At 43.0% G+C, this 52,620-nt stretch overlaps 1 protein-coding gene and 1 long non-coding RNA gene across 3 annotated transcripts; both read right to left on the bottom strand.

The window, feature by feature from the left end:
- Positions 1 to 854: 854 nt before the first annotated feature.
- LOC105868461 (uncharacterized) lies at positions 855 to 1,915 on the bottom strand. The gene is made up of 3 exons (XR_001152707.3): positions 1,808 to 1,915; positions 1,521 to 1,656; positions 855 to 1,168 (listed from the first exon to the last, which is right to left on the bottom strand). It is a non-coding gene; the product is annotated as an uncharacterized LOC105868461 (long non-coding RNA).
- Positions 1,916 to 5,839: 3,924 nt separating this feature from the next.
- Positions 5,840 to 26,621, bottom strand: RBAK (RB associated KRAB zinc finger). Of its 2 annotated transcripts, none has more exons than XM_012759383.2 (5): positions 26,312 to 26,621; positions 24,768 to 24,826; positions 16,596 to 16,722; positions 16,038 to 16,133; positions 5,840 to 11,744 (listed from the first exon to the last, which is right to left on the bottom strand). In XM_012759383.2, the coding sequence occupies exons 2-5, from the start codon at positions 24,792 to 24,794 to the stop codon at positions 9,835 to 9,837; spliced, it is 2,160 nt and encodes a 719-aa protein (XP_012614837.1). In that variant the 5' UTR covers positions 24,795 to 24,826; positions 26,312 to 26,621; the 3' UTR covers positions 5,840 to 9,834. The 2 variants fall into 2 exon arrangements, with proteins under 2 accessions (XP_012614837.1, XP_075851387.1); XM_075995272.1 differs by having other exon boundaries at positions 26,126 to 26,621.
- Between the last annotated feature and the right edge of the window lie 25,999 nt (positions 26,622 to 52,620).

The raw sequence follows: 52,620 nt of genomic DNA on the forward strand, positions 1-52,620 counted from the left end.
TCAGGAAGTTTTTGAGGTCCATTCATGTTCCATGTGTCAGCAATTCTTTCCTTTCTACTGCTGATTAATATCCATCATAAGGATTTATTACAATTCATCCATTCACCTGTCGATATTTGGGTTGTTTCTCAGTTTTGACAATTACAAATAAAGCTGCTATGAGCATCCGTGCACAAGTGTTTGTGGGGACATGTGCTTTCATCTCTCTGGGTTAAGTGCCTGGGTGTGGAATGGCTGGTGGTGCAGCAGGTGAGTGTTTCACATTTTAAGACACCACCAGGGCTGGTATATTTCAGTCTGAAGTAGCAGGGGCTACCCCAGTGTATGATGGCTCAGAGGGCCGGTGTCAGGAGGCTCAGTGTGGGACAGTCTTACTGGACAAGCCGGACTAGACATTCTTGCCATGTCCAACTCGAGATGGTCCTTGGAAATCACAAGTGGCCTTGGGTAAAATCTAAGTTCCCAACCATTGGAAAGATTGGGGACCAGAAGTGGGGCAGCCACAGGCTGCAGCATCTAGAGATGACAGGATCAGGGACTGGGTGCACAGATGGGGCTGCAGGTGACTGTCAGACAGGGCTGGGGATGTCAGGTGGAGACTGGGGGATAGAGTAGCTTTGTCAGAAGACAGTGACAATATCCGAATGGGAACACCGGCCTAGTGCTGCCTCCAGATGTCAGGTTAGGCCTGGTAGACCAGGCCTTGGGGCCCCTCCCCCCAAAACCAGCACTGATAACTAAGAAAGAATTTTATTTCTTTTTTTTTTTTTTTTTTTTTTTTTTTTTTAATTTTTTTTTTTCATGGACGAGGTTCTGGGGCCCCAAGAGCGGGGCCCCGGAAGTCGCCCAAGAATTTTATTTCTAAATGGTGCTGGGGTGGGCTCTGGTGAGGGTCCATATCTGCCCCCCTCCAGTGCCTTGATGTCAACCCCCAGCCTATACAGCAGGTGATGGGCCTGGGAAGGGACAAGAGGCAGGCTGAGGAATCGGGGAGCCCCAGGGTCGCCCCGCCCGTGATCTCCGTGGATATGTCTCTAGGAGCTGCAGGTCCTCCCGGGGGTCCACGCTGCACCGCCGCCGCAGCCACCTCACGAGCCGGGAGGACAGCCCGAGCTGTGGGCCGAACTTGAGTCCGCCCACAGCTCTCCGTCTGGGCCAGCTGGGGCTCCTGGCGAAGGGGGACAGGCTGGCCTTCCCGGTGCTGGCTGGAGAGGGTGCCGCTCCCCAGCCGGGGGCCCCGGTCCGCTGCGCGGGATCAGGGCCTGGGGAGGCGCTGAAGTCCAGCCCGCAGCTGGCCCTCCGTGGAGGGAGCAGGTCCCCCCCTTCCCTGTCCACCACCGGTCTTCAAGGCCGCTCGCCCCAGCCCTGCCCATCCCTCTATTCTGTCCCTCCGTCCTGTCCTGTCCGCTAACCCCCAACTCCTGCCGCTCGTCTCCGCCTCCATCCCTTCCCCTTTCTGGGTCCCGGACTAGAGAGGTCCTCCTGCCTGCCCCGGCCCTCCCCAGAGGGGCGGTGGAAACCTTGGAGCAAACTCTGAAGGCCTTCCTGGGTGCCGGCGTCCGGGAGCGGAGCGGCCTCGGCGGTGGGGACGGGGGCGGCGGGGAGCAGCAGCAGCAGCAGGACCAGCGGGGGCCACATGGCGAGCGGGCGGAGCGGCTGGCAGGGGGCAAGCGGGCCGTCAGGGCGCCCCCCACGCCCACCCTCTCGGTCCCCTTCCTTCCATTCCCTCCCTCTGCGCGCCAGGCCCACATGTCCGTGCCCGCCCGTGATAGCCAAGCTGCCCAGGGTCAGCCCCCAGCCCGTTCACCGTCGTGCGGCTCCACAGGACTGTTAGGTAGGGACAGTTCTAGCCCGAAGCTGTCCTGTAGCTTAGACGCCCCCTCGAGCCCGAGCCACGCCCTGCGAACCCGAGCCACGCCCTACCCACTGTTAACGAATCATCCGAACCCTCTTCACAAGGGCCACGCCCCCAAGGCGGCACCACGTCCATTCCTAAGCCACGTCCCCAGAACACCCCAGAGTCTCCACCCACTGGCACGCCCCCGAGGGCAAGCCACGCCCTGGCCTGGAACATGCTTCTGGGGCCATCGGCCTTGTCCATGCGCCACTCTCCTTGAACACCTGGAGTATAGTCAAGACAGCTGTTTGTCCTGATCTACTAATTCTGTCCCCTGTGTCATTTCTGGTTCCCTATTATTTTTCTACCCATTATGGGCTGTTTTTCTGCTTCTATGCATACTTGGTACTTTTTAATTGAAAATTAGATATTGTAAACTTTATGCTGTTTAGAAGCCAGAATTTTTTTTTTAATTTCTTTAAATATTTTTGAGCTTTCGACTGGGATGCACTTAAGTTATTACGTACAAGCAGTTCGATCCTGCTTGGGCTCGCCTTTAAGCCTTCTAACCAGAGGGAGGCGCTGGCGGCGGGTGATGGGGACTTGCAGCCGGGTAGTGGCGGCCAGCGGAGCGGCGCAGAGGCAACAGCCGCTGTAGGCTGGTGGCGGCGGTGGCTTTGGTGCTTTCGACCCGGGACGGGGAGACGCTGGACCTGGCGCAGGTGGCGCTGAGGGCTTTGGGATTCGAGTGGTGCTGGAGGCGTAGGTGGCGCTGGGGACCTGCGGGAAGTGCGTGCGCCGGCGCTGGCGGGCGAGGAGAGGCCCGCCGCCTTCCTGCCTCGCGTGGAGAAGCCGGACTTGAGCCCAGAGAAGCTGCGCCTGCACGACGGGTCCCGCACCCCGCGCATCCTGCTCGCAGTCCATGGGAGAGTCTTCGACGTGACCAAGGGCAGCAAGTTCCGCGGACCCGCGCGCGGAAGGGCGAGTTGGAAGGGGAGCGGGAGGACCCCTGCAGCTCACGCACCACCCCCTTGTGGCAGGGAGGTCTCTGGGCGCCAGGCTGGCTTGCCCCCCCTGCTCGTTGCCGGGACCCTCGTGCCTTGGCTGCCGCACCTGGGCCTGCCCAGCCGTCCCATGCCAGCTGCGGGCTCCTCCAGCTTTCCGCCACCCGCCCCCAAGTCGGGGTCCCCACGGCGCGCCAGGGACCATTCTCGACATTCATCTTTCTTCTATCCCATTTCTCTTCGCAGCCTTTTCTTGCGCCCCATTGTTCAAAATCCTTACAGTTGTTGCCGGTCATTCTGGTCCTTAGCCCTTCCTGAGTTTTCCCATCTCTGGGATGAGTGGGGCAGTGGGAGGGAGGATTTCTAAAATAAGGAGCTGAAGTTTTAGGCCCTGTAGTTCACAGCTTTCTTCACTCCCCCCCCCCCCCCCACAGATCTTTCTTTCCCCCTCTCTCTACTACTCCCCATAAGGCCACGTTTAGGGACACGTAGTTCCAAGTCCCAACACTCCGTCTGTGAAGTCCGGGCATATAAACAACACCTCAGAGTCGTTTTTAAAAACCAGTTGTAGTTCGGAGATGCTTTCCACGGTTAAAAATGTTCCTGGAAAGGCTGTCACTGGAGAGGGAGTCCCCAGGAATTGGCCAAGCCTGGAAGGAGCGGTCCCTCCGGGGTCAGCCAAGCCCCAGAGGTCAAACCTGAAATATACATAATATAAAAGTCATGACTAATACACATACACTCTGTTGTGTCAAATAACACTAGTCTCCTAGTTGGGGAAAAAGGAAAATATAAGGAATAGTTAACATTGCAAAGTGTCACCCCACTAAACACTCTCCATATTCTGTTACTTGGAGCTTTGCTAATCATGACTGTAACATGTTATCTGAAGACTATTTTCCTACAGAGGTCCTGAGTATGCTCTTCTGCATTTGTAAAAGTATCTTCAGTTTGGATGCCTGACACGCCTGAAAGAGAAATGGTTTTCAGATCCTCACTGATCATCCTAGCAGCTTAACTAGTTCCAGGGCCTTCTATGATTCTAAATGCAAAGGACTTTGGATCAAAGCATTCTTTGCTTTTTTTGCGACCCAAGACCATGGCATTTATACAATCTCTGAAGGTGTCAGCAGCTGGTAAACTACCTTAAGCTCTGGTGGCACCCTCCATTAGTGACCTTTGACCTTCTGTTCTCCTAAGCTGATGAAAACATAGCCATGTTAGCTGAAATAAACATTTCTTAACTGTCCCCCCCCAAAAAAAACCCACTCCAACCCTCCAAGATTAATAACCTATATGGGATGAGGACATAGCAGAATGCAGATCTGACCAGCAAGGATATTCGTTGGGTTTTGGGGGTGGAGCTCCTATACCCAGCAGACATGTATGCCTGGTTTATTTCCTTTTTTTTTTGGCTAGTAGAATAGTAGGAAGGCGAGTATTTAAATACACATTGATATGGCGTTTTCATTTAGCAGAATTGAGGAGAAAAAAAGTAGAAGAGCTAAGCTTTCTATGCAGCCAGAGTGGCCTTTAGTCTGGAGAATCAACATCTTCTGAGTATCAGACCCAGTGCCTCCTGCAGAGATTCTCCCACTCCAGCTGTAGGAAAGGCTTTTCTTAACCTGTGTATTTCATAAGGTCTTTCCTTCCTCTTTCTTGTATTATTGTCATGGCCTCAGGCAGGTTCTGGAACCTATAGCAGATCTCTGAAGCTCTGTGCAGCTCTCTCCCGTTCAGCACTGCTCTGCGATTTCCAGCCTTCTTGGACTTCCTGCATGCTCAGCTGTCTCCTGTCAGGGAGACCACCCAGCTCTGTCTGGGTCCCCCTTCCTGGCAATGAGGCCTGACGTGTTTCACCAGACAGTAACCTAGGCAATCACAGGGGTCACCGTCTCTCTCAGCAGTCACTGTCCTGCACCTGCTGGCTCATGTCAGAACTCATTTTCTCCAGGAAGGTCCTGCAATCTTGACTGGAAGAAAGGCCAGTCACATTTCTATTTCCTAGTATGGCAGAGGGTCAGTCCCATTTCTGCTTCCAGCATGGGTTTATGGAGAATATACGAGGCCCAGAACAGACACAGCAGCACAATCTGGGATGGATAAGCTAAACCTTCCAAGCCCTCTCCAGACAAGTATCCATAATCCGGCTACAAAGTGATCTCCCAACCCCTTTTTAAAACTCACCACTAAAACATGTCACATTTCTTCAGTTGTCATAAAAGCTTAGCTTTTGGAGCAAGGAGGAAGCACTCCAGCTAAACACCCTCCCCGTGCTCGTTCCACTGGCCCTCACTCCAGTCAGGCTCTGCTGGTTCAGGTAGTGCTGAGCTACTAAGGGCTGTGTCCCTGTCCCACTGTGTCATCAGGTCAGGTGATGAATCGACTTGGATAATTCAGTGTAGAGAAAAGAATTCATGTTGAGTTTTGCTCAGATGCCATATTTCCACCAGTGTCTTCATTGTCATCTTCCTCCACTGAGACCACAACTGTCCTACCTTCCCTCAGAGGATTTTCAACATTACTTTCACTCCAAGCCCTTTGCTCACAAGCCAGCAATTCCATGGGAGTTCACCAATTTGACAGAAACCAAATTTCTTCCTTTAATATGAAAGAGAATTTATTTTTTGATGTGATTACCTGTGTGGCAATTATGGGGGAAGTTGCATTTTGTTTGTGGCCTTCACATAATAAAGTTGGGGCATACTGTAACAATATTGTGCTGTATGTCACAGGCGTCCCCTCTTTGAAGAGCTTTGTTTCTCCATATCTGGACATAATTTGAGATAGAATAAGGAACAGTGGGTGAATTTTTGGCCTCAAGTAGTAGTCTTGCATTAATGTCTTTTAACATATTTTAGAGACAAAACTGAAGAGTTAACTGACCCCAAGTCAAGCAGTAGTAACATCTCCTGATGAAACGAGCAGCTTTCTGTGGTATTGAAGGGACAGCCACAGCCTCACTTGTAGTGGTTATCCCCATGGACTGAGTGACATTTGCCCACGCGGGGGAATAACACCTCCAAGTCCCACACTCCTCCTCCGTCTTCGGCATGCAAAGCATTACTAGTCTGTACACACCTCAAGCTTAATCTTCTCTTTGAGAAAGGTGAACCAAAAGGCAGGTACATGTCTACGCCATCAGGTGTCGGGCGTAGTCCCTGCTTTGCTTTGACAGCTCAGCCAGCACCCAGCCAAAGCACTTATATTTTTTACAGTGCAAAGTTCTTGTAACCTGTTTCTTCACTCACATGTGTGCTGTCAACAACTGTGTGTCTTACATTTGCTGAGAGGGTTAGCCGAAAATTTTTTAATATAATTTTTCACCAAGTCATCCCAAATTCCAGAATGTGTAAAACAATGTTGAAGAAAACATGAAATTTTATGCATTAGCTTTTTTATTGAAAAGGCAGTTCACACCCATTTATATATGCAAAAGTGTAGGATGACAAAGTATGTAATGACCCTTTAACCTTTCCAAATATTTTATTTAAAATATACATTATGCTAAGCTTTAAGGACACAGTGTAGGAAATCTTAGTAGTTGCCATTGAAACTACTATAAACAGTTCGCATTTCCTGTACAGAATTCTGCAAAATCTACCATTTGATTCCTGTTATGCAGCATATTCACATACATCTAGAAAAATATGATGAAAGAGTGCTGAGCAACACAAATGTTAGCCATTTGTGGTTTTAGAAAATTTTTATGGAAAGTATAATATACATGCAGAAAAATACACTTAAGGACACAGCTCAGAACACACTCAAGATATTCAGCACCCAAATTTAGAAACAGATTATTTCCAGCACCAGATAAATACCCTCTTTCAGCCTTGGTCAAAGCTAACCCATATCCTCATTTAATTACGTGGTAGAGAAGTTTTGCCTGTCCTTATGCTGTACACAGATGGAATCACATACATTTGCTTTTGTGTCTGGATTCTTTCATTTAGCACTGTTTGTGAAAGTCAGCTTCGTTATTGCATGGACTTACAGATCATTCATTCTCATTGCTTTATAGTATTTTACTGTGGAAATAAACTCCTTAAGTCTATTGATTCTACTGCATATATGCCATAAGATAGTTCTGTTTTTTGTAGTTTTACACTATGACAATTCTAATGCATGTCCTTTGGTGGACACACCATGCGTTTCTGTTAGGTTTGGGTACATAGGTATACACATGCTTAGCTGTAAGTGCCAGCTTTCCAAAATGGTTTTGTCAATTGGCAATTCCCCCAGTAGTAGAGTTCCTATTGCCTACATCTTTGCAAAACTTGATGTTTCTTCCTGCTTTTCATTTTAATCATTTCAGTGGGTGGGTAGTCCAATAGTACTATATGGTGTTTCCAATTTGCACCTCCCTGATTACTGAAAAAGGTAACACACCTTTTCATGTTTATTGGCCATTGGATATCCTGTTTTGTGAAGCCAATGAGCCGAGTGTTTTGTCTTTTCTTTTTCCACCTCCTTGATTCGCAGGTGCTCTTTATATATTCTAGATATATAGGGGCCAGAAAACTATGAGCTACAGATCAAATCCAGACTGCCACCTGTGTTTATGAATAAAGTTTGACTGGGAAACAGCCATGCTCATTTATTTATATATTGCTTATGGTTGTATTCACACTACAATAGCAAAGTTGAGCATTTATGACAAAGCCCAAGATTTACTATCTGCCCTCTCATAAAAAAGTTTACTTTTTTTCTCACTCAATTCTGTTGTCACATGAATTGCAAATATCTTCTCCCCTTCTGTGGCTCCTATTCACTTTCTTAATGGTGTCTTTCTGATAAACAAAAGTTCTTAAACCTAGTATATTCAAATCAGCAAGTTTTCATTTTTTTTAACCTTATGGCAAATGACACCTTCATAATTTCTATGGCTTTATAACAGGTCTTGATATTTAGTACAATATAATCCTCCAGTCCTATTATGCAAAATAGCCTTGCCTATTACTGGCCTTTTGAATATTCCAATGAACTTTAGAATTAGCTTGTTAATTTCCATAAAAGAACTTGCTAGGATTTTTAAGATTAAATATATGAATTAAGTTAGGGAAAACAGACCTCTTTTTACATTGTCCTGGAATCACATAAACAAGATATATCCCTCTGTTTTATAGTTTTTTTTCTGGATATAGTTCTTGAAAATGTTAGACATTTTTCACCTAGGCACTTGAGAATTTTTAGAAGTTGTACTGCTTTTAAAAATTTCACTTCCTGTTTTTTGCTGGTGTATTAAAAATAATTTTTGCATAATCTTGTATGCAGAGTCCTTGCTAAATTTACTAATTCTAATTATCTGTACATTCCTCAGAATATTCTATGTAAGAAGTTATGTCATCTGCAAATAACACCTTTACTTCCTTTATAATATTTATGCCTTTTGTTTCTTTTTCTTGCCTTACTTTCCTGGCTAGGTCCTTCTGTATAAAGCTGAATAAAATTAGACAGCAGATTATCATTCTCTATTATTTTTTTACCTTTTGAGGAAACTTGCACTATTTTACCATTGAAGCATGCTGCTTGTTGTAGTTTAAGGTACTCTTTGTCCAATTAAGGAAGTTCCTTTCTATCCATAGTTTGCTAAGATCATAAATTTTGCCACATGAATTTTCTGCATACCAGACTACTTTCCTTAACATGATGTATAACAGCAATTGACTTTTTAAATATAACCACGCTTGCATTTCTGGAAGATCCATTTGATCACCATTTTATCTTTTTCCCAGAACCCATCTCCATTTTGTTTGCACAGGATTGGGTCACATGACCACTATAAACAATTCATCACAATGAGATTATCATTATTGGTTTAGACTAATCAGGATTTACCTCTGTGTCACGTGAAGAAATGCTAGATACCCAAACTTTTCCAACAAGACATGGAGAAAGGACTTTAATTGACCAAAAAAAGTCTGCCAGAAACTTGAATTACTTTGTTCTCAAATATCGAGAATAAGGGGCAATGCACAAAATGACATTGTATTTATATCAAATAAAAACTCAGATAAAATTTCTGAATAACATAGTATTGGCAGTCTGCACACTCAAACCTATGGATTAAAAAGAGTGGTATAAGAGTTGGAGACATTTTAGAGAGGATGAGCAGTAGTACGCTTGTTCTCTTTCACTGAAATAGACTTAAACAATTCCAAATTACGGATGTATAGCTTATCAAAATAGTATTTTTAAAACCTTTTTTTGCTCAAGTGCAGTTGAAAACTTTACAAAATCCACTGCCTCCTCTACTGATTAGGCAGTCATTAAAAACCCATTTGTAAATTCCTCTAAAGAATAGAAAATTATACATTTCACTTATACCTATCAAATATTATTTCACCAACAATATTTCCTGTGTTAATACATTTTGCCATCCTAATAGTCAAATAACAATATTGCCTTTTCACAAATTATTCAAATCCAAACTTGCATAGAATTACCATTAGACTGCATTTTAAAAACATGATAGGAACTGCCGTATCCCTAATTATCACTATTGTCCTCATGATCAACTCCTAATGATTCTGTAACTTCATTTTATACAATGAAGGTTTATTCAGAGCTGTCAGCTTTTAAAATCTTTCCTAAAAACATCTGACTTGACATCAGAAATATGGCTTTTAGTATAATTCCAAGATTATATATTTTCCACATTCACCATATTGACAGATTTCTCCTTAGTATGATTCCCTGATATATAAATACAATTTGAATTCAAAATAAATATTAAATATTTATAAAATTTTACTCCTGCATAAATTATCTAGTGTCCAATGAGTTACATAGTCTTGCTGAAGGCTTTGCTTCTTGTTGCATTCTTGGGGAATCTTCTCTGTGAAAACTCAGATTAAAATGAATCTAATGCCTAAATGCTTTTCTCTATTCAGGAACATGAACTCTCAGATGAACAAGTATATTTGATTCCCTAGTGGATTTCCCATATTCATTACATACAAAGGATTTTCTAAAAATTGCAATTTGACTTCAGAGATTTCCCACATCAAGTACGTTCATATTTCCTCTTCTATGAATTCTCTGATGGCTATTGAAGGCTGATCTGTGGTGGAATTTTTTCCCACATTCATTACATTCATAAGGTTTCTCTCCTGAATGAGTTCTATAATGTACGGTGAGGTATGACTTTTGAGAAAAGACTTTCCCACATTCATTACATTCATAGGGTTTCTCTCCTGAATGGCTTCTATAGTGTACAGTGAGGTTTGACATACGAGAGAAAACTTTTCCACATTTACTACATTCATAGGGTTTCTCTCCTGAATGAATTCGATGATGTATAGTGAGATATGACTTCTGAGAGAAGAATTTCCCACATTCATAACATTCATAAGGTTTCTCACCTGTGTGTACTCTTTGATGTCTAAACAGGGATGAATTATGGGAGAAAGTTTTCCCACATTCATTACACCCATAGGGTTTCTCTTCTGAATGACTTCTATAGTGTTCAGTGTAGTATGACAACTCAGAGAATAATTTTCCACATATATTACATTCATAGGATTTCTCCCCTTTTGGAAGTGACTGGGGCTCACTGAAGGCTGAATTTACAAGGAAGGTTTTCCCACATTCATTACATTCGTAGGGTTTCTCTCCTAAATGAGTTGTGTGATCAGTGAGATATGACAATTCAGAGAACTTTCCACATTCACTACATTCATGGGGTTTCTCTTCTGTATGTACTTTCCGATGTCTGATAAAGGCTGAATTTAAATTGAAGGTTTTGCCACATTCATTACATTCATAGGGTTTCTCTTCTAAATGACTTCTATAATGTATAGTGAGGTATGACACCCGGGAAAAGAATTTTCCACATTCACTACATTGATAGGGTTTCTCTCCTGTGTGGGTTCTTTGATGTGTAATAAGGGTAGACTTTCGGTAGTAGGATTTTCCACAATCATTACATTTATAAAGTTTCTCCCCTGTGTGTGTTCTCTGATGGTCACTGAGAGCTGACTTGCGGGAGAAGGACTTCCCACACTCATTACATGGATAGGGCCTCTCTCCTGAATGATTTCTCTGGTGGAGGGTGAGATGTGTCTTTTGGCAGAAGGTTTTCCCACATTCATTACATTCATAGGGTTTCTCTCCTGAATGAGTTCTCAGATGTTGAGTGAGGTGTAACTTCTGGCAAAAGGTTTTCCCACATTCATTACATTTATAGGGCTTCTCCTCTAAGTGTGATCTCCGATGTACAGTGAGGGTTCCCTTTTGACTGAAGGATTTCCCACATATGTTACATTCATAAGGTTTCTCTCCTGTGTGAGCCCTCTGATGTATAATAAATTTTGACTTTTTACAGAAGGATTTTCCACATTCATTGCATTCAAAGGGCTTCATTTCCATTTGTGATCTCTGATATGTATTAAAATTTGACATCTGTATGAAGTCTGGTCCAGAATCATTCCACTCATAGGGTTTGTCCCCCATGTAAGCTCTCTTGTGAGTAATGAAAACAGCTTCACTGTCTAAGGCTTCCATGCATTCATTGTATTCAAAGGGTTTCTCTAAAATATTAATTTTCTGAAGAACACCCTCTTCATTTTGAGAATAGGTATCCACATTTTGATTAAATTCATAGGGTTTCTCTCCGTGATATGTTTTCCCACATTCATTACACTCATCAGGCTTTTTTATGGCATAGCTTCCATCACTACTAATTAATTCTGAAGTGGATTCTAAATTCTTTCCACACGAGACACAATTATGAGCTATTATGCTTGAAGGAACAAGGCTTGTTTCCACATAAGTTTTATCAAAAGTATCCTCTCTCTCTTCAATCAGGGTTTTGCTACTGATATAAACAGATTGCCTTGAATGCTTGTCTTCATTTTCTTGGATTCTTTCTATCAGGTGATCAACTTTCCAGACTTCTTCTAAAAAGGAATAAAATCAAACAAACTTTGTGAATCTGAACACACCAGCTACAGAAAGGGAATGGTACCCAAGAGCCTTGTCATGAGGTTGACGCTGGCTTTAGGGCCAATCTCCACACACACAGCCATACGTGGTGGCTCATGCCTATAATCCTAGCAGTCTGGGAGGCCAAGGTGGGCAGATCATTTGAGCTCAGGAGTTCGAGACCAGCCTGAGCAAGAGCAAGACCCTGTCTCTACCAAAAATAGAAAAAAATTAGTTGGGCATGGTGGTGCATGCCTGTAGTCTCAGCTACTCGGGAGGCTGAGGCAAAAAGATCGCTTCAGGCCAGGAGTTTGAGGTTGCTGTGAGCTAGGCTGACACCACGGCACTCTAGCCCGGGCAACAGAGTGAGACTCTGTCTCAAAAAAAAAAAAAAACTCCACACACACACAAAATAAGTACAAATGTAAAATTCTCGTTTTCCTTTGATTTCTAATACAAATGCACACACACACACGTGAGTGGACATGGGAAAGGGATAAGGATGGGACAGAACTAGCAATAGTAGAAAAAGTGTGAGTACATTCACATTAAATGTAAGTACCTTTGTTACCTTATAAATATTATATTCAAAACTGGTAGAAACAGTGAAATAAACCCAGGAAATTATGAGCAGAGAATAAAGTTACTAAAAGAATGCCAGATCCAGACAAAACTGGGAGAACTCAGAGCAAACAAGGTCAATGGAAGAGCAAAAAAAAAAAAAAGTTACTAGATGTATATGCAGAGGAAATATTCAAGTATGGATTATATCTGGGAGAAAGAGATTACAATTTATATTAAACTACAAGATATAACTTTATACCAAGATGACTCTGGTAACATTCCCACTATCCTAGACCCTTCCAAAATCTTTGCCTTTCTATTCTGCACATAAATCAAAAAAAAAAAAAAAAAATTCTAAAAGCTTCAATTTCTTCATATTTAAGAAAGAGACCCCACAACCAGGGCTCCAACTCTCAAGCTTGATTCACACTCATCTGGAGAAGACATCCAGGCACATAAATATCCAAAAGAAATGTAAGATAAACCAGAAGGGTCAAAGTATCTTAAGATCAGATCTTTGAAGTGTTCTGATATTGTGATACTAACTGACCTTATCTGACCATCAAAAATTCTGCTTTTCCTGCTTGCACGATATAACATAGTGGTTAAGAACATGAACACTGGAGCAGGCTACCTCAATTCAAACCCCAACTTCAACAATTTACTGGCTGGGGAACCTTGGGCAAGTTACTTAACTGTGATGCAGTTTCACTCATCTGATTCATGGATGATAGTGCCTAAATCATAGGGTTGTAAAACGACTAAATTAATTAGTACATGTAAATTGCTTAGAATGGTTCATAACACAAAGCAAATGCTCATTAAGTGTAGCCATTAATTTTCTTTCAATTTGCTGACTTAAATTTCCTAAAACCAGTCATGTCTCTTTTTACTTGATTTTGAATACAAACGAGTTCCATACTCCTGGGTTCTGTTTGGTGTAAAACCTTATATATCAGATTCTGAAAGCTGCCCCTACAATATTAACTTTTATGTTTACGGAATTTACATAATTTTGGATCCTTTCAACTACCATTAGCTGCTACCACTCACATTCAATGCAATGCTGACAGTACTTTGTTCAGAATTCTACAACATCCCTGAACCCAAACACCCGAAACACCAACAGAAAACACAGAAAAGTTATTAACAATATTTTTTATCACCTGGATTTACAGTATGTATTCAAGCTAGCAGTACATTAATCTTCCAACAATATCTTCTGCTCCTAGAAGCCTAGGCTATGCCTTGTTTATTCCCAATCACAAGTGTGTGCTCATGTTCTTTTTCACTCAATTTGACTTCCAGCATTGACTATACTCAAAACCTATCTTCAGAGGAAGCTTACAGAACATTTATCTAATCTCTTCCCATCTTATTGAATCTCTTTCCCTTAAATTTTAAAGTAGCTTTAACACAAAGTTGTAAAATGTGCATTAGAATATAAATTTTCCATATGAAAGATGGATTTTAAACTAGTTAATGCAGCTATATTCTTATTTCCTAACCAAAACCTACACTCCTAGAAAGTCTTCATATTTTCTCTGAATCTCTCCAAATAGAAATTAAAGTAGTTCCTAATCTGAATCAAATGGGTACTTACAGGTTCTACTCTAACCCCTATCTGTTTCATCAGAATCTATAGTTCAGAATAAATGATCTCTTAATGGATGAATAATAAAGGTCTTTCATTTACCAAGCTCCCCAGTTGGTCAATAAAAAATTTACCAAATGCCTACTTACTATATATCAAAGCAAAGAATAAAAAGGTCCTTCCTCTTTGGAGGATTGTACTTCAGGTAGAGAAGGTTGAGTCAACAAATATATGCAACTACATGTCAGAGTACATATATAATCACATCTCACTTTTCTGTGGTAACAATCATTAAGTGGAATTGATATTAAAAGAAGAGAGACTGGAGTGGTGAATGAGCACTGAAGGAAATTTCATGGAGTTAAACTGTTAAGCTTAAATTTAAAGGGTGAAGTTTTAGAGATCTACTGCACAACACTGTGAATACAATTAACATTACTAAACTGGACACTTAAAGAGGGGCAATATGGTAAATTTTATGATATGTTTTTTAAACAAAATTTAAAAATAAATGAATGAATGAAAGGAAGAGAGGGAGGGAGGGAAGGGAAATATGTATTAGCTGGGCAAGTAAAGTACACACTAAAGAAAGGCACAATGACCATCTGAATGGAAGACATTGAGAAATCCAGGCCAAATGGAATGTAACAAGAGTTTGGGGAAACAGAAGAATATTAATTCTAATAGACTAATCTAGTATCATATTGTGGGGGCCTAAGGGGAAAAGAATTTAAATTCCATTTAGGAAGCAACAGAATAGTCAGAGGCTTATCTTGTCAGGCTAATGATATGTATGCTTCAGATGAACAGACTTTGCAATTTCCAAATAGGAATCACTACAATCCAAGTATGGGAGAATATTGATGGACACTGATGTCAGAAGAAACTGAGAATATGCAGACAAGTGGTAAGGCATGTCACAGAAGACAAAAACAAAAACCATGGAGAGAAGACTAGTATGATCTTACAAATAATGGGAGCTGAGGAAGGTGGACAGAATTCATGATTTGGGGAAGTTTATCATCAGACATTCTGAGAAAGAAGGAAGCAGACTAGCTCACTGGTGCTTCCATGTTGTCAGGTAAAATATTCCACTAGATTCTAGGTTAAAGGTGTTAGAGATATCAATATAGATATCAAGCCGGGCATGGCGGCGCATGCCTGTAGTCCCAGCTACTCGGGAGGCTGAGGCAGAAGGATCACTCGAGCCCAGGAGTTTGAGGTTGCTGTGAGCTAGGCTGACGCCACGGCACTCACTCTAGCCTGGACAACAAAGCGAGACTCTGTCTCAAAAAAAAAAAAAAAAAAAAAAAAAAAAGAAACAATATAGATATCAGCAACACAGATACAAGGGGGGAAAAGCCTTAAGAATTAAGACTAGATGAACTCTTTTAAGGGATACAATGAAAACCAATAAAGTAGAAAACAGGTCCTAGGAGGACACTTCTGAAAAGGCAAGAGAATGAACCAAAATTCACTTACAAAATTAACACTTACTGAATGTCTACTATGGACAGAGCATCATTCTGATTATGGGGAGAGGGGAATGAACAGACAGACAAGACATAAATGAGCACTTGGGGAAGGAGAGGAAAGCCCAGTCAATGTAGTATCAGCACACCAGTGGAGGGTGGGTTTCGAGAATGCAGACCACTACAGGTGTGATTGAATCTATAAGTAGGTGGAGGATGAGGTTTTGGTATATGAATGCCTACAGAGGTAAATGAAATTGGGGGTAAAAAAGAAGTCTGAGGCATTTACAGCAAAGAAGGAAAGAAAATGGAAGATAAGAAGAATGAACATGAAAGACTCAGTTAATTTTTATTTCAAACTTTTGGATGCCTCAAAACAAAAGGGAGTAGTTAAGTTGTTGACAATGCTTGAGAAAGAGGAAGTCATTGGATCCTCAGAACTGTACTGGTTAGCATAGACAATCCCTACCAATGTAAACCAAATATAAAATGAAAAAAAGAGCCTGATTATGTGTGTTGGAGGGAATGTGATATTTGGGTATTGGGAGGTGTGGTTTTAGGTACTTAATACAAATATATATATAATTATGACTCCCAAAGGTCTAGGAGGACCATTTTTTGATACTGTGTTGACTTACCTGGATGAGTCTGACATGAGAATTCACTTTCTATTATCCATGGCTCTTCCCCCTGCTCCAACTTAATGATCACATTTGGTTTGGTAATATCACACCCTGTTAATGAGATAAGGAGAAGGACTTGGACCAGCTGCTTGGCTTTAGAGCAGGCATCCTCAAACTACGGCCCGAGGGCCACATGCACGTGTTTTTGCCCGTTTGTTTTTTTACTTCAAAATAGGATATGTGCAGTGTGCATAGGAATTTGTTCATAGTTTTTTTAAACTATAGTCCGGCCCTCCAACGGTCTGAGGGACAGTGAACTGGCCCCCTGTTTAAAAACTGGACCCCTGCTTTAGAGCCTCTGAAATATAAGATGATATTGCCTCTCAGGCTGTATTACAAAGTGCCCCATTTTTTTTTTTACCTTACCAAAATTAGAACCCTGCAATGAAGAAATAAAGATATAAACACTCTACCTAGTACCCAAAAGGAATTAAATGGTCTTATCATTTATTTCTTCAAATTTAAGGATAAAATTGTTAAATCAAAAGCACTCAGAAAGCAAGCTATCCTCACCCACAGAAACTAGATTGCTGTAGTTCTCCAGCATCACATCCCTGTATGTTATCTTCTCATCAGGGTCCAGCTGCTGCCACTCCTCCTGGGTGAAGTCCACGGCCACATCCTTGAATGACACTGGCCCCTGTAATGGCACCATGATTGCAAGTGAGTAATGTGGCACATGAGTACAAGATCTCACCAAGCTCACTGGTTAAGTTAACCATGAACATTGTATACCTTATGTTACATTACAGATTGTGGAAGGAAAACAAAGCATACTGGAAACATATTTCCTTTGGGTTCTTTAATATATCAAAACCAAACAAAAAAACCCAAAACACAACTGAGTTTCTGTTTTGAGACTAAACTGAGTTTTGAGGGAATAAGACTAGTAAAATACCATTCCTGCTCTCAAAAAGCTAACAGCCTGACAAGAAGATACACATGTAAATAAACTTATATGTTTCACTCCTTGTCACTTCCTTTAGTCTCCTTTGTGTTAGTTCCTCCCCTTCTCCTGGATCTCTTCATGTCGGAGTGTCCACCACTCAGTCCCTGTTCTCTCTTCTTCCCAATCCCCTGCTCTGGCTCTCATTCTAACCCAGTTTCAGTTCTTTGAGCCTTTGGCTCCTTTATGCTCACAGCCAGCAGCCTCTGGCTATCTGCACAGCTAAGTTTTTTACTTTTTTCAAGTTTTACCTCAACCATACCATTCTTGCAGTAATAAATTTTTGTTTGAATGAATACCCAAAGGTGTCACTAGAGTGCTGTAGACAAGGTATGGAATGGTTTAACAAAAGGTCATCAAATTATTCTAACTTTATGCTAACAGGGTTCACAGACTCAGTCAATTTTTTACTTTTTAAAGATGAATTATGTAGTCAACAGAATTAAGAAGACAGGGGAGAATATGATGAGGTGTAAAAAGTACCAATGGCAAAAACTGAAGCAGCACCAATGTTTAAGAGGTTGGTGCAGAAGAACAGGTCAAAAAGACCAATAAGGCATGTTCTTAAGGACAGCTTTTTGACAATAAGAGTCAATTCTCATGCAAGAGAGTAAGTCAAACACACACAGTTGCTTTCCTGTCTAAAAAAGAAACAAAAATCCAAAAGTCCAATTCTAAGATATAGAACAATAGACAATGTTTTCAGAAAAGCACTGGAACATAGAGGTTCCCAGCACCAGGAATTTCTTAGAGGAAATTCTGGTGATACAGAGAACAGTAGAAGACAAAGAAATTAGAGCCACAGGACACAACTATATACAGGGGCAGAGGTTGTGCCGCAACAAAAGCCAACAGCAGACTCTGACAGAGTCCTTGAAACCCACCCGAAGGGCATGTGGGAAGTAGAGTGACTGGTTGACAGAAATGAGCCACAGGATGACCTGAGCAGCTTGGGTGGGGACCCGCTGTAAGCACGCACAGCAGCCAGATGAATGCTGAATCTGATGAGAACCTTCTGGCTATGGCTCAGCCGCCAGAGCCACAGCAAAGTACACAACACTCTAGACCTCCACAATTAGGGTGACCATGTAGTCACTATCCAAACAGAAAACCTTTGTCTGGGACAAATGATACACCAGAAGGGATGGCAGGAATATAAGTGCAATCCAAGGCTGTCACACCAACCAGGACATATATTCAACACTATTCATATTGGGCATGGATTTTTTTCCCCTAAAGGAAACTCTTAGAAAACTACTATCAATGTAAAGCCATTTGAGCAAATTAACCTTGTCTACCAATTCACCACCCGTGCAAAACAAAGCGATGCCTATCTAATTACATAGCCCTCCCTATTTACTTCCAGACTCTGCAACCATCCCCTTCATAAAGGAAAGAGGAGTTAAACAGGGTCATTAGTTGAGTAGGTTCACATTAGCTATTAATAATTATTCTCTCACAAATTAATACAGAAGATCAAGAATTATTGGCTATTTGAGGAAAACAGCATAAATAAAAGATATAAATCAAGATGAACAACTCAACACTGATGGAACCAAATTCATAAAGGAAATATAACTTAGGTTTTTTTCTATTGATTCATGTTTTTGAATAAATTAAGCAGGATTTTGCTTCCATAAAATGAGAACATTCTCCTAAGAAATAGCCATTGTAGAATACTTAGAAATTAAAGACTGGACAGTTAAATTGCTTTTTAAAAAAAATTCTCAAGTAAGAAGCTTGATTAGCAAATGGAACATAGAATATATAATTTAGAAAGCCTCTTAGAAAATAAGAAATGGAAACAATGAAAGCAAATTTGGGATATAAAATTCAGATCGAACAGATTCAACATTTCCAGAAAGACAGAACATGAAGATGAACAAAAAGAAATAATCAAAGACAGAACTGAAAATGACAACTGAGCTGAAGATCACATAAGCCTTCACATTGAAAGGGGCCATCTAATCTGCAAACAAGAATACTGGGGAAAGATACAGAGATTTCGGAATTTCCTGATGAAATATCTAAAATTTTAAAAATAAAAAAATCCTGAAAAGTTACAGAGAGAGAAAAAATGCACTAGTTACCCTGGTAACTGACATCCTACTTCTCAGCTGAAAGAGAAAACCATAGAGAACTGCCCATGGCTTTTGAAAGAAAAAGGTTCTAGTTTTGAATTCAGAACCATATACAGGTTGAGTATCCCTTATCCAAAATGCTTGGGACTCAGAAGTAGTTCAAATTTTTTCAGATTTTAGAATATGTGAATTATACTTACAGGCTGAGCATACAGAATCAGAACATCCAAAATGTAACATGCTCCAATAAGAATCTCCTTTAAGTGTCACACAGGCACTCAAAAAGTTTCAAATTTTGGATTACAGATTTGGGATGCTTAACCTATACCAAGCCGAACTATTATTTAAACGTAAGGACACTATAAAGCCATTTTCAGAAAAGCATGACAATTTATTATCTAAGAAAATAGTTTCTTTAAAACATTCAAGGATATACTCCATTGAAACCCAAGTGAATCTGACAAAGAGAACATGAGAGTATGAGAAACCTTAGTGAAAGGTCGGCCAGTGCTATTGTGAGGAGCAGTTCTGGGGACTGAAAGCTACAAACTTGCGCTTTAGAAAGAGGAAGCACTCAGTAAACACATTACATTTCCCTGTTCCTTGTAAAGGATTAATCAACAAAGGGTTCACAGCCACTGATACAGCTCCAACTGTGTAGGTCCCACCAAGACAGAGAATCCCTATGACAGGTATGCTCATGGGCTGAGAAACTAAAGCACAACATTCAAGTTTATCCAAAGGCAAGCCAAATGAGCTGATAAAATCACCTAGAGAAAGTAATAAGCTTCTGGGTCAGGTTAGTCCAGAAGGCAAGGGAGTAGTAGGGGCTAAAAGACTGATCAATCAATAAACATAAAATTATATACCAATATCATTTATATAATGCAAATATCCAAAATAAAATAAGCAAAAAAACTCAATACTATTATAGATTAAGAAGATAAAATATAACAGCCAAATGGGACTTATTCCAAAAATATAGACTGGTTTAATATTTGGAAATCCATTAATATAATATGATATTATTATATAATACATCTAAGAAAAACCTTTTATCTCCAAAAATACTTGAAAAAGCTTGACAATATTGAAAATGCATACCTAATTTAAAAAAATCTCAAGAAGGTAGGAACTGACACTGCATTAACATCAATATATATGTTTATACGTAAATATATAGTCTCTCAGACCCTAATATGCATGTAACATATAATATATACTTATATATGACATATTTAAACATATATATCTCAATTACACACAAGCATATATATACTTTGCTAAGTTTATACATATATATATAAATGCGCACACACACATACACATTTATGACTCAGTCCTCTAAGTCTAAAAGTCAGGATTTTACTTAACAGGGAAACACTACACACCTTCCCACTGAGATCAAGAACAAGGTAAAATGCTCATTATCTTCAACTAGAAAAGAAAAAACAATTACAGGAATATAATTGATAAGAAAAAGTAAATACTATCTCTTTAAAAGATAACTGTTTAATTAAAAATAACAATGCACAATGTATTGTAGTATTGATACCACCTGTAAAATGCAAAAATAGAGGAGAGAGATGGAAGTAACCTTGTAAGATTCTTATACTTTAAGTAAAATGGCGTATTACTTGAAGATAAATGATTATGATTCAAGTTGCATACTATAAATCCTAAACTACTTACTAAAATAACAAAAACATTACAGCTTACAACAGAGGATATAAGATGGAATCATAAAAAATATTCAATCGAAAGAAAGGAAGACTAAGAAGAAAAAGGAAATAAGGAAGATGGGAGAAATAGAGAACAAAGACAACAAACTATAACCTAACTGGTTATATCAATAATAATATTACATGTAAATAGGCTAAACATCCCAATTAAGAGGCAGAAATTGTCAGGTCAAATTTAAAAAATGCAAGACCCAAATATATGCTGCCTACAAGAATGTACTTTAAATATAAAGACGCAAATAGGTTAAAAGTAAAAGGATGCAATAAGATATACCATGCCAACATTACTCAAAACAGAAATAGCCAAAAGCAAATTAACAGGAGGAGATTTCAATTCCTCTCTCTCACTTGATACAAGTAGGTAGAAAATCAGCAAGAATGGAGTACACTTGAACAACACAACCAATCACCACTGGGTATGATTAACACTTATAGAACACTCCAAACAAGAGTAGAACAAGCCATTTTCTCAAATGTATGAGGAATTTTTCCAAGATAGACCCTATTATGAGCCACAAATTTAAAAGGTTCATTTAGTAATCCACCCAAAATGCACAATCTAAATCTAATCATGAAGAAACATCAGGAAAACTTAAACTCAAAGACTCCTGTAAAATAATTGGCCTATAATTCTTCAAATAATATAATGGCATGAGGAACAATTCCATATTAAACAGACTTAAAAAGCTTGAAAACTAAATACAATTTATAATCTGGACTAATCTGCTACCAGAAATTTAAAAAAAAAAAAACAAAAAAACTGCTATAAAGGAAATTACTGGGAAACTGGCAAAATTGGAAAATGAACTGCAGTTTAGAAGAAAGTATTATATCAATATTAAATTCCCTGAATTCAAGTACTGTACAATGAATATGCAGGAGAATATTCTTCATCTTAGGAGGTACAATCTGAAAAATACAGAGTAAAGGGGCATGACATATGACACCCACTTTCAAATGGTTCAGGAAAAAAATGTGTATATATATATATACACACACATATATATGACACATATACACACACAGATAAAAGTAAAACATGTGGGAAAATGTTAACAACTGGAGTATCTGAAAAGGAATATGTGATTTCTTTCTACAATCCTTGCAATTTTTCTGATAATTTCAAATTATTTTAAAATAAAATGTTGAATAAAAAAGAATGCTATGAAATATATAAGAGATGTTTCAAAAGGACTCAGAAACCAACTTAAAGGGATTTCCCCTGGCTAGGTGGAACCACTTAATCATCAAAAATAATCTCAACTTCAATGTACTGAAATACTTGAAATATGTTTAAACCCATGAGCTCATAATAGCAACAAAACAAAAAGTCCTGCTGCTCAAGAGCCTACTTTGGTATTTTGAAAATTGTCTTTCCTGAGTGACAATATAACCAAATGGAGAGGATAAATTTATAGGTAGAAAAGTATTCTAGCTAGTAAATGAAGAAGCAATTATAGAATTAACAGAACATCATTCTGCCTTCCCTAATGAATTAGTGGATCACAGCAAAAATCATCAATTAATAGATGGATGCTAGCCTCACAAAAACAAAGCCAAGAAGATAATACGTGCCTCCAGAGTGAAGTAGACAAATGCTATGTACAACAGTCTTCCCAAAAGAACTGAACATAAATCTGATGAGACTTCCAGATTAAACTACCAATTTTACAAGGCATACAAAGAATAAATAAAAAAAAAAATGTGCTAAAGGTAAAGCAATGGCAACACAATGAACCAGTAAACTGAGGATAAACAACCCAGTTTCTTCAAAAAATGAATGGCAAAGAAATAACACAAGAGGCACAACTAGGGGAACTATAGGGTCTCGCTCTGTCTCCCAGGCTGGAGTGCAGTGGTGTGATCATAGCTCATTGCAGCCATGAACTCCTGGGCTCAACTGATCCTCCCGGCTCAGCCTCCTGAGTAGCTAGGACTATAGGCGCAGGTCAGTCACCACACCAGGCTAATTCTTTAAAAAAATTTTTTTTAGAGATGAGGTCTTGCTATGTTGCCCAGGCTGGCCTCAAGTGATGCTCCTGCCTCAGCCTCCTGAAACACTGGGATTACAGGCATGAGCCACTGCAACTGGCCAAGAACTATTATTAAAAGACTCATCAGGCCGGGCGCTGTGGCTCACGCCTGTAATCCTAGCTCTTGGGAGGCCGAGGCGGGCGGATTGCTCAAGGTCAGGAGTTCAAAACCAGCCTGAGCAAGAGTGAGACCCCGTCTCTACTATAAATAGAAAGAAATTAATTGGCCAACTGATATATATATAAAAAATTAGCCGGGCATGGTGGCACATGCCTGTAGTCCCAGCTACTCGGGAGGCTGAGGCAGGAGGATCGCTTGAGCCCAGGAGTTTGAGGTTGCTGTGAGCTAGGCTGACGCCACGGCACTCACTCTAACCTGGACAACAAAGCGAAACTCTGTCTCAAAAAAAAAAAAAAAAAAAAAAAAGACTCATCAACCCAAATGCACATGAACTCTACTTATATTCTGTTAGAGAAAACATAACAAAAAAAATTTTAGAAAACTGTGAAACTTTGAACACCAGATATTATATATTAAGAAAAACAGTATCATCAGTTATCTCCACCCCTTTATAAAAGACTCCTCATCATTTAAAGATGAATACAAAAATACTTACAGAATCTTTTTAAAAACCAAGTGTATACCATCCAGGGTGGTATGGCCATACCACCTTGAATGTGCCCAATCTCATCTGATCTCAGAAGCTAAGCAGGGTCCAGCCTGGTTAGTACTTGAATGGGAAACACCAAGAAAGGGAGACTCCATGAGGAAAATGTCAGTTTGGAAGTTAACAGATGTCATAGGCAGATGAAGGGTCATGTGAGGGAAGGACTAGAAAATGTTCACTGGATTTGATCGTAATTAAATCACTGGTCATCTTCACTGACAGATTCAGGAAAGTGCTAAGGACAAACCCAAAACACTGAAAACTGAAATATTTGAAGGACTGTCATCAGGTTATTCATTCCCCCGTAATATAGGATTAAAGGGTAAAAATGGAAATATGTCTACTCAGATCACAATATTTTGGTCTCTGGAAAAATTAGATGCACCGAGTTCTCTTTGGGCAGCACCCTCTGTTTACATAAGCAAAAAGTATTAATATAAAACATGAGTAGCAATAACTTAATGGTTGTTATTAGGAAAGCTATCCCCAATTATGTCAACTTTAACAAAGATATTTTTCCCAGTCCTAGGAAATCTTTAAAAGCCACAAGTAACAAAAATGGTTTCTTCCTAAAGTCAATGCAAATGATGTAATGGACTGTATTTTCCTTTTTCCATGACTGCCAAGAACATAGAGCGTTGTACTGTTTGCAGCTCGACTTCAACAGCCCTAAAGTATCATACTACCTACACAAATGAACTTGACAAAACATTCTTGGTGCTGATCTGCCTCTCTAACTGTATTTTACATGATAATGTCTCTTATCTATTTCTACATTCCCATTTTAAAGTACGGATCCTGGCCGGGCGCGGTGGCTCACGCCTGTAATCCTAGCTCTCTGGGAGGCCGAGATGGGCGGATTGCTCAAGGTCAGGAGTTCGAAACCAGCCTGAGCAAGAGCGAGACCTCGTCTCTACTATAAATAGAAAGAAATTAATTGGCCAACTAATATATATAGAAAAAATTAGCCGGGCATGGTGGCGCATGCCTGTAGTCCCAGCTACTCGGGAGGCTGAGGCAGGAGGATCGCTTGAGCCCAGGAGTTCGAGGTTGCTGTGAGCTAGGCTGACACCACGGCACTCACTCTAGCCTGGGCAACAAGTGAGACTCTGTCTCAAAAAAAAAAAAAAAAAAAAAAAGTACGGATCCTTATAAACTTCCTCAAATGCATTACAAAACAAAATGGGGAACACATACACAAACAAGAGAACTCACCTGCGATTTGTTCATTTTCTGCTGCATTTAGAAACGTGTAGAGACTCTTGATGGTGGACCTAGGGAGGAGAAGCAGGCGATTGAAGTCATGAGTACTTTGGCCTGCAGTCAGCAATCTCCTGCATAAAACCACCAAAGAAGGCGAAATAAAATAACACCCTGTAAACACTCACAAGGATCTAAAATGGTGATACCAAGGAAACACACACTGCACCTTTGTGACTCCAACATGATGAGGTTGTAATTAGGTAGGTTAGACTCTCATGGATGAATATAAACATTGACTCCTCCTAGCACTCTGGGAGGCCAAGGCGGGAGGATCACTTGAGGTCAGGCATTCCAGATCAGCCTGAGCAAGAGTGAGACCCTGTCTCTACTAAAAACAGAAAGAAATTAGGTGGACAACTAAAAATATATAGAAAAAATTAGACGGGCATGGTGGTGCATGCCTGTAGTCCCAGCTACTCCGCTGAGGCAGAAGGATGGCTTGAGCTCAGGAGTTTGAGTTTGCTGTGAGCTAGGCTGATGCCATGGCACTGTAGCCCAGGCAACACAGTGAGACTCTGTCTCAAAAAAAACCCCCAAAACAAAAAACATTGACTCCTTTTACACATAGCTTGTTGCCATCAAATCCAATGTGAAAACAAAAATTCCCCTTATACTGCTCATGTATTCTTATGTTACTTTATATTACTCAAAATCAAAGAAGCCACAGAAATTGAAACTCTGAATTCTTAAAAATGGGACTTATGTGTATAAAGTGTAGTTTTACTTTTAAGTTATCTGACTGAACTTGGTTACCGCTGCACATAATCTTTTATTAAGAAATCCAGGATCGGGGGACAGAAGGCTGGCCTGGGAGAGAAATCTCCTGAGCTCTACCGTGAACAGTCTTCCCAACAAACCCAGTGACCATGGTCAAGTCACTATCTGCTAAGGCCCAGTCTCTTCCCCTAGCAACTGTGGTAGCAAGACATAATCTCTGTAGACTTTTCCTGCACTGCACTGTACGATTCCACAGGGGCAGACCTGATGGAGAACAGAAGTGCCGATGGACGTTTAGCAGAGACACGTTTGCAATCAGGTGCAGTGAGAGGAGGAAGAAAGGGTGTTAGTAGTTGGGGAAAAAAACGTCCCCAGCTGAGGCTGGCGACACGCCCCCCTCCCCGTAAACCCTGTCCTCAAAGATCTTCCCCTGGAGAGCCTATTCCAGTGCAGCAAGTCCCGCCCTCAAACCCAACCACTCTTCTCTCCTGGAAGCCATCAAAACCCTCCCCAGCCCCACATGCTAATGTCCTCGGCACGCGGTGACTTCACCCAAGCCCTGCTCACTCCAGGCCTGCAAAGCCTCGACCTACCCCTCCTGGGGCTCCAGACAGATCGGGGCAGGAGGATGTTCTCGCGGCGCGCTTCTGCTCCCGAGGTCGCCTCCCTTCCACTCCACCAAGGCTGTTCTGTTCCCGAGGAGCTGGGTCTGGGCCTACGGGGCAAATTCGGACGGAGCGTCCCTCCCAGGGCCTAAATCGGCCTCCTCTGGGACTCACCGTCCCGCAGAGCTGCGGCCGCGCCGCCGAAGATGCAGACGGGCCCGTCCCGGGTCCTGTAGCCGCCGCTGCCACTGCCCGCCCGGCTCCTCGAACCCCAGCACCGCGGGCCCGGGACTCGCACTCGGCGGTCTCCGCTCGAGCCTCCGCCTGGTCCGCGTGGACCCGGGGCTCCACAGCCCCGCGCCCGCCTTGGTGTCGGCCTGGCCGGTCGGCGCTCAGCCCCGCAGGCTCCGCGATCTCATCCAGCTGAGGCCAAAGCCCGGCAACGAGGGCAATCGGTGACCTGGGGACACGCCGGAAGCGAGGGCAGTGCGGGGCGGGGCGCATGCGTGAACACGCACACAAGGCGAGGTACACATGCGCAAGAGGGCACTGGACTTCAGCCTCCCAGGCCCCGCCACCGGCCCCAGAACTCTACTTCCCATAAATCTAGGCGCCACCAAGTTTAGGGAACATCTAAAAAGTCTCTACTTCGCCTGGCGGTTACAAGGATTGGCATTCTGGAACCCTGGACTCAATTTCAGTTTGTTTTCACTCCCTGTTAGGGCCCAATAGTGGGCTGCGTGATTGCCTGGGAACCCAGGTCCTTTCCTTGTCCAAGATCATTTGGGTTGGAACTGAGATTACTTTTTCCTTGTGTCCTGGTATAGAAGAAAACAGATTCTTATTGAATTTATGCAAATAACTACATTACCATTAATTAAGAATACTTACAAATATAATAGTTTTCAAATTCTGGAGAAATCAAGTAGATAGAAAAAATAAATGCTTCAAAATTTGCTTACAAGTATATACTTTATTATAAGCTATAAATAGCTCAAAAGAAGGAAAAAGGTTTTTCTTGACTTCTGGAAAACAAAACATAAAAAGAATCAGCGACGTTTCAAACAAAAGTCATAAAAAATTAGTTCAGTCCCATGTAATTAATTTCTGTTCTGTTTGAAGCTGAGTTAGCAATACTCACGGACACATCAGCTTTTAAATTAAAGTCCTGGAAGTTTGTTTTGTTTTAGTCCAATAGTATATAATCTCCAAAGTTTTCAGAAAACTGTATTCAAGAGAACTTGTTGGTTCTTTCCATGACTTTCCTCAAAGAAGCACATTTTGGGCGGTAGCCAGTTTATAAACCACTTTTTGAAAAGAATCAAAGTAAAATAATTGTCTATAGATGACAAAAGTGTTAGAATAGCCATGGTTAAAGAGAAAATTGACTTGTTTATCAATTGGTTATTTTTGTGGCATACAATAATTTAACATAATAACCATAATTATTGCTGATAACATACACCAAGACATCAACATTTTATAATATTGGAACATATATTAATAACATGTTTATATAAACATAATCCAAAGAAAGTTAAACACCATTTCATATTTGACAATGCTTCCTGTATGGTTTTAACATACCAAATAAGCCTAATATGTCTCTCTTAGACTTTCAGTAGCCTTAATATTTAAGAAGTTAGTTTGAGGTAAAAAAAAAAAAAAGACTGGATTTAGAATTTTGATTTTGGTAAGTCTGTGGAACATTGAATACTTAAAACAGTTGCCATCATAAAACACTTATAAAACGGGATCACAGGTTACTATAAAATTATAGTCATTCATTTAGCCAAACTGATAATTCCAAGATTTTAAAAAGCAAAATCTTACTTTTTGATAGAGGAGACTCAGTTTCCCAAATAATCATAAGACCTGCTATACACAAACTGAAATACAATTAATAAGGAGGAAAACTGAATCTCTCTCTGTCTTTCTTCCCCCCATTTCTTGCAGTTTATTCAAAAGGTAGACAAAAATCTTTTGTTATTTCTATTAATATCATATAAAAATCTTGTTCAAAAATGACAACAAAATTTTACCTTTGCATTAGTGTATTAATGATAAAGCTAATTTTAATAAAATCTTATAAACAAATCCATCTAATTTTAATCAATTTGACCATGAGTTAAGATTTTTGTAAACCTTTTATAACCTTCATTTTTTAACTATTATATCCATTTAGTTTTAATTATCATTTATGTATTTAATCTAAAACAATTTTTACAATCTACAAATTAGACAAAATTACCTTTTGGGGGGAGTGGTTAGTCCCCTGCCACTTTCTTTGTTTTAACTCTTTCAGCCCCCCTGAGCAGGACTGGGGCCAGGATATCCAATTACCCTAAATTCCACCCCAGATCAAAGGCTCTATCCATACTCCCTCACAATCTGCCCGTGATATCTTCCGCGAACACTCTGGAGATGGTAGAGCTCGAGCTAAGCACTGCCTCCAAATCCCGCAGTGACAATACACCATACAACCCAGGTGGCAAAGCAGAATAAGAAAGTTACAATCCTGGTGAGTACCTTGCCCCAGGGCGAAGGCAGATGAGCGAACCAAGAAGATAGCGGGTCTACTGCAAGGGCAGACAGGGCTTTAATGTTGGTCCCAACCCAATTTAGAGCTTGTGTAATATTATGTTCATTGTCAGGAATAAACGCAGAGCATTCAACATTCAGCATAGCATGTCCCCTCCCTGGGCAGCAGTCAAATGTCCAGGGCCATTCTATTCTGTAACACCACCTTCCTGGTTTGACTTGTTTTTTGTGTTAAGAGAGTTCATGGCTAATTTTGTTTCATTGAGCGTCACTGCAGAATGGAAGGCACGAGTTTGCACCTGGGTCTCTGTAGCGCCAGGGGAAACCGCCACCACACCATTCTCTGTGCTCGTCTATGGCGAGCCTGCACTGCAGGCCAGTAGTCAGGCATGCGGGGCAGGGTGGTGTACACTGATGCAGAGATATACAGCCAGCCCCACGCGCAACAGCCCAGCCACTGGCTGGTAAATGCGGCCAGCCACGCGTTCCACAAACCCAATGAGCCCCTCGTGGAGTTCAATGAGCAGCTGAGTTGCTGGAGGCATCATAATGACCGTATTTGCTGGAAGCAGTGACCGTGATGATAACAGCACATAGGGAAAAAGGCAAGCTCCCTACCAGAACAGTGTGGTTACTATGGGTGTCATTCAGGTTTTCTATGCAGGTCCCTGGCAGCTCCCCCCCCACACCCCATTCTAGCTGTTCAGCTGGCAGCCAACCAGTAGGGAGTACCCCACGGTGGGGCGCAGGCAGTGAGCTCTATCGGTGAGCTCTATCAGTGAACTCTCTCCTGGACCATCTGAAAAATACATCGTTTAGTGTCAGTCCATGTGGGCCACCCAGAGACATCATACGTGCTCTTCCATAGAGATAAGTTGCTCCAGTGAGTCACACTGGCGGTCACAGGAACTTCAGCGCAGATCCAGCAGTCACTGTAGTTTAACTGCAGGGGATGGGTGAGGCCCAGTGCGGGTAGCTGTTGGGAAAGCAGTAACTACAGAGCAAAAGGCAGCTTATTACGAGAGACAAGAAGGGGTGAGTTTTCCCCATCTAGACACATGCAGTGGCCCTAATCCGAATCAGCACAGCGCCTAACTTAGGGCTTCCCTGGGTGGTGCCCCCATACCTTCTGTACTATTGGCTGCTGTCTATCTAAAAGGCTAAAGTGTATTCAGGGTGTTTTGATTTGCCAGAGGAACAGGAAATAGGTCTCCCTATTGATGGGGTCTCCTTTCTTGTAAATCCCCATTGCCTGTGGCCAGCTCCCCACGATGGCTGGCCACACATCTATGTCCATCTCTTACCCCAAAGGGCAAACAAACCACACCAGCGAGTCCCTATTTGAACCTCCCAGGGCCAGGTAAAAGCGTTGGCTCCTTGGGGCAGGCCTTGGGGTGCAGGCAGAAGGAGGTTATTTTCTGTGCCCCATGTGGGCTTGAGTGTAGACTCCGCATAGTGAATCTGTAATGGTGGGGGTGACGCCCACGTCTGTTGGAGCACAGCTAGGGTGGCCTATCGACTTGTGGCTCTCGCTGAGGACCTGTAAGGTCTCCAGCAGCCTCCTGAAGTGAGGATTGTTCATTTAATTTGTCCTTTAAGTCGCCGTTGTATCGTTCCATGATGCTGGCCACTTGTGAGCTGTGTGGCAGATGAAAGTGTCAGGTGATGTGATGGCTGTCGGCCCATTCTTGAATATGGGTCCCTGTAAAGTGCATCCCCTGTCACTCTCAATGTCTGTGCCACACACACTGCAGAGTGTCTGCAGTCCTCTAATGGTGGCCCGTTCTGTGGCCTTTTTGCTGGGGATGCTTGCAGGAGCCCTGGAGCCATATCTACACACGTCAGGGCATGGCGGCAGCCTTCGGATAGTGGGAGAGGAACTGTACAGTCTATCTGCCAGCGAGTGAGGGGCACGTGTCCTCTCTTTACATGCCCTGATGCCATTCCTGGGGGTGCTAAGGGTGCTTCTGTGTTCACAGCATGCACTGTGGGTAAGCACCAAGCCCCTCCTTACAGGACAGGGGCAAGCCCCAGGCTTGCACGGTTTCCCACCTGGTATTCTGTGCAGCCCCTCTGTGAGGTTGGCAGCCAGGGTGCCTTCCAGCCAGTGGACCCGTGCCAGTGTGTCGGCCTCATCATTTCCGGGCATCTGCAGAGGTTGCTGGCTGTGTACATGGAATACAGGTAATATAGTTTTGGTGAATAAATTGCCAGATATCTCCTACATGTCCTGACACCAGAAAGGCTGAGCATTAATCATCCAATTCTGGGTGTGCCATTGCTCAATCTGCAAGGTACGACCCCGATGTACAGCCCACGTGTCTGTACACGGTGTGAGAGGTATAGGCTTATTCGGCAAGACCGTCCAGAAACCCACAGTTCAGCCCACTGGCTGCTCCTCCCGGTGCCTTCACCCAACTGGGTGGGAAGCTCCAGCTCTCCGCTGTGGCAGCTGCCCTCTGCAGGGACAGACCCCCGCCTGGGCCTTACCGGACTGGGAGGCGAGCTGTTCTTCTGGGGAGGTAGTAAGGTCTGAGCTATAAGTGACAGGCCCTAGTACTTGCTGGAGCTCGGAGCTCAAAGGTGAAGTATTGAGTACGTGCTGCAGTCCGCTTTGTGAGTGTGTGCAACTCAGCCACCCCCCACTTCGGGGTAGTTGTTAAATCCCTCAGCCAGCCGTAATTGGATAGGTGGTTTTTACATTGAGTTCTGAACCTTCTGTGATGGGCTCTCTGGCTTGGAGGGCCATGGAAGTGGCTGCTGGTCATTCTTCTATGAGGCTATATTGTCACCCTGCTCCTCTCCACACCTGGGACCAAGACCCAGTGGGGCAACAGACTTTCCCCTGCCTCTGCCACAGACCCCAAGAGAACCCCTCCTGGGTGACACGAACATCCAATTCTCCAGGACAGGAGGGGTCACAAATACCCAGAGCCTATGCCTGTTTTACTGCTTGTATTGCATTTTCAAACGATCGCTGGTGAGTTTCCCCCCGTCCCATTGCGTTCTTTCCCTAATCTGCCTATACAGGCGCCATAAAAGTTGTGCTAAGTAAGAAATAAACACTTGCCAATGGCCTAGAAGGCCAACAAATTCCTGTAATTGGTTCACAGTGGTTGGCTGAGGGAAAGAAAGCCTGTATTTTATCAGTGATTGCCTATGGAATAACTTTAGTCTTACCCGACCAGACAATACCCAAAACTTGACAAAGCAAACCCCTTTGCTGGAGTTGATGGCCCATCCTTTAAATTCCAAATAGGAGATAAGGTTCGGTAATATTCCTCTAAGACAATGAGAGAGAGAGAGAGAAAGAGGTTAACATGATAGCATCAATGGAATGAAACAGGTGTATCTTGTCGGGCAGGCACCTGTGCAGCCAGGTCTTCAGCAATCACGTCGTGGCAATATGTTGGACTGTGTAGGTCCTCCCTGGGGGAGGACATTAAAGGTCCATTGCCTGCCTTCCCACGTGAAAGCAAACTGATCTTAGATTCCAAGGGCTATGTCGATGCTAAGGAAGGCACTGGCCAGGTTTAATACACAATGATAGGCGCCAAGGTTGCTGCCGAGGTGTTCCAGCATTGTGGGTACGTTGGGGACCACTGCCAAAAGGGGAGGTATGACCTTATTTAATTCTCTATAATCAACTGTTATGGGACAGCTGCCACTGGGCTCATGCACTGGCCTTATAGGAGAATTGTCAGGGCTGTGGGCAGGCAGGATTACACCAACCTTTTCCAATTCAGCTATGACAGCAGTTATTTCATCATGACCCCTAGGGCGTCGGTATTATCTGGTAGCAACAACCCTATAGGGAGAGGGTAGCTGCAACGGCTCGTGCTTTGCACAGCCCCTTAGAATTTGCTGCACAGTGTGGAGCTTCATTTTCCCAACCCTTAGGCGGGATTCTCCAACTGTAGTCTGTAAGACTTTTCCTAATAGGATATCCACTCTCAGTATGTATTCAGGGACAGGAACTATATGCATGTTATATTCCCCGGGGGGCAGTTGACCAATGCCCAAATCAAGGAAACACACAAACATGCAGACATACAAACAGAAGCAGATCTTATGGCTTTTATAAAGATTTTTTTTATTTCCTAACTTTTAAAAAAATATGTCTTTTTATTCAGACTATGAATCTTTTAATTACCTATTTTATTTCCCTAAGCAATTGTTAGCAAGGCAACAATTAGCCTTAGGTGAAACAAGGCAGAAATTTTATATTTTGAAAGCAAAGAGCTACGACTTTAGGCCTAAATATGGTACCATCATTTGCTCATACCAAGGAGAAAAAAGGCTGTAAGTAAAGGCCCAGTTAAGACAAGATGGCCAGGAAAAGTACCCTAAACAAAGGTAAGACTAGTCGTGTAAATTTAGAACAATGGTAAGAGTTTCTAGTGACTCAGTCCTCCTTCTTGGACACTTTTATAAATGGAAATTTCCTTTATAGATAATAATTTCTTTTATAAAAGGATTTCATGATATCCAGTTAAGGGCCTGGTGCAGTGACTCATGCCTGCAATCTCAGTACTTTGGGAGGCCAAAGTACTAGGATCACCTGAGGCCAGGAGTTCAAGACCAAGACCCCCATCTCCAAAAAAAAAAAAAAACAATTAGAAAAATCAGCCAGGCCTGGTGGCATGCACCTACAGTACCATCCACCTGGGAAGATGAGGCAGGAGGCTCACTTGAGCCCAGGAGTTTGAGGTGTCCGTGAGCCACTGCACTCCAGCCCAGTCAACAGAGCAAGACTCTGTCTAAAAAGAGATTCCTAGTTAACCAGAGAGGTATGTTTTAGGTAGGTGGTCTTTTAACTCAACTAGTGTTTTCTAGCTAAAATTACTGAGTTCAGGTGGAGTCCACTAAGGAATAGGGTTAAAAAAATGTATGTCTATACCTGAATTCAGCATGGCTAAGTCTGAAAAAAAGCAGCAAATCTATTTTACCTGAAGGCTTGCCTTTTGTAAACACTTCATCCAAAATAGCTTTCTTTTTGCCTTTGGGGCAGGATCATAACCAAAAGGCTAGTAGATTTAATTTTTTATATTAATTAGTAATTTGAAACTTTTTATTTGTCTTTTAAAAGAGACTTCTAAATCTTTTTACAAGTTTCTGAGCATCAATAGACATCTGTAGATGAGACTAATTTGAGGGCCCTCATTTTTAAATGGACTTCTCAAAGTTGTCCATTTGGAACATTTCTGTAAGCATTTACTGCTTCTGGGGCCAAATACTCACACATGTACAGGTAGGTGTAGGCAGAAAGTAGAGTACTCAGTTCTTCAGAAATTGAGGATCACATTTTGACCTTGAATCTTGGCTTTGGCTCTCAGATCTCCAAGATCAACTCAGGCAATGATTTTTCTTTTTTTTCTTTTTTTTTTTTTTGAGACAGAGTCTCACTTTGTTGCCCAGGCTACAGTGAGTGCCATGGTGTCAGCCTCGCTCACAGCAACCTCAATCTCCCGGGCTCAGCGATCCTACTGCCTCAGCCTCCCGAGTAGCTGGGACTACAGGCATGCGCCACCATGCCCGGCTAATTTTTTGTATATATATTTTTAGTTGGTCAATCAATTTATTTCTATTTTTGGTAGAGACAGGGTCTCGCTCAGGCTGGTTTCGAACACCTGACCTTGAGCAATCCGCCCGCCTCGGCCTCCCAAAGTGCTAGGATTACAGACGTGAGCCACCACGCCCAGCCTAGGCAATGATTTTTCTAACCAAGCGTGCAGGAAAAAGGAACAAAGGGATAGAATATGGAAATCTGCAAATTTCTGAAAGCTGGAGTTGGCACCCCCTGACGTGTTGCCATTTACTACCAGTTTCTGCCTGACCCAGTCGGACATCTGAGCCCTCTAACTGGATCTAAACCAGTTAATTATCTGATTAACAGACCACTACAGTTTCTATTGCAACTTTCAAACCAGGTAGGTTTCAAAAATTTGCCCAAACCAACTTAGAGAGTTCAAAACACAAATCTGTGGAACTTCAGAATCCAAGACAGAACTTACCCACTAGCCCCAGTTGCTTTGAGAGAGCAGTGGGCACAACAGTGGGGGTGCCTCGCATGTTCCCTCCATGCTCCTGGGGGTCTCTGGGAGCTCTATTTTGGAATCCACTTCTGACAAATTTAACAGAGTTTATTGAGCAAAGAACAATCCGCAAATTGGGCAGCCAAACCAGAACAAGTTCAGGAAGACTCCAGGGCTGCCAGAAAGTTACCAAAGATTCGTGGACAATACAGTTCAGCATTAGCTCAACACAGTTTGAGCAACTGGCTGCCTTTGCTTGGCCAAAGCTCTGTGATCAGAGCTTTGATCTGGAAGGAGCAGAGAGGGGTGAAGGTAAATGGAGCCAACTCTAGCTGGACAAGCAGCTGACATTTTTTGCTTTCAAACTTTTTAACTAAAGTTCCTTTCTAAATGAAACTCGCAAGTCTTAACCCAGGTTATAACTTAATCAAGGAAGCAAGAGGTGTCTCCAAAGATGTGGAAAACAGTTTTTATGAGATCCCCAAAAAAGTCACAAAAATGGCTCAAAGAAAGGAAAGCTTCACTAGCCGTAAGCCAGATCTGTCCTACATTTCTGTCCAGCCGTATCTTCTAGGCTGAGTGTTTACACATAAATGTCTAAGCCCCATATGTTCTCACAGAATCAAAAGCTGTGCACTGAAGGGAAAAGAATCAACAAATGGCACAAGTTACACAAATACCAAACCCGAACAAGCCCATTCCCTGCCTGAGCATCTAACGTAGGCTGCTGAGGTGAAAGCACAGAATTGTAACCCCTAGGCTATGAGGTATATATAAATGGCCTCTGCCATTTTCCCCACAAGGGCAGTGTTGAAAGAATTGTTTTGTTTTATTTTGTTTTGAGACAGAGTCTCACTCTGTTACCTGAGTGCAGCAGTGTCATCATAGCTCACAGCAACCTCAAACTCCTGCCTCAGCCTCCTGAGTAGCTGGGGCTACAGATGCACACACCACACTAGGCTAATTTTTCTATTTTTTGTAGAGAGCAGGGGTCTTTCTCTTGCCTAGGCTGGTCTCTAACACCTGGCCTCAAGCAATCCTTCCACCTCAGCCTCCCAGAGTGCTAGGATTATAGGCGTGAGCCACTGCGCCTGGCCATGATCCTGTTTCCTCTTTTTATTGCAGAAATTCCCTCACTGTTAGTGTTTATATTTCAGATCACTTTAGTATGCCTTGCCAAATTCCCCCAAAGGAACTCATTAGTATCGTAACAGATTGTGTCTGTTGAATGACAATAATCTTAGTTCTGACTTCATATAGATTTGTGAAATTGATGTGAAATTTCTATGACATAGTCTCCTAAACCTAAATTATAAAACTGTCTGGGAATGCTTAGTGGGGGAAAACAGATGAATTTTACTTAGGTTTAAATAAAGTTAGGAAGTGGACTGGTTATAATCTATAACCTCTGCAAAATTTTGTTTTATCTCTCTTGAATCATCGGTTTCCTCTAACCATACAACTACCTCAGCCACTTTCTTCAAAGATATGCAACAAATATAAGTTCAATATTCTGACCATATGCCATGTAAAGGAGAAATCAGGGAAATACCATATTGTTTACCAGGCTGAAAAAGAGCTCAGCATCTGTGAATCCTCAGAATGAATGAGACACACACCATACATATACATACTTGCGCACATACAACTCCAATAGCCAACCCAGTGAAGAATAAAAAGTGGAAAATGAACTTATGCCAATGTTTCTCATTTTGACAACTTATATGATACCGGTTTGCATAAATTTGCCCTTTAAAGCAGATATCGTTGAGACAATCTCAGGAAAATATTTTGGGTAGATTAACAGGTAACACTTAAAAAAATCCAGCATTTCTAAATGTCAAAATCTTTGGATAATTTTACATAATCATATAAAATCAGAATACACTAGATTATGCTATGGAAACAACTCAAAAATCTCAATAGCTTAAAATAACAAAGGTGTAGTCCTTGTGCACCTTGTATGTCCATGATAAATGTTCAGGAAGCCTGTTCAACTTGTCCCCGAGGGACACAGGCTGATTGAACAGCCATGACCTGGAATCCTGGTGGTTGCTGTGCCAGAGGGAGGAAAGTGGTTTCTCCTTCTCATGCCAGAAATTAATCCCTGTACGCTGCCCTAAAAGTTAAACTCATGCTTTCTAGTCCTAAGGAACTGACAGGAATTAGTCATTTAGTTCCACCTGACCCAATTAAGCCTCACAGAAAATCGTAAGGTAGATACTGCTGTTATCCTCATTTTAAAGATGAGGAAACCAAGGTCTAGAAAAAAAAAAATCAAGTAATCTGGCCATGGACACTCGAGTTTCAGTACAGTAAGTCTTTCTACAAAGGCCAAAGCTTTGGCAGCTCAATATAATTCAATCCCTCCCTCCTCTGTCCCAAGTTTTAGTCAATCCAACAAAACAAGGGTGAGAATCTCTCTCCTGAAGGATGTAGCATTTTATATTCAGAATCTCTGGTCAATGCATCCATATTACTAACGTAGTCTGACTGAAATTGAGTTCTTTCCTTCTTGCTCAAATGTGTTAAAAATCTATCGATACATGCCTCCAAAATATTTTTTTCTCTAAGTTACTAAGTTAGTAAAGTTGTCCAATTCCTTTGGTGTGTAAAATTTCTCATTCCAGATTAGCTGAATAATTAATTCTTCCCCCATCTCCTCGCACCTCCGTGCTGGGCTCTGATTTGGTTATATTTTCACGGATGGTGGAGGGTAGACATAGTTCAGGGTCAGTAAGCCTCAAGGACTGCAGTTATAAAATCTGCCAGCAAGGCAAGGTCACCCCAACCAGAAAAAAAAAAAAAAAGGCCAGAGGCCAATTCATCTGGTGTGGGAGGATCGACAGTTGTTTGTGTTTGGCAGGTAGGAAAGATCTTGTATATGTTTCAACATATCCCTTTTTTTTTTTTTTTTTTTTTTTTTTTTGAGACAGAGTCTCACTTTGTTGCCCAGGCTACAGTGAGTGCCGTGGCATTAGCCTGGCTCACAGCAACCTCAATCTCCGGGGCTCAGCGATCCTACTGCCTCAGCCTCCCGAGTAGCTGGGACTACAGGCATGCGCTACCATGCCCGGCTAATTTTTTGTATATATATTTTTAGTTGGTCAATTAATTTATTTCTATTTTTGGTAGAGACGGGGTCTCGCTCAGGCTGGTTTCGAACTCCTGACCTTGAGCAATCCGCCCGCCTCGGCCTCCCAAAGTGCTAGGATTACAGGCGTGAGCCACCACGCCCGGCAACATATCCCTTTTGATTATTGAGATAACTCCAGTTATTAATAGATGGCCCAAATTATATACAAATTACCACCCAGCTTCTGTTTAATATAACCCAATATTTGCTGTCAACTTGTTCAGCTCTACAGCTAAAGGGGAAAAAAGGATTATTTCAGCACAAAGAGTTTTAAAGCATTACTGGGTTGAGAATTTAGGGATTTCCTTCCATGTGCTATTCTGTATCTTTATAAGAGGCTATCACAACATCAGTCCTTGAATTCCCCCGGCTTTCCTACTGCTCTGAAACAGTAACAAAGCCTTGAATTAAATAGCCATTCTGCTCAAGGTAACCACGTGCGTCATTTGATTATGCAATTTTTGTCACTGTGTGCCACAGCTGTCTCGTTACTAATTCTGAGTAACAAGTACTGGTTCATCAGATGAATGGGCACATAACCATCCTGATTTCTCTTGGGTCCCCCAGCTGATGTGCTGCATTAAACTAATCCCGGACAAAATGTGCTCTTCTCTAGGAAAAGCCCTTCCCGCTCTTGCTGCTGTGAAGCAGGTTCTGCACCTCAATCCTCACCAATGGAATGAAAGTGCAAATGCAGTGGCAGTAAGACAGGAGTCAGTCACCCTGTAGGCAATGAGGGCAGGGGTCAGAGGGAGAAGGCCACCAGGATAAGAAAGTCACAAAAATGTGAACATGCTTAGCTAAGATGGATGTAACCAACAGGGACCCTTTCATTACTTTATTTTAGCAATAACATCTTTAAAGTAAAAGGGGAAGTTCCTTTAATTGGGGCACGTGCACAGTTGAGGCGACAGTGTCCCTAAATTAACATAGTAAAAATCACACCCACCACCGTTGTAGACAGCTTACAAATGCCTTGGCAACTCCAGAAGTTACCCTATGAGGTCATGAAAGGGAGGGTTCCCAGCTCTCGGAACTCCCCAGACCGTTCCCAGAAAAATCCATTAACTTTCCACCCCCAGTTTAGCACAGCATTAAGATATATAAAAGACCAGACCCTGACCCTGGGGTGGCACTGTTCCTCTCTGGATCAGTCTGCTCTTCTTCTTTCTGCAAGAGAGTACTTTGCTTTCCATAAAGCTTTCTGCTTTTGCTCATATGCCATGTCTGAGCTCTTTTCTTTCACTCGTGCCTATGTTCTTGAATTCCTTCCTGTGCAGAGGGTCTGATGCCTCTCTGGCATCAAAAGTGACCACACCTCCAGCCTCCAGGAGGCATTTCTCTATGTGCTTTTCTGTTTTCACCAGGTAGAGGGTGGAAGCCACCCAGCGAAGATGGGCACAGCATCCTGCCTGGGTCCCCAGCCCCCAGTTCTCACCTCACATCTGTGTAGACCATGCTCAGAGAAAGACTGTACCCCAATCCTCTCTGGTTCTCTGCTCTGTGACCTCCAGCTGACAGGCTGCCTGAAACGCCCAACTCTGTCCCTTCCACTCAGGGACACTGCTACTGCTGGCTCCCCTAGGTTCCCTCCTGCACAGCGGCCTGCAGACTCGGGGCTGGCCTCTCTCTCAGGGCTCCAAATGCCTAAAAACTGTGTGTCCTTTCATATATTTTTCCATCTTTCTAAATTTGTTTAAGTTTGGACAGCACATCTAGACCCTGTGATTCCATCTTTGCCAGAAGCAGCAAAACTCCAACTTTTGGTTGGATTCTTGAAGATCTCTGCATTTGTCAGTATTTAGAATATAAAGCTTTCTTTTCTTATATAAAATACAATTATTCTTCCCAATTTGTCATCTATGTTTTTAACTTAATTTTTTAACTTTTGTTTTCGGTTGTATAGACTTTGTGTGTATGTGTTCAAATCTTTCTGTTTTTTCTTACACTTTTTATTTCCTTAATTGTTTTGACATTGCACTTAAAGAAGCTTTTCCCACCCTTTAATCTTCTAAGCAGTTACCTGTGTTTTCTTCTGTTTATTTTGTTCTCTATATGGTGTCAGTTTTTTAAGACAACTGTCACACATCTTCCAGATTTGTAAATCATTCTCCTCTTAATAAAATCAGAGAAGCAAGCTAAAGCTTCCTTTTTCCCCCCCTGTCTTTTGAGACAGGGTCTTTCTCTGTTCCCTGGGCTAGAGTGTAGTGGCATCATCATAAATCCCTGCAGCCTCAAATTCCTGGGCTCAAGTGATCCTCCTCCCTCAGCCTCCTGAGTAGCTGGGACTACAGGCGTGTGCCACCATCCCCGGCTAATTTTTCTTATTTTTTGTGGAGATGGGGTCTCACTTTGTTATCAGGCTGGTGTTGAACTCCTGGCCTCAATAGATCTTCCCACTTTGGCCTCCCAAAGTGCTAGGATCATAGGCATGAGCCATAGCACCTGCCCTCAAGCTTCTAATCTAATCAAAGAGAACAGGCAATTCTTTTAATTTCCTCAGGATGCACCTTCTTTCCTCAGGGAGAGGGAAGCCAGAGTGACAGGAAAAGTGACTGTCAAAGCTGGATCCTCCTTACTTAAAATCCTGGTGTTGCAGAGCAGCTGTAACAAAGTACCACAAACTAAATCGCTCAAACAAGAGAAACGAATTTACTGTTCCGGAGACTAGAAATCTTAGATCAAGAGCTGGTTTCTTCTCAGGGTCGAGAGGGAGAATCTGCTCCAGGCCTCTCTCCCTGGGTTGAAACGGCATCTCTTCCCTGTCCCTTCACACACTCTTCCTTCTATGTGTGTCTCTGTGTCTCAGTTGCCCCTTTTCATAAAGACACCAGTCACATTAAATAAAGACCAGCCCTAATGACCTTACTTCCACTTGATCACTTCTGTAAAGATCCTACTCCAAATAAGGTCACATTCTGAGGTGGGGGGTTAGGACTTCATGACTTGGGGGCCATGGGGGGCACACACTTCAAGCCTCAACACTGGTGAACCTGGTTATGTCAAATTTGCTACAGCGGCTCTCTCGCTGCCTTGGATATGTTAACATGGAAAGGACCCTTAAACATCAACTTATCTAAGTATTTTTTTAATAGATGAGATTGGAAGCACTTCGTACCTCCCCCTCCCAGCAGACACGTCTTCCGAAATAAATCCTTTCTTCCTTGACAATCCTTGTTGTCTCAGGAATTGGCTTTCCGTGTGGCGGGCAACGCTGAACCCCCCTTGTGGGTTCATTAACAATTTGGGGGCTCGCCCTGGATCTGTTGCTTGTGGGTAGGTGGCTGTGGAACAGGGAGAGACTTTAAAGCCTCCCTAGCAGCCGCCAGGGTGAGTTTTGCCGGAGGATGGTTTGGTTTCTCCCACTGACTTTGCTGTCACCATCCCCAAACTCATCCCTGATTGTCAGGGAAGAATGGATCTTTGACCTTTGGATTTTGGCATTCGTGTCTAGACAGGTGAGTGCTGTTTGAAGGTACCACACAGCAGAGAAACTCCTCTCTCCATGTGGGGAGATTCTCTGGAATTCCCGCTTGGGGTTGGGAGCCTCAGCCATTTGGGAGAGTAGCACCTAAAAGTTTCTCTCTCTCTATTTGGGGAATTTCTTGGGAGCTCCTGCTTGGGCTAGAGGTCTCAACCATTTAGGAGTTTCAAGGGAAGTCCCATTTGGGTTGGAAGCCTAAACCATTCATTTGGGAGAGCAGGACCTCTGACTGTTCGTATTTGGCACGCCCTAGGCTTATTTGTTGGAGCTGCAGTCCATTTGTGCGTGTGAGTGTGTTTATGTGTGTGACTGTGGGAAATAAGAATTCAATTCCTGGCCGGGTGCGGTGATTCACGCCTGTAATCCTAGCACCCTGGGAGGCCGAGGCAGGAGGATGACTTGAGCTTAGGAATTCAAGAGCAGCCTGAGCAAGAGTGAGACCCTGTTTCTACTAAAAATAGAAAAGATTCGCTGGGTGTGGTGGCACCCGCAGTAGTCCCAGCTACTTGGGAGGTTGAGGAAGGAGGATTGCTTGAGCCCAGGAGTTTGAGGTTGCTGTGAGCTAGGCTGAGAAGACGACACTCTACCCTGGGCAACAGAGCGAGACTCTGTCTCAAAAAAAAAAGGAAAAAAAAAAAAAAAAAGAAAGAAAGAAAGAAAAGAAAAATGAAGGTCAGGCAACAACAAGGCAAGTCTAAGAACCCCATCTTGCCATCAGAAGGAATCGCCCATGTTGCAGACCTTTGGGCAGCTGTAGCAGCAGCTCCAGCTGTGGCTGTCCCGGCTCGGGGCTCAGGCTGGGGTTGAGGCACCAAAGGGAGCTTCCGCTGTGGTAGGGGCTCCCAATAGATCTCCAATTTCTTTCAGAGATCCCTCTCCTAACTCTCCTGCTCCACCTTATGGCTCTGGACCCCTTTCTTTACCCCTGCTGGCTCCTTCAGCCATCTATCTCTCACTTTCGTCTTTCTCTGAGAATAGTCATGGGAAGCATGGGGACATGGTCTCTCCTTCACACACCCGGGCAGGGTACACAATGGTCAGGGTCCTTCCTCCTTCCCAGCAGGGCAATTTCCTTTGAGGCAGGTCTCTAAAAGAGGAATAAATGAGAATAGACAACTGGCTGGATTAATGTGGGTTTATAACACATTTACCACGTCTGATTTGTACAATAGGAAACACAGTAGCCCTGCCTACGAGGATGATCCAAAGCATGTAAGTGATCTGCTTGAATCTATTTTCACTACACATTGCCCCACGTGGGCAGATGTCCACAGCCTGCTTAACACACTGTTAACCGTCGGGGAGCATCACATCGTCCTGGAAATGGCTTGAGAAGAAGCTGACCAAGTGCATGCAGAAGACTCAAATAACCATGTGAGAACTGGAGGTAATTTAGCCATCCCAACGCATGACCCCAACTGAGACCCAAACAATGGAGATGAAAGTAAGATTCAACATTTTCTAGACTGCATTCTAGTTGGGCTTAGGAAAGGGGTCCCCAAAATTAAAAGCCTGAACAAGGTTCAGGAAATAAGACAGGAACCCTATGAATATCCATCAGCTTTCCTAGAAAGGATTATGGAAACTTATCGGAAATATGCTGATATAGATCTAGAAAGTCCTGATAATTCACGGTTAATTAACATGACCTTTGCTGGCCAGAGCATGCCTAACATCCAGCAGAAGTGACAGAAGTTAGAGGGGCTTCTCAGTTTGCCCATATCTCATTTGGTTGAGGTGGCTTGTAAGGTCTTTATAAGCCACGAACAGACTAAAGAATAGCAAAAGGAGAAGAGAAAAGTGTATTAAATGAGACAACAGGCAAAACTTTTGGCAATCATTCTGACAGGAAACTCTAAGAGGTCCCCTCAACAGAGGAAAAAAGATGAAGAGGAAAAATCCCCTTAAAAAAGGACCAATGATCCCAAAGGAGCTCATGTCAAAAAAAAAAAAGGACCAATATGCCTACTGCAAAGAGAAGGGTCCTTGGAGTAAGAATTGTCCTAAGTTGCAACAAAAGAGTGACGGGAACCTACTGTACAATGGATGGGGCTGAATGCAGAAGATGTGGAATGACAGGTCCCTAGGGCTCCCCTTAATCTGTGGGAATTACAACCTGTGATTAATATCTCCCACCAGGAGCCCAGGGTAACCATAAAACTGGGAGAAAAGCTGATTGATTTCCTGACTGATAATGGTGCAACCTACTCAGTTTTAAACTTTAAATTGGCTAGGCTTACTAAAGACCCAATGCTTATGGCCAGGGTATCCAGAGAACCCTCCCAGAAATATTTTCTCCAGCCACTGGATTGTGCTATTGGGAATTCTTGCCTCACACACAGCTCTCTGTAAGCGCCTGAGTGGCCTCTCCCAATGCTGGGTAGAGACCTTCTTTCTAAACTGCAGACTCAAGTGACCTTTCAGAATAAACAAGTACATATTGCAGTTCCCCAGAACATGCCTGAACATTGCAAGCAGCTCTGCTCACTGCCTTGGCTGTCCCTCAAGAGCTGCCTGCTGAAGTCCTCAATCAAACCAACCCCAAGATAGGGGCTACTGGACAACCTGAAAGGGCACATGTGGACCCCGTTCACATGAAGGTAAAACTGGGAGTTTCTCTCCCTTGACTCAAGCAGTATCCATTAAAGCTGCAAGCTAGGGAGGGCCTTCAACCCCTAGTTATGGCCTTTTTAAAATATGGACTTCTCTGGCCTTCTCACTTTCTTTATAACACTCCTATTTTGCCAGTTCAAAAACCTGGAACTCAGGGATATGCATTTGTTCAGGATCTGAGAACAATAAATGAAATAGTGGAAAACATTCATCCTGTGGTACCTAATCCTTATACTCTTCTCACCACTCTACCTGGCAATTTTGCTTGGTATTCAGTGACAGACTTAACAGATGCCTTCTTTGCACTCCCCTTGCTCCTGAATCACAAGAACTCTTTGTTTTCAAATGGGTGGATTTAAGGACTAAAACTAAATGTTAATTATTATTGGACTGTCCTCCCCCAGGGACTTAAATTCTCCAACCCTTTTTGGAGAAATTCTAGCCAGAGATATAAGAAAAATAATTCTAGAAAAGAGAGTAGTTTTACAATATGTAGATGACATTTTCGTTGCAAGCAAGACTGAGGCTTAATGAAGGCAACATGCTATAACTGTATTGAATGTCTTAGCTGACAAAGGATACAAAAAAATCCCAGAAAAAGGCCCAAATCTCACTGCCCATTGTCAAATACGTGGGATTTGAATTGTCTCTGGAACTCAAAACCTCTTCACAGACCGGAAGGGGCTGTCACCAAGTAGCAGTCCCCACCACTGGCAAGCAGCTGCCAGGATTCCTGGGTATGGCAGGGCTTTGTCGGATTTGGATTCCTAGCTTTGGCCTAATAGCCAAACCTCTCTATGAAGCCTTGAAAAGACAGGAAAAAGAGCCCCTTACTTGGACAGGAGAATGTCAAAAGGCTTTTTTGACTATTAAAGAAAAGCTGATGACTGCCCCTGCACTGGGCCTCCCAGATTTGCACAAGCCTTTTGATTTGTTCATCCAAGTGAGACAAGGAATTGCACTGGGGGTACTAACCCAAACTTTGGGAGCTCATAAGTGTCCCATGGCCTATTTCTCTAAACAATTAGATGTAGTAGTGAAAGGATGGACCACTTGTCTAAGAGCAGTTGCCACCACACTTGTGATATTTTACAAGAAGCTGAAAAGTTTATGGTTGGACAGCAGTAACTGTTCATACTGCATATAGTGTTACCCCTACTAGAACAGAAGGGGGGCTATGAGTTGATGGCGGGCCGGTTGGGCAAATATCAAGCTACTCTGTTAGATAATGTAACTTTAAAGGCAGCGTCCACCTTGAATCCCGCCACCTTGCTGCCTATGGACTTTCACTCCCCGGTTCATGATTGCATTCAAATCATGACCAAGTATTCTCTAGCTGCCCATTTGACGGATCAGCCCTTGGCAGACCCGGATGAGGAATTCTTCACAGACGGGGGGCAGTTTCATGTAGCATGGACAATGAAAAGCCAGGTAAGCTTTGGTGACCAGCCAGCAGGTAATTGAGGCACAAGCCCTACCTGCAGGGATGTCTGCCCAAAAGGCGGAATTGATTGCATTGACCAGAGCCCTATACCATGGGAAAAATAAGCATATCAATATATACAGATTCTAAATATGCCTTTATGGTGGTACATGCTCATGGAGTTCTGTGGAAGGACTGAGGACATCTTAATTCTGAAAATAAAGAAATTAAATATAGGCCTCAGATTCTTGAATTATTAAAAGCCGTTTTACTGCCTAAGGAGATAGCCATCATACCCTGCCAGGGACATCAGAAAACAGACACTCATATTACAAAAAGAAATACTATGTCAGATTTAATGGCAAAAAGGACAGCCCGACAAATTGTCTATTGACTCTAATTCTCTCTCTGCAATTAGATAAACACGATCCCCAATATTCTGAAAAAGATCTAGAAAGTGCTAAAGAATGGGGATTTTCAAAGTATAATGATCAAAATTGGCTCACAGACATGGAAGGGAAGGTTCTCCTTCCTGAAACTCTTGTCAGACCAGAGCTTGAACAGATGCATTAATGCACCCATTTTGGACGAGATGCCACCTTGCAATGGATACAGCCCCATATGGCTGGTCCCAACTTACAGAGAAGTATTCAGACAGTAGTTTGAAGCTGCCCTATGTGCTTGAAAAGTAACCCAAAGCCTTCTGGAACCTCACAACCACCCCTAAAGGAAGGAATGCAATGGAGAGGGAGTTTCCCAGGAGAAGACTGGCAGGCATACTTTACCATGATGTGGTAAGTCCCTGGAAATTTTCAATATTTGCTGGTCTTTGTTGACACTTTTTCAGGATGGGTTGAAACTTACCCCACCAGGACTGAACGGACATCAGAAGTCACTAAAGCCCTTTTAAAGGAAATTAATCCTAAGTTTGGATCTCCATCAACTCTTCCAAGTGGTATGGAGCAGGCTTTGTTGTCAAAATCACCCAAGAAATATCAAGAATTTCAGAAATCAGTTGGAAACTGCATTCATCATGGAGACCCCAGTCTTTGGAGAAAACTGAATGGATGGCTAGAACTTTAAAAAAGATTGTCTCCAAAATTTGTCAAGAGACCAGTTTAACTTGGGACAAAGCGTTATCTCTTGTTCCGTTGAGAATTCGGGTGGCCCCTAGAAGGAAGCTGGCTCTTAGCTCCTTTGAAATTATATATGGGAGACCTTGCCTAAGAGCTTCCAGCCAGGGCTCAGTCAATGCTTGTCTGCCCCCAGAGACAGAAGCTTGCTCGTATGTAAAACAGCTTGGTAACATGCTAAGTCCTATTTCTAAGTTTGCTTCCAAGAGGCTCAAGTTTCCAATGGATGTGCCCCTTCATTCCATAAAGCCAGGAGACACGGTGCAAACCTGGAGAAACCAGCATCCTGAAGATCAACCACAGCCACAGTGCCTCGGCCTGTTTGAAGTTCTCCTGACAACTCACTCATCAGTTAAACTCACAGGAGTTAAGCCACAGATTCATCACACTTGGATAAAAGAGGCACCCTACCAGAGACTGCACGCCTGCGGGATTCACCACCTTCAGAGAGACTGAAGGAGTGGTGGGCTTGTGAGCCCATAGAGGATCTAAATTTACTCTCCTGCAAAGGAGATAAGTAACATGAAATTATATACCCTATGTATCTTATTTGTTCCTTGGGAATTTTTGCTTGCCTGGTGAGACGATTCTTCAGTTAGGATTTCTCAAGCTATCACCTCATCTGCTAACCTGTCTAGCTGCTGGGTTTGTCATCCTAAACCTCCTTCAGTGCAAGACCATTCTAACTTTATAGCTGTCTCTGTATACAATTTCACTAATGTACCCTCCTGTATGTTGAACTTACAGAAGCCTGTCTCTCGGATCACTTACAGGGTACAACTAATAACTCCATACTCAGAGGTCCCATGTTTCTTTCTTACCCAGCCCCTTATCAGACATTATGTACAAGGTGACAGTAGGGACACATACTCTCATAAGTGTACTTTCTACTGGACAATCGGTCTCTCTAAATTGACCACCAATTATACAAATTCGACTATTACAGTCTTTTCTGCGCCACCCTCTTTAGGTTATCTCATTAAGAAATGTTGCTTCACAACCTAGCTATAACCTTGGAAATGATGGCTAATGAAACCGCATTAGCAATAGCTGTTCCACAAAAATCTTTAAACTCTTTAACTCAAGTGGTTCTCGATAATCGCATTGCTCTTGACAATATTTTAGCAGAACGAGCGGGTGTTTGTGTTATAGCCAAATCCTCATGTTGCACTTACATAAATACCTCCACAGAAGTGGGAACATGTGTTGATAAAATTAGACAACAAGCTTCATGTTTGCAACAGGTTAACAGGGATGATCTAGAGATGGGAGATTGGTTCTCAAGATACTCTCTTGCATTCCTCAGGGTAAACCCTCCATTCTTTCAGGGACCTTGAAATTTAGCCTTTCCCTATTACTACCAATTTTCTTGATTTACCTCATTACAAATTTATTAATTAAATGTGGACTAAAATGTTGTTTTGAAACAACAAACAAAAACACTCAAGTAACTAGAGACCTTCAATCATTCACCTATGACTCGTAAGCACTTTCAGCAACAGGCTCGGAACTTTCATTGCCCGTGCCCCAACTGCACCCCACTTCAGCAGGACGCAGCCAGATTGATCTACACCCCCGATTCCCCAAGACCGAGGAATGAACGAAGAAAAGGGGCAAAATCGTAACGAACTCCATAAGCAAGAAAATGTTTTCTCAATAATGTTTTTATAAACAGGATAATACCACCTAAAAAAAAAAAAAAAAAAAAAAAAAAAAAAAAAAAAAATAATGTTTTTAGTTTCCTCATATTTCAAGTGAGTTTTCAGAGTTCACATCATGGCTGGAACTGGCAGCTCTAAGGGACTTTGACAGTGAGTTTTAGCTCAGCTCTGGTCGCTTAGCAGCTACAGTCTCAAAATAGGCAGAAAAAAGACTGAGAGCTCTCGGTAAGACTTGTTAACCAGAACTTTGTAACTTTCTGTTGCACTGATGCATTCTCTTCTGAGTTTCTTTCCAAGAAATGCAGAACCTCCTTGCAGCCAGGAGATGACTACAAAGCCTCACCCCACCTGTTTGTCTGGAGAAGACAAGATAAGTGACACCCGCCACTGACTGTACCCAAAGACCCACGAAGCATGAGCACAAGGTTGAAAGAATGACCAATATTACCCCCTAGCTCATTATAATATTAAAATCCCCACCCCAGGAGGGACTTATCCACCATTTTTGACGATGGAAAGTATGTACTAGTATGATTTCTCACTGCGCTTGCATGCCCTGCACTCCACCCCAAATACACAATGGTGCTCACCTCCCTCATGCATTATCCATTTTTCCTCTAGAAAAACCCCTGATCCTGTTGGTCAGGGAGGCGGATTTGAGGCGGTTCATACCTCCCCCTCCCAGCAGATGTGTCTTCTGAAATAAATCCTTTCTTCCTTGACAATCCTTGCTGTCTCAGTTATTGGCTTTCTGTACCGTGAGCAACATTGAACCTCCCCTTGTGGGTTCATTTACAAAAATACAAAATAGCTAGCTATAGCCTGATTCTGTGAAATAGAAGCCTTTTCTACACAGAAAAAAAAATACAAAATAAAACTTTAGGCTCAGCCTCAATAACAGATGTGCTTCTTGTCAATAAGTTCACCAGTGGATAAAAGTAAGACTTAGAGCCAAGATGTGGAAACAACCCAAATGTCAACAGACGGATGAGCGGATGAACAAAAAGTGCTACATACACAATGGGCTATTATTCAGTATTAAAACGGATGAACAAAAAGTGCTACATACACAATGGGCTATTATTCAGTATTAAAACAAAGAAGGAAATTCTGACACATCCTACAGCACGGTAGATAGAACCTTGAGGACATTACACTAAGTGAAATAAGCCAGACACAAAAGGGCAAATACTGCATGATCCCACAGTATGTAAGGCAGATGAGGTCCCTAGAGTAGTCAAATCCATAGAGACAGAAAGTAGAATGACGGTTGCCAGGGGCTGGAAAGAGGGATATGGGGAGTTGACATTTCATAGGAACAGAGTTTCTATTGGGGCTGAAGTTCTGGAAATGGATGGTGGTGGTGGTTGTACAACCTTGCGAATGTCCTTAATGAAAGTCAACTGTACGCTGAAGTGGGACAGCACAGAGGGAGAAGAGCCCAATATGCTTCTTTGAGTTTAGAGTGGAGAGAAGATGGCATCTGCTGGAGAGGGGGAAACAGGGATCTGGAGACCTCAAGGATACTTGACCTTGGACAATGGTCAGAGGTCAGTGGCAGGAGGTACTGTTGACCCCAGATTTCCAGACAAGTGTGCATGTCAGTCTGGAAGTTACTTGTTTTCTTTCAAACGTATTGCCAGGATGGAAGGATTGATGATATCAGAGGCTTCTGACCTTCCTGCTTGGAAGGACCTGACTGACTCCGTGGGTGCCTGGAGCCCAGTAGACTAGAGCATCTTCGCAGAGCTGCTCTCCACGCCTGACATCTCCCAGTTGGGAGAAGAGATAACAGGCTTGGTGTCAATTAGAACCCAGAAGAAAGCTTTGGCCAGAACAGCGTCTGGGTTCTGTGGAAGGGAAGAAAGACTTTGGGAGAAATCATGGCCACTTATCAACCAGACTCTTGGTCTGAGGACCACAGCCCCCAGCCCGGCACGTCTGGATACTCCCCCGAGCCCAACACCTCAGGCTACTACCCTGAGGGCACTGCAGTCAGGAAGATGCGTGGGAAAGAAAGGAAGGCCTCAGAAAGCCAGGATTAGAGAAAGACAGCACAGGACGTGGGACAAGGACGTCCACACAGAAGGAAAAGCTGGGGAGCAAGGCAGTGGGGCTGGGAGGTGAGTCCAAGACAAGGAAAGAGGGACTCAGGGAAGCCTTTCTTTTCTTCCCCAATGGAAGTAATTCTCTACAATGAGGAAGAGTTTGAGGACAGAGAGATGCAATAGTGGCCAGGTGAGGTCAGGTGGATGGATGTCAACAAAGGAGAGAGATGGAGAGATGGCTTGGAGAAGGCCTCAGTCTGTGGGGCTAGAGAGGCTGCAAGAGAGGTTTGGTTTGGAGGCCGGGGGTAATTAGGTGATCAGTGGCTGAATTCCAAAGACAGATCTTGACATTGCAGCCTGGTTTCTTTATTCAGCCCCTCGGATAGATCCCAGCCCCCTGCCTCAGTCTCCTGGCTGGAAAAGAAAGAGGGAGTGGTCATCCGAATCCAAGGATGAGGAGTTGGAAGAGGAGCTGGTGGTCCCTGAGCCTAAGGACATCTGGGTTGTGGAGTCACTGTGTGGGCTCAATATGAGACCGAAGAAGCAGCGAGTGTCCTCAGTGCTTCCCGAGCACCACCAGGCTGCTTGGTAGGAGGAGACTCCAGATAGCATGCTCCAATCATATCCTTTTGAAAAAGGAAGAAACTCCTAATCACCACACTTTTCCAGTGGAAAAGAATGCCCTGCTAGTGGGTGAGCTCTCCCCCATCCCTAGGGGATGCAGTATGTGTCACTCAGCAGGGGCACTTGGATGGTGGTAGAGGATTAGGCTAGACTTGAAGAAGGTCTATACTTGGGATAAGAAAGCTTGGTTTCAGCTGCACCCTCTGAAACTTACTAGCTCTTGCTGATTTGGGGGAATCTAAGTGTCAGCATCTGTAGAGGGGGAGAACAAGGCTGTGTTTGTGCTCTGATGTGACTATCCATGGGAAACAGCCCGAGTCACTGTGATTTCTGGAATGGTACACTCGTGTGTGGTGAGGGGCGTCCAGGATCTTCCTCGTGCACATATGCCGCTCACGCCCAACCCCTCCCTCCGTCACCCCTCAGGGGAATCTCAGGGCAGGAGCCTCTGTCCCTTGCCCAGTGAATGTTCTCTCTCCTATCTCCTCTCACCTAACCCTTGGCCACAATCCAGAACCTTCTCCCAGGGAGGCACAGTTCTCCTCTTTGCTCAAAGTTGCTCCCACCACAGCAACTCTGCCCCGCTTCTCAACCTAACACATGCTCTCTTTCCACAGAGGATCCTGTCATTAGAAACTTCCTGGCCCGGGACAAAAGTCTGAGGGTATCTGACAAAGTAAGGTGGTTTTGCTCCAGCACTGAGCCTGGGGGAGGGCGGGGCTTCCTAACCCACAGTTCCACTTCTCTCTGCCTCTGCGTCTCTCCCCCGGATGCTGCCACAGCCCTGAGCCTGTAGGACTTGCCAGCATCTCCCTCTGGGACCTGGAGGTCTCCTGCAGCGGAACACCCGGCCCTGCTCAGTTGGGGTCCTTTGGCATCTGAGCCCTCGGCACAGTGTTGTCCTGCACGTTGCCTCATTGGTCATGGCCAGTCTGAGCTCCTGGCCGCTCTCCTCTCAGCTCTCTGGGACTATCCTTTGCCGCAGCTCACCAAAGGCCTCCTGACACCAGCCATGCGGAACACCTTCCCTCCAGAGATCCCGGCAGAGCTCGCCGACCTGGGAGCACCGTGGACTTCGCTTTCTCTGACCTCTGTGATTTGTAACCAACCTTCAGATACATCCCCCCCACCTAAATGAGCAGCCACCAAACATGGGGGTCTGTTCTCTGAGCAGCAACCCCTGCCCTGCCTCCCATTCCCTAGTCCCCATGTTCTTCCTCTTCCACAAAGGACTCCTCTCTTACCGCTTTTACTCTCTCCCCATCAGCACCTCCTCTCTATGGTCATAGCCTACTTTGGCCGGGCTGGCCCCTTCTCCTGGCAGTACCGACACATTCATTTCTTCATAGCGCTGTGAGTACTTTGCGTCGTCCCATCAATCAATATTCAGCACCCTGGGAGGGGGAGAGGCAGGACTCTAACTTCTTGTCTACTTTTAACCTTTCTGTACTGTTTATTATGTGTATAAAAATGATGGGATTATACTGAGTGCTCTTCCACTGTTCTACATAAAAACAAAACATCCAAATGTCACTTAAAAAAACTAAACAAAATGAAAGGAAACATAAAACTCCTCCTACGAGGAGAGAAAAACAAAATTGACACAACCCTGTCCCCCAAGCAAACATCTGTTTCTGCTTCCTCTGTCCCTGTCCTTCCAGTGTCAACACCAAATGTGTGTCCGTCTTCCTCCTCTGGATTCCCGTGACAGATGCCACAGCTCAGGCCCCCTTCACAACACAAAGACATTGCAAAATGCTCCCTGCTGGTGTTGGTTACAAGCTT

Source organism: Microcebus murinus, chromosome 19, assembly GCF_040939455.1.
Source record: "Microcebus murinus isolate Inina chromosome 19, M.murinus_Inina_mat1.0, whole genome shotgun sequence".
Taxonomy (NCBI): domain Eukaryota; kingdom Metazoa; phylum Chordata; class Mammalia; order Primates; family Cheirogaleidae; genus Microcebus; species Microcebus murinus.

Coding starts and splice junctions, on each gene's coding strand:
- RBAK (XM_012759383.2), bottom strand. CDS start 24,794: ATGCAGCAGAAAATGAACAAATCGCAG. Junction 16,723..24,767: donor AGAAAATGAACAAATCGCAG/GTGAGTTCTCTT, acceptor GTGCCATTACAG/GGGCCAGTGTCATTCAAGGA. Junction 16,134..16,595: donor CAGCAATCTAGTTTCTGTGG/GTGAGGATAGCT, acceptor TCTCATTAACAG/GGTGTGATATTACCAAACCA.